The sequence below is a fragment of the Triticum urartu genome, chromosome 2 (assembly GCF_003073215.2).
Source record: "Triticum urartu cultivar G1812 chromosome 2, Tu2.1, whole genome shotgun sequence".
NCBI lineage: Eukaryota > Viridiplantae > Streptophyta > Magnoliopsida > Poales > Poaceae > Triticum > Triticum urartu.
Genome location: NC_053023.1, coordinates 425,655 through 497,743, shown reverse-complemented (window position 1 = coordinate 497,743; position 72,089 = coordinate 425,655). Strand labels below are relative to the sequence as shown.

The 72,089-nt window shown below is 42.3% G+C and overlaps 1 protein-coding gene and 2 pseudogenes across 2 annotated transcripts; 1 reads left to right on the top strand and 2 right to left on the bottom strand.

Moving 5' to 3' along the window:
• Positions 1-12,317: 12,317 nt before the first annotated feature.
• Positions 12,318-39,553, bottom strand: LOC125540545. Of its 2 annotated transcripts, XM_048704162.1 has the most exons (8): positions 39,375-39,553; positions 39,069-39,199; positions 21,879-22,004; positions 21,363-21,614; positions 20,890-21,030; positions 20,676-20,773; positions 20,191-20,551; positions 12,318-13,011 (listed from the first exon to the last, which is right to left on the bottom strand). In XM_048704162.1, the coding sequence occupies exons 1-8, from the start codon at positions 39,546-39,548 to the stop codon at positions 12,597-12,599; spliced, it is 1,698 nt and encodes a 565-aa protein (XP_048560119.1). In that variant the 5' UTR covers positions 39,549-39,553; the 3' UTR covers positions 12,318-12,596. The 2 variants fall into 2 exon arrangements, with proteins under 2 accessions (XP_048560119.1, XP_048560120.1); XM_048704163.1 differs by lacking the exons at positions 39,069-39,199; positions 39,375-39,553 and adding an exon at positions 22,259-22,384.
• A 15,526-nt stretch (positions 39,554-55,079) lies between these two features.
• On the top strand, positions 55,080-56,464 carry LOC125541103 (annotated as a pseudogene).
• Positions 56,465-65,701: 9,237 nt separating this feature from the next.
• On the bottom strand, positions 65,702-68,085 carry LOC125540544 (annotated as a pseudogene).
• Positions 68,086-72,089: the final 4,004 nt, after the last annotated feature.

Sequence of the window (72,089 nt, the reverse complement as noted above, 5' to 3'; positions counted from 1 at the left end):
TGGCGTATTTCGAGATTAGGATTTGTCACTCTGATTGTCGGAGAGATATCTTTGGGCCCACTCGGTAATGCACATCACGTAAGCCTTGCAACTAATGAGTTAGTTGCGGGATGATGTATTACATAATGAGTAAAGAGACTTGTCGGTAACGAGATTGAACTAGGTATTGAGATACCGACGATAGAATCTTGGGCAAGTAACATACCGATGACAAAGGGAACAACGTATGTTGTTATGCGGTTTGACCGATAAAGATCTTCGTAGAATATGTGGGAGCCAATATGAGCATCCAGGTTCCGCTATTGGTTATTGGCCGGAGACGTGTCTCGGTCATGTCTACATAGTTCTCGAACCCGTAGGGTCCGCACGCTTAAAGTTTCGATGACAGTTATATTATGAGTTTATATGTTTTGATGTACCGAAGGTAGTTCGGAGTCCCGGATGTGATCACGGACATGACGAGGAGTCTCGAAATGGTCGAGACATGAAGATTGATATATTGGACGACTATATTCAGACACCGAAATGGTTCCGGGGGTTATCGGATATATACCGGAGTACCGGGAGGTTACCGGAACCCCTCGGGGGTTTAATGGGCCTACATGGGCCTTAGTGGAGAAGATGAGAGGCGTCTAGGGCAGGCCGCGTGCCCCCTCCCCCTCTAGTTCGAATTGGACAAGGAGGGGGGCGGCGCCCCCCCCCTTTCCTTCCTCTCTCTCTCCTCTTCCCCCCTTCTCCTAATCCAACAAGGAAGGGAGGGAGTCCTACTCCCGGTGGGAGTAGGACTCCTCCTGGCGCGCCCCTCTCCTGGCCGGCTGCCTCTTCCCCCTTGCTCCTTTATATACGGGGGTCGGGGAGCACCCCATAGACACAACAATTGATCATTGATCTTTTAGCTGTGTGCGGTGCCCCCCTCCACCATAGTCCACCTCGATAATATCATACGGTGCTTAGGCGAAGCCCTGCGTCGGTAGAACATCATCATCGTCACCACGCCGTCGTGCTGACGAAACTCTCCCTCAACACTCGGCTGGATTGGAGTTCGAGGGACGTCATCGGGGTGAACGTGTGCTGAACTCGGAGGTGCCGTGCGTTCGGTACTTGATCGGTCGGATCGTGAAGACGTACGACTACATCAACCGCGTTGTGCTAATGCTTCCGCTTTCGGTCTACGAGGGTACGTGGACACACTCTCCCCTCTCGTTGCTATTCATCACCATAATCTTGCGTGTGCGTAGGAATTTTTTTGAAATTACTACGTTCCCCAACAGTGGCATCCGAGCCAGGTTTTATGCGTAGATGTCATATGCACGAGTAGAACACAAGTGAGTTGTGGGTGATACAAGTCATACTACTTACCAGCATTTCATACTTTGGTTCGGCGGTATTGTTGGATGAAGCGGCCCGGACTGACATTACGCATATGCTTACGCGAGACTGGTTCTACCGACGTGCTTTGCACACAGGTGGCTGGTGGGTGTTAGTTTCTCCAACTTTAGTCTAACCGAGTGTGGCTACGCCCGGTCCTTGAGAAGGTTAAAACAACACTAACTTGACGAACTATCGTTGTGGTTTTGATGCGTAGGTAAGAACGGTTCTTGCTCAGTCCGTAGCAGCCACGTAAAACTTGCAACAACAAAGTAGAGGACGTCTAACTTGTTTTTGCAGGGCATGTTGTGATGTGATATGGTCAAGGCATGATGCTAAATTTTATTGTATGGGATGATCATGTTTTGTAACCGAGTTATCGGCAACTAGCAGGAGCCATATGGTTGTTGCTTTATTGTATGCAATGCAATCACCCTGTAATGCTTTACTTTATCACTAAGCGGTAGCGATAGTCGTAGAAGCATAAAGTTGGCGAGATGACAACGATGCTACGATGGAGATCATGGTGTCGCGCCAGTGACGATGGTGATCATGACGGTGCTTCGAAGATGGAGATCACAAGCGCAAAATGATGATGGCCATATCATATCACTTATATTGATTGCATGTGATGTTTATCTTTTATGCATCGTATCTTGCTTTGATTGACGGTAGCATTATAAGATGATCTCTCACTAAATTATCAAAGTATAAGTGTTCTCCCTGAGTATGCACCGTTGCGAAAGTTCTTCGTGCTGAGACACCACGTGATGATCGGGTGTGATAGGCTCTACGTTCAAATACAACAAGTGCAAAACAGTTGCACACGTGGAATACTCAGGTTAAACTTGACAAGCGTAGCATATAATAGATATGGCCTCGGAACACGGAGACCGAAAGGTCGAGCGTGAATCATATAGTAGATATGATCAACATAGTGATGTTCACCATTGAAACTACTCCATCTCACGTGATGATCGGACATGGTTTAGTTGATATGGATCACGTGATCACTTAGAGGATTAGAGGGATGTCTATCTAAGTGGGAGTTCTTAAGTAATATGATTAATTGAACTTAAATTTATCATGAACTTAGTACCTGATAGTATTTTGCTTGTCTATGTTGATTGTAGATAGATGGCCTGTGCTGTTGTTCCATTGAATTATAATGCGTTCCTTGAGAAAGCAAAGTTGAAAGATGATGGTAGCAATTACACGGACTGGGTCCATAACTTGAGGATTATCCTCATTGCTGCACAGAAGAATTACGTCCTGGAAGCACCGCTAGGTGCCAGACCTGCTGCAGGAGCAACAGCAGATGTTATGAACGTCTAGCAGAGCAAAGCTGATGACTACTCGATAGTTCAGTGTGCCATGCTTTACGGCTTAGAACCGGGACTTCAACAACGTTTTAAACGTCATGGAGCATATGAGATGTCCCAGGAGTTGAAGTTGATTGAGAGATATGAGGTCTCCAATAAGTTCTACAACTGTAAGATGGAGGAGAATAGTTCTGTCAGTGAGCATATACTCAAAATGTCTGGGTATAACAATCACTTGATTCAACTGGGAGTTAATATTTTGGATGATAGCGTCATTGACAGAATTCTTCAATCACTGCCACCAAGCTACAAGAGCTTCGTGATGAACTATAACATGCAAGGGATGGATAAGACAATTCCCGAGCTCTTCGCAATGCTAAAGGCTGCGGAGGTAGAAATCAAGAAGGAGCATCAAGTGTTGATGGTCAACAAGACCACTAGTTTCAAGAAAAAGGGCAAAGGGAAGAAGAAGCGGAACTTCAAGAAGAATAGCAAACAAGTTGCTGCTCAAGAGAAGAAACCCAAGTCTGGACCTAAGCTTGAAACTGAGTGCTTCTACTGCAAACAGACTGGTCACTGGAAGCGGAACTGCCCCAAGTATTTGGCGGATAAGAAGGATGGCAAGGTGAACAAAGGTATATGTGATATACATGTTATTGACGTGTACCTTACTAATGCTCGCAGTAGCACCTGGGTATTTGATACTGGTTCTGTTGCTAATATTTGCAACTTGAAACAGGGACTACGGATTAAGCGAAGATTGGCTAAGGACGAGGTGACGATGCGTGTGGGAAATGGTTCCAAAGGCGATGTGATCGCGGTCGGCACGCTACCTCTACATCTACCTTCGGGATTAGTTTTAGACCTAAATAATTGTTATTTGGTGCCAGCGTTGAGCATGAACATTATATCTGGATCTTGTTTGATGCGAGACAGTTATTCATTTAAATAAGAGAATAATGGTTGTTCTATTTATATGAGTAATATCTTTCATGGTCATGCACCCTTGAAGAGTAGTCTATTTTTGTTGTATCTCGATAGTAGTGATACACATATTCATAATATTGAAGCCAAAAGATGCAGAGTTGATAATGATAGTGCAACTTATTTGTGGCACTGCCGTTTAGGTCATATCGGTGTAAAGCGCATGAAGAAACTCCATACTGATGGACTTTTGGAACCACTTGATTATGAATCACTTGGTACTTGCGAACCGTGCCTCATGGGCAAGATGACTAAAACGCCGTTCTCCGGAACTATGGAGCGAGCAACAGATTAATTTGTTGGAATTCATACATATAGATGTATGTGGCCCGATGAATGTTGAGGCTCGCGGCGGGTATAGTTATTTTCTCACCTTCACAGATGATTTAAGCAGATATGGGTATATCTACTTAATGAAACATAAGTCTGAAACATTTGAAAAGTTTAAAGAATTTCAGAGTGAAGTTGAAAATCATCGTAACAAGAAAATAAAGTTTCTACGATCTAATCGTGGAGGAGAATATTTGAGTTGTGAGTTTGGTCTTCATTTGAAACAATGCGGAATAGTTTCGCAACTCACGCCACCAGGAACACCACAGCAAAATGGTGTGTCCGAACGTCGTAATCGTACTTTACTAGATATGGTACGATCTATGATGTCTCTTACTGATTTACCGCTATCGTTTTGGGGTTATGCTTTAGAGAGGGCTACATTCACGTTAAATAGGACACCATCGAAATCCGTTAAGACGACGCCTTATGAACTGTGGTTTGGCAAGAAACCAAAGTTGTCGTTTCTTAAAGTTTGGGGCTGCGATGCTTATGTGAAAAAGCTTTAACCTGATAAGCTCAAACCCAAATCAGAAAAATGTGTCTTCATAGGATACCCAAAAGAGACTATTGGGTACACCTTCTATCACAGATCCGAAGGCAAGACTTTTGTTGCTAAATTTGGATTCTTTCTAGAGAAGGAGTTCCTCTCGAAAGAAGTGAGTGGGAGGAAAGTAGAACTTGATGAGGTAACTATACCTGCTCCCTTATTGGAAAGTAGTTCATCACAGAAACCGGTTTCTGTGACACCTACACCAATTAGTGAGGAAGTTAATGATGATGATCATGAAACTCCAGATCAAGTTGTTACTGAACCTCATAGATCAACCAGAGTAAGATCCGCACCAGAGTGGTACGGTAATCCTGTTCTGGAAGTCATGTTACTAGACCATGATGAACCTACGAACTATGAAGAAGCGATGGTGAGCCCAGATTCCGCAAAATGGCTTGAGGCCATGAAATCTGAGATGGGATCCATGTATGAGAACAAAGACCATCAAAAACCAAGTCATCAAAAACCAAGCACTGCGCGCATGCTCCTAGGGGGATAGATTGGTAGGAAAAGACCATCACTCGTCCCCGACCGCCACTCATAAGGAAGACAATCAAAGAACACCTCATGTTTCAAATTTGTTACATAACGTTTACCATACGTGCATGCTACGGGACTTGCAAACTTCAACACAAGTATTTCTCAAATTCACAACTACTCAACTAGCATGACTTTAATATCACTACCTCCATGTCTCAAAACAATCATCAAGCATCAAACTTCTCTTAGTATTCAACGCACTCATAAGAAAGTTTTTACTGATCTTGAATACCTAGCATATTAGGATTATTTAAGCAAATTACCATGCTAATTAAGACTCAAAATAATCTAAGTGAATCATGAGAGATCAATAGTTTCTATAAAACAAATCCACCACCGTGCTCTAAAAGATATAAGTGAAGTACTAGAGCAAAAACTATATAACTCAAAAGATATAAGTGAAGCACATAGAGTATTCTAATAATTTCCGAATCATGTGTGTCTCTCTCAAAAAGGTGTGTACAGCAAGGATGATTGTGGTAAACTAAAAAGCAAAGACTCAAATCATACAAGATGCTCCAAGCAAAACACATATCATGTGGTGAATAAAAATATAGCTCCAAGTAAAGTTACCGACGGAAGTAGACGAAAGAGGGGATGCCTTCCGGGGCATCCCAAGGCTTTGACTTTTTGGTGTCATCAGATTATCTTGGGGATTCCATGGGCATCCCCAAGCTTAGGCTCTTGCCACTCCTTGTTCCATAATCCATCAATTCTTTCACCCAAAATTTGAAAACTTCACAACACAAAACTTAACAGAAAATCTCGTGAGCTCCGTTAGCGAAAGAAAACAAAAGTCCTCTTCAAGGTACTGTAATGAATTCATTCTTTATTTATATTGGTGTTAAACCTAATGTATTCCAACTTCTCTATGGTTTATAAACTATTTTACTAGCCATAGATTCATCAAAATAAGCAAACAACACACGAAAAACAGAATCTGTCAAAAACAGAACAGTCTGTAGTAATATGTAACTAAGCAAACCTATGGAACTCCAAAAACTCAGCCAAAATAGGAAGACCTAGACAATTTTTTTATAGATCAGCAGCAATTCGAATCAATAGTTTATCACGTTCTGGTGATTTTTAACAATTATTTTCGTGAACAGAAAGTTTCTGGAAATTACAGCAAGATCAAATAACTATCATCCAAGAAGATCCTATAGGTTTAACTTGGCACAAACAATAATTAAAACATAGAAACACATCAAATATTTATTACTAAACAGAAGCAAAAAGCAAAAAAAACTAAATATAAAATTGGGTTGCCTCCCAACAAGCGCTATCGTTTAACGCCCCTAGCTAGGCATAAAAGCAAGGATAGATCTAGGTGTTGCCATCTTTGGTAGGCAATCCATAAGTGGCTCTCATGATAGATTCATATGGTAACTTTATTTTATTCCTAGGGAAGTGTTCCATGCCTTTCTTTAATGGAAATTGGAATCTAATATTCCCTTCCTTCATGTCAATAATTGCACCAATCGTTCTAAGAAAAGGTTTACCAAGAATAATAGGACATGAAGGATTGCAATCTATATCAAGAACAATAAAATCTATGGGCACATAGTTCCTATTTGCAACAATAAGAACATCATTAATTCTTCCCATAGGTTTCTTAATAGTGGAATCCGCAAGGTGCATGTTTAAAGAGCAATCATCAAAATCATGGAAACCTAGCAAATCACACAAAGTTTTTGGAATCGTGGAAACACTAGCACCCAAATCACACAAAGCATAGCATTCATGATCTTTAATCTTAATTTTAATAGTAGGTTCCCACTCATCATAAAGTTTTCTAGGGATGGAAACTTCCAACTCAAGTTTATCTTCATAAGATTGCATCAAAGCATCAACGCTATGTTTGGTAAAAGCTTTATTTTGACTATAAGCATGAGGAGAATTTAGCACGGATTGCAACAAGGAAATACAATCTATCAAAGAGCAATTATCATAATTAAATTCCTTGAAGTCCAAAATAGTGGGTTTATTAATATCCAGGGTTTTGTTCTCTTCAGTCCCACTTTTATCAATTTTAGCATCAAGATCTAAAAACTCCGAATTTTTGGAACGCCTTCTAGGTAAAGGTGGATCATATTCAGTCCCATCATTATCAAGATTCATATTGCAAAACAAGGATTTAATAGGGGACACATCAATAACTTTTAGATCTTCATCTTTCTTCTTTTGCATATCACACAAATCAACAAAGCTATTTAGATGAGTAACGGCATCTTCGCTAGGAAGGCCGGCGAATTGATATTTCATAACAAGATTCAACAAAGCAGCATTGATTTCACAAGATTTAGTATCGGTAAGAGGAGGAATCGGAGTGCAAAGGAAATCATTATTGTTGGTATTGGTAAAGTCACATAATTTGGTATTATCTTGAGCCATCGTGACAAACAAGCAATCCAACACACGAGCAGACAAAAAGCAAGCGAAAAAGAGGCGGACGAAAAAGAGAGGGCCAATAAAACGGCAGGGGTGAAGTGGGGAGAGTAAAACGAGAGGAAAATGGCAAATAATGTAATGCGGGAGATAAGGGTTTGTGATGGGTACTTGGTATGTTGACTTTTGCGTAGACCTCCCCGGCAACGGCGCCAGAAATCCTTCTTGCTACCTCTTGAGCACTGCGTTGGTTTTCCCTTGAAGAGGAAAGGGTGATGCAGCACAGTAGCGTAAGTATTTCCTTCGGGTTTTGAGAACCAAGGTATCAATCCAGTAGGAGGCTACGCGCGAGTCCCTCGCACCTACACAAAACAAATAAATCCTCGCAACCAACGCGATAAGGGGTTGTCAATCCCTACACGGTCACTTACGAGAGTGAGATCTGATAGATATGATAGGATAATAGTTTTGGTATTTTTATGATAAAGATGCAAAGTAAAACAAAAGCAAAGTAAAAGGCAACGGAAATAACTAAGTGTTGGAAGATTAATATGATGAAGATAGACCCGGGGGCCATAGGTTTCACTAGTGGCTTCTCTCAAGAGCATAAGTATTTTACGGTGGGTGAACAAATTACTGTTGAGCAATTGACAGAATTGAACATAGTTATGAGAATATCTAGGTATGATCATGTATATAGGCATCACGTCCGAGACAAGTAGACCGACTCCTGCCTGCATCTACTACTATTACTCCACACATCGACCGCTATCCAGCATGCATCTAGAGTATTAAGTTCATAAGAACAGAGTAACGCCTTAAGTAAGATGACATGATGTAGAGGGATAAATTCATGCAATATGATAAAAAACCCATCTTGTTATCCTCGATGGCAACAATACTATACGTGCCTTGCTGCCCCTACTGTCACTGGGAAAGGACACCGCAAGATTGAACCCAAAGCTAAGCACTTCTCCCATTGCAAGAAAGATCAATCTAGTAGGCCAAACCAAACTGATAATTTGAAGAGACTTGCAAAGATAACCAATCATACATAAAAGAATTCAGAGAAGATTCAAATATTGTTCATAGATAATCTTGGTCATAAACCCACAATTCATCGATCTCAACAAACACACCGCAAAAAGAAGATTATATCGAATAGATCTCCAAGAGAGAGGGGGAGAACATTGTATTGAGATCCAAAAAGAGAGAGAAAGCCATCTAGCTACTAACTATGGACCCGAAGGTCTGAAGTAAACTACTCACACTTCATCGGAGAGGCTATGGTGTTGATGTAGAAGCCCTCCGTGATGGATGCCCCCTCCGGCGGAGCTCCAGAATAGGCCCCAAGATGGGATCTCGTGGGTACAGAAGGTTGCGGCGGTGGAATTAGGTTTTTGGCTCCCTATCTGATCGTTTGGGGGTACGTAGGTATATATAGGAGGAAGGAGTACGTCGGTGGAGCAACAGGGGGCCCACGAGGGTGGAGGGCGCGCCCTAGGGGGGTAGGCGCGCCCCCCCTACCTCGTGGCTTCCTCTTTTGTTTCTTTACATAGGGTCCAAGTCTCCTGGATCATGTTCGTTCCGAAAATCACGTTCCCGAAGGTTTCATTCCGTTTGGACTCCGTTTGATATTCTTTTTCTGCGAAACTCTGAAATAGGCAAAAAATAGCAATTCTGGGCTGGGCCTCCGGTTAGTAGGTTAGTCCCAAAAATAATATAAAAGTGAATAATAAAGCCCAATAATGTCCAAAACATAAGGTAATATAGCATGGAGCAATCAAAAATTACAGATACGTTGGAGACGTATCAGTGCCACCCAAAGATTTAACTAGATGAGATCGTTACGAATACTCAAAAGAAAGGGAACTCGCCTGTAAGCCGGAGTCTTCAGATGCAGAGGATATGGGGAGCCAGCGTTGGAGGGGGCTACTGAGGGAGTCCTAGACTAGGGGGTCCTCGGATGGCCGACCTATCTCTTGTGGGTTGTATAGTTGGGTCGTGCTGTATCCGGACCGAAGATTGTTTGTGCCTTGGTATGTACCCCAAGTCAAGATGGAAGATTCTGCGTCCTGGTTCCTTCTATGTAACTGACTATGTGTAAACCCTAGTATCCCTGGTGTCTATATAAACCAGAGAGTTTAGTTCATCTGATCTTGTGGTAGATCGATTCTGTACTCCTCATATACACAAGCAATATAATCAAGCAGGACGTATGGTTTACCTCTTAGAGAGGGCATGAACCTGGGCAAACAGTGTGTCCCCGTCGATCTAAGGTCCACAATTCGGGACCCCCTACCCGAGATCCACCGGTTTTGACACCGACAGACGTGGCATCAAACGGCTCGCAACCAACTAAAATGATAACTGGTACTCTGACAAATTGATAAAAATACTAATAATAATAAAGAGAAAAGTATAATATAAAATGTTCATTGTCTTTTGGCTAGTATAATCTTTAAATACTTAAGTTAGCACGTCAACAATAGATAATTAACCACGACATCATAGCAATCCGATGCCACCACTATCTTGCAAATGATGAGTATAGATGGGCCAACAGATTTGTGACGTGATAAAAAAAAGCGACGCCGGTACTAACCAAGTATGCCAACGCCGCCACTATTTGAAAACATAGTGCTGACGTTGTTTGAAAATGAGGCGCCACCAACTAATGTTATGGCTAGCCGTTTTTCCACTAGTGGTTCTGATCACCCTAAAAAAAATCAAAAGGTAGCATCCCAAGAGAAGCAAGCAGAGCCAATGTAGTTCTACTCCACACGGAAGAGCACAAATCATGATCTTGATGTGGAGCCAGAGCCAACTATGGAGCAAGAGCATGGTATGGATGAAATCACTGCAAAAGATCATGATCTTGCCCAAGATGAATTGGAAACAATTATGGAGCTAAAGAGGAGAACAAAGATTGGCAGAATTAGGAAGCATAAAAGGTCAGTTGAGAAGGTACATATGGTTAGGTAGAAACTCCCAGTCCTTCTCACTGAAGATGATTCTGATTTGGAAGCAGATGGGGACATAATTCATAGGTTTAAATTTTGTTTTCCTTTTCTGCTGCTTTTAAAATGTTGGGATTTAAAAAAATTGTTCAGAAATTTGATTGTTTTAGTTTTTAAAAACATAAATTTGAAAATCGTTTCCGTAATTTATAAAATTTTCATGAATTTTAAAAATTGTTCCCAAAGTTCAACAAATGTTCATGAATTTGAAAATTGTTCCCATATTTTAAATACGTTCCTAATTTTAAAAATTGTTCATGAATTTGAAAAAAATATTTCCAGATTTCAAAAAAATGTTCCAATATTTTTTTAAAGATAACCACGAAATGAAAAAAAGAAGGGTCCCGATAACTGCCACACGTGTGGTGTATCGGGTAGTTGTGCCACACGTCTCGTGTGGCATGAACGGCAACCAGCCCACACACCTGCGTGTGGGCAAAACAACTAATGCCCACACACATCTTTTTTTCCCTCCTGAACCCTCTCACACGCGTGCGTGTGGGCGAAGTTGATAACGCCCACACGCCCGTATGTCAGGCCTCGTACCTTTCTGGTCCCGCACGCGACACGTGACGCCCACCGCGCGCCCGCAGTTGCCATGGTCCAGACCCTCGTCCATGTTCGTTTATCTGCAGTTGCCATGTCGCTGAACTACGGTTGCCATGTCGGACAACTGCAGTTGCCATGGTTGCTCAACTGCAGTTGCCATGTATGGTCTGATCTAATATAGTTGCCATGATTTCATAACTTTAGGAGTTGTCACATACTAACAATAGGCAGTTGAGAGAGTTGCCATGTGCTCACAAGCATGCTAGGACAGTTGCCATGTAAAAAGGAAGAGTTGTCATCTGCTTACGTGCACGTTAGGGCAGTTGCCATGTACGTGCACGTTGGGGCAGTTGCCATGTACCATGCAAAAACACATGGCAACTCGGTAAAAGAGAGTTGCCATCTGCTTACGTGCACACTAGGCAGTTGCCGTGTACCCTGCAAAAACACATGGCAACTCGGGTAAAAAAAGAGAGTTGCCACCTGCTTATAAAGCACACAAGAGGCAGTTGCCATGTGCGCTGCAAAAACACATTGCAACTAGCAGCTTACGTGTGGGAGAGGAGACGGGCGTGTGGGCGAGATGGCAAATGCCCACACACCAGCCCTTGTGCGTGACTAAAAACTGGTGTGTGGATGAACTGCTAAACGCCCACACACCGGCCCTTGCGTGTGGTAAAACGGATGTGTGGGCGAACTATGTCACACACCACACACACGCCTTGTCCTACGTGGTACAGAAAATCAGTCAGAATGTGTCAAGATTCGTGCATATAGTACTGGACGGTGATGGATGCGTGTGGTCGAGATGGTCAACGCCCACACGTGTGGGCGTTAACATTTCCGAAAAAAAAAGAGAAAAAAGAAGAAAAAAAATCAAGAGATGGACCTGAGAAAAAAATAAAAACTGGCTCAGAGAAAAAAACAATGAAATAACCAGTCCAGGGAAGGTCGTAGAGCCTTCCCAAAACCGGTGGAAAGGAAATGAGAATGGACCGGCCCATATACCGGGCGCTCTCTCACTGGTTCAAGGACTGCGTTGAATCATAGATAAAAATACATCACCACTGACTTCCTGACTCCCAAAATCCAGAGCTCACATATTTTGGGACGCCTGTTGAAAACCCCAGCACTGAAACTAGCATGATAACTTAGGAAATAAGGTGTTGTAAAGTAATCTCAATGCCCCAAACAACGACCGAACTGAAAAAGCAATGGCTGGAAGAATGTGCAACGATTCAAGACTGTAACATTTCTCACAAGCAACACAATAATCCAACTTATATAGTCCACCGTGAGGTGGGTGGATGAACTGTAAATACATATTTCGTATCGAACAGTGGTGCATACACAGCCACATCAAACAGAGGTACATTCAGTAAAGGCGCTAGTGGTGTGTGAATTCTCTCACACAACCATACAAATACATAGCTAATATAGTGGAATTGTTACAAATCATACAGTTACAAATACACAGCTCATATATATACTCTGAAATCAAGTAGTAGCAGGCACAGGCCTGTGGATGAGTTGGTGGAAGCCCTAAACCCTGAGGAAATCCAGCTCCAGCAGATGGCCATCGACGTAATGCGCTTTTCCAACAAGATCCATGCCCTCGTCGTCCTTGTATACACGACACCCGTAGGGACCAATGGATATGGTGTAGCCAAGCTCGGCGAGCTGGCCAGTGGAGACGAGGTTGGCCTCAAGCCCTGGGACGTACAGAACATCTCGCAGGGTCATGTTCGTGGTGTTCACCGATCCGCGGCCATGGAATGGCATATGCCCCATAGTCGGCGTGTCGATAAACTGATCGCCGGAGGCTGGCATGTAGTCGATCAAATATTTGAGGTATCCTGTCATATGCTGCGGGGCAGCAGATGCAACACGCCAGGGTCGCTCAGGTGTACTGTCAGGAGTCAGTAAGCTCGAGTTGTCGGCAGCTACAGGTTCAGATCTGGTGATCAAACAGAGCAGCCCAAGAGTTAATCAGCACAATGGATGGATCAAGATTCAAGACTGAGATCTTAGTTCGAAGAGAGAAGCAGTCTTAAACAGTCCATCAAATTTTTACTTGTGCAGAGGATTTCTCATAAATTGGTATAACTGGGTGAATGGCAACTTAGTTTCAAAAATAAGCATCAAACAATCTAGAATTAACTTTAGAGAGTTCATCGTCAAATTCGAAACTGAACAGTCAAAAACCGATTGAAAATCAAGGGATGCGTATTTTTTGGTAAGCAAAGGGGAACAGAGTAAGTAAGGGCAGCGAGATCCGCCCGAGAAACTTGGTGCGGTCTGCCCTAACACGGAATTAATTATCACGCCGGCCGTCGCTCTCGTTGGATCTATGATACTGGGTCTAGCATTTCCGTGAGAGGCAATCTGAGAACCTCTCCAGGCACTTTGTCTGTCCGGCTGGTCGGGTACTTCTTGTCCTTGTGGCTGAATAAGTACCAATCATTTCTGGTCTTTTGTTCTAATCTTGCATTGTTCTATTTGAGCATGGCTCGAGATATGGTTACTGAGGTAAACTTATGTTTCAGCGGATCTGGTGAGGTTGCTGGTATTATTAACAACATGGTGAATGCTTTCAAAGGAGTGATTCAGAGAACTTCAAATGACATCCGTAGCATTCATCCATCAACTTCTATTCTCATACAAGTCCTGGAATTTTTGGGTCGTGGCAGAGCTATGGTGCAGTCAATACTTGCCAGTGCTCTGACATGTTGGATTGTTTGGATCCAAGCTCGGGGAAAGGGACAAAGGTACATATTCTTTTTGAATAACATAAAATATGTTTTGCAAAAGGACTGCCATTCAGGATTACTCCCTCCCAATGTACAGAGTAATTTAGTTTCACCGATTGACAAGTACTACATAGTGAGCTACCTCGAGGAATATTAGGTTCCACTTGTGAGATATTTGGATGGGGATTCTCTGAAGAAGCCACGCCGTTCGTCCTTGGACAGATTTACTGAAGAGTTCTGCACTTTCATCCGTGATAGCCAGATGACTTGGAAAGTTCAAACTAGCATTTCTTCTTTGGTACACTCATTAAACACATCAACGATCAATGGAGGAGATTTATCCATTCCCCTTCATAATAAAGGGTAGGATGGTATTTCTCAGAAATTGGTTGCGTTTTGAGTACACGTCATGAGCCGGACCAGCAGTGGGTCTGTACTGTAGCACGGATAAGAAATCCAAAAATAAAATAAAATAAAATTAATCGTGCGTCTACATGGGTTCAACTAGGAACTCCTGCGGTTGTGAACTACTCCCTCCGTCCCATAATATAAGACGTTTTTTGAGACTACACTAGTGTCAAAAAACATCCTATATTATGGGACGGAGGAAGTACTAGTTTGATAACCAGTAGAACCAACTAACTTCGTTGGTAAACATGTAGTGCGCCATGTTATCTGTACACATAAAAACAAAATTGACGTACTGTAGTATATCAAACTGGGCCGGACACTGTAGCGAACCAACAGGGTATTTTGTAGCTAATGCGTATTTTTACAACAGAAAAAAACTAATGCGGGTTTTCAATTTTTAAAATATATTTTGATAACACGGATGCTTTTTAAAATGCAAAATATTTTCTATTTTCTAGGACCTAAGCATTTTTTCTTTTCTATTTTTTCGTCTGCCCTCTCTTTTTTAGTTAATTCATTTTTCTCCTTTTGAACTTTATTATTCTTTATGAAACTTGTTCGAAAATTTGAAAAAAAAATAGAATACCAGAAAATATTCTTGTTTTCAAATATTGTTTAATTTTTTAAAAAATATATGTTCTGCAATTTCATAAAATGTTCCATTTTTCGAATATTTTGTTAAAAAATATAAGAAATTTTTTTGTTTCAACATAATGGTGATAAACTATATAAAGCACACGGTTTGCAATTTTTGTTCAAAATTTTCATCAATTGTTGCTAATTTGATAACAATTTCGGACAAAATGTTCAAACTTGTAAAGTTTTCAACAATTTGAAATTATAAAATGTTAGTAAATTTCTAGAAATGGTAGTACATAAGAATATGTTCATGTTGATTGATAAATGACGGAAATTACAACTAACAGAAGCATTCAAATTAGGGAAAAAAATACATGCTCACGGATGCACCCGTTTGACATAGTCTCGCACACTCCTTTCAACTAGTGCTTGCTTGGACTATGGATAAATAGCCCCAACTTCTTGTAATAGCCTGACAAGGGCATATGAGGTATCCATGCTAGGTATTAATGACTTTTGACACCGTTTACATGTCGCGACACATCCGGCCATTTATCAGCCTTTTTTCATCGAGAAAACTCCAGAAAATGCAAAACTTGTCAAAAATCCAAATAACTTGGCATGATGCCTTGAATTGGTCATAGAAGCTAGTGAAAAAATTTGGGCCAGTTGATGGATGTCGAAAAACAATGAGTTTTCAAACAAATCTTTCTGGCCTACTCGAACACCCTCCGTTGAACATAGTCTATTTTTGGACGTCCCTAAAGTGATCCCCACTTTTGCAAAAAGGTGGGCATGGTAATGGTAGGCATTTATGCCTGGTTTGGACGACTTTCTAAACTGTATGCGAGTTCAGACACGTCCTGCCATTTAACGGCATTTTTTAACTAAGAAAACTTCAGAAAATGTAAAACTTGAAGAAAACCCAAACAATTTGGCATGGTGCCTTTAATTGGTCATACAAGGCCATGAAAAAATGGGATCATTTAAAGGGATGTCGAGAAATGAGGTGCTTCCAAACAGACCCTTCTGGCATATCTGAACACTCTCTATTGACCATGGTATTTTTTGAAAATTTCAGACTGACACCAACTTCTGCAAGAAGGTGAGCATTCTCATGTTAGGCATCCGTGCCTGATTTGAATGACTTCCGACACCGTATGCACGGTGCAACATGTTATGCCATTAATTAGCCTTTTTCACTGAGAAAACTTTAAAAAAATGAAGAACTTGTCGAAAACCCAAACAACTTCCTATCATGCCTTGAATTTGTCAGACAAGGTGAACAAAAAAGGTATGTATGTGGAAGTCGATCGCACGTATAAAAAACCAAGGCAAGATGGTTAGCCGGTGTCCACACGTGAATCAATTCGCTTCCTGGAATTCGTACGTGCGGCGCTGAGTAGCGCCAGTACACGTAGCGGGTACCACAAACTACGTACAATACCCAACACTACTAGCTTAGCTACCAGAGGAGGATTTGTGGCTCTCGGTGCCATGCACCCCTATATGAATATAGCATTAATAAATATATCAAGAAATTTCAAAAAATTCTGAAATTTTGGAATATCAAACCTGGGTGCCCATTAAACACCCGTGTTCAGTTTCGTGGGGAATGGATACCCATGGTAATCTCGGTAAAAAAGTTAAACCATTCCCATGTATAGGGAAAAAAGAATGGATGGATCGTATGTCGGACCGTATTTCCTTCACCAGGGATACCACGGCCACCCATTCCCCACGAAATTGAATACGGGTGTACAACGGGCACCCGGGTTTGATATCCCAAAATTTCAGAATTTTTTGATATTTTTTTAATGATATACTCATATAGGGGTGTGTGGCACGTGAGAGCTGCAATGCATTTTCCCTTAGCTACCTCCTTCTTCCTTCTTTTTCATTCAGATAGGAGGACAGAGCATTCAAACGCATGCATGCATGCATCTCAAGCACTATATGTGAGTATTTGTAAAAAAACAAAGTATTATTTTTTTGTGGAAAACTATTATATGTGACTGCAAGTATATGTAAGCACGTGCATTGCCCCCCCCCCCCCCCCCCCCCCCGGCCTGGGTTCGGTGCAAGCTAAATAGATGCATTTGAATCTAGTAACAACCCATGCATGTTAGATGACTGAAAACAAGATTTGAATCCACTGACTCAAACTTGTTGCAGAAGAAACGAAATGAAATAAAAACTAATATAAAATCAAATTATTGAATTTTTATAAAAGAAATGATTAGTGGCTTTGGTATTGCCCTCTAGGAAGAAAGAAAATGAAATAAAACTAAAACAAACAATAGTAATAGAGTTTCTAAGAAAGGATGAATAAATGGCACTGGTATTACACTTCAAGAAGAAATAAAATAAAATAAAGATCTAAAACAAACAATGAAAATAAATATGCAAACAATATACACAAAAATTACGCATTACAAAAATATTCAAGAATAAGCATATATAATAGGGAATTTTAAAATTTCAATAGAAATGAATTAGTGGCATTGATATTGACCATAAGGAAGAAACAAAATAAAATAAAAATAATGAAGTTTTATGAGGAACAATGAATTAGTGACACTGGTATACCTTTAAGAAGAGAGAATTTAAAAAAAATCAAATAACGACAAAATTGGCACACAATTTCCACTGAAATTTTCCTTTTTTGTAATATGCAATAATAAATGTACAATAGTGAAACTCTCACAAAGAAAAGTATCTAAGAAGGTATGAATTAGTGGCATTGGTATTTCATTAAAAAGGAAAGAAAATAAAATAAAAACAAAATGAAAATCAAAACAATGAAGTTTTCTAAGAAAGAATGAATTAGTGGCTGTGGTATTACCCTTTAAGAAGAAATAAATGAAAAAAAATCAAAATCAATAGAATGAAGTGTTATAAGAACGAATGAATTTTTGGCTTTGGTATTACCTTTTGAGAAGATTAGAATGAAGTAAAACTAAAAATAAAATCATAATAACAAAGTTTTTTAAAGAAAGAATGAATTAGTGGCATGTTATTACTGTTAAAGAAGAAAGAAAGTAAAAAGGATAATAAAACAAATAATGACAAAACTTACACATAATTTACACAAAAATACGCTTTTTTATAATATGCAAGAATAAATATATAATAGTGAAATTTTCACAAAGAGGAAGTTTCCTAAGAATGAATTAGTTGCATTGGTATTACCATTAAAAAACAAAAACGTGAGATTTTGAAAGGAAGAAGGAATTACTCTTTAAGCTGAAAGAAAAAAAATGATAATTAAACAAATAATGACAAAACTTACACAAAAATTGCGCTTTTTTACAATATGCAAAAATAAACGTATAGTAGTGAAATTTTCACAAAAAGGAAGGTATGAATTAGTGCCATTGGTATTACCATTAAAGAAGAAAGAAAATGAAAAAAAAATCCAAATAATGAAATTTTCAAGGAAGAAGAAATTAGTGATGTTGGTATTACCCTTTAAGAAGAAATGAAACAAAATGAAAACATGAAAAAATAACAAAATTTGCACAAAAGTGACGCTTTAAAAAAATTCAAGCATAAGCAGGTAAAAGAGGAATTTTCATATTAAAATAAGTTTTCTAAAATATAATTAATTAGTGGCATTGGTATTACCTAAAAGAAGAACAAAAAATGCAAAATGGTAAAGTTTTATAAGAATCAGTGAATTTGTGACATTGGTATTACCCTTTAAGAAGAAAGAAAATGAAAACAAATGCACACAACTTTGCACTAAAATTGCACATTTTGGTAGTCGCAAAGAATAATCATACAATAGTGCAATTTTTGCATATATTTTATAGTATTTAGTGGTTGGAGATACATCGTGCTGCAAATAATTAGTGGTTGGAGATACATCGTGCTGCAAATTGGTGGCTAGATGTCAAAGGTGGTCGTGGTGATCTGTTAGCTTCGCGTTGCTGTTTGTTCGTCGCATGATGGCTCCTCCAGTTTCATTTTCAGTCTCCTCTTAGTTGTGAGTTATCTAGACCTCGTGGTGGTATCTATTGCTCTTGCTAGCATGTATAATTGTACTAGCTAGATGCTTCTATTCGGCGTGATGTTTCAATGCTACCAAGTGGGGGGTGTTTCATCTTTGTTGCTTTTATTCCCAGTAGTAGTTTGTATTAGGGGCTTAAAAGACCATGTGGTTTTAGCGAACTTTGGGCGTAGCGGGGATAGCATTACGTGCCGGCTTAACCAACCCCCTATCTATGCTGCAGAACTTGCCGCTTGTGATTTTAATCCTGTGACTGTGGAATAAATACCCTATATTCCCCCGCAAAAAAATAGATCATGTGGTTTCTTATAATGGAAATCAAAGGGGGTTGCCCTCCTTATGATAAAAAACTGTGTCACCATCGATACAATCCAGGGAACACAATACCATTCTACCGCAGGTCCATAGATTATTGCTCCTTTTGGATGCAACAAAGGAAAAAGGGATACCCCCAATGGTTCAGCTGACAAAGCAAACCATGCCCTCCAGCCCACAAACAGCTAGCAGCAGTTGCATTATGTCTCCTTACTTGAACTGAAGAATGATGAATGCGTGACATTGATTCATCGTTCTTCACTTCAAGTAAGGAGATATGTTGCATTAGTTTACAGAAAGAGGAAAAAAATTGCACTACGTGGATGTGTGCACACGTACCTAGTTTGCCACTGCACACGAGCAAAATACGCCCTTCCCACCACTTCATAGTAGGGGATCACATTCAGTTCAGACAGCCTCGATTAGGATTGAACAAAATTCCGACAGGACCTAGCTAGTTCAATCGTAGATAAAGATTCATCCTGGCTGATTTCTCGTCTCCAAGTCCCAAAATCTAGATTTATGTTGAGACTATAAGTTTGCACTTAATGTGGACTATTTAAGTTGGATTATGTTGCTGTGCGAGAAGATATTGCAGTCTTTAGTTGTTGTACTTGTACATGCTTTGACTGATTGTTTTTCCGCATCAAGCCAGTGCTATATGGTGCTTTAATTTATTTTTCTTTAGATGAGGTAAAAGAGTTAGGGGGCACTTCATTGACACTTTTTTTTGTAGCGAAACTCTCATGCGATCCCACAATTATGTATGATATTTTCTAAGTTTTTATCACTGAAAAAAATAGCGTGCTATAGCGTCGCTAATAGCACGCTATAGCGTATTGAGAATTGTCTCGCTAAATTTATCGGTGTACAACATTTCGCTAATAGCATGCTATAGCGCAATATAGCACGCTAATAGCATATTTTGAGGTCGCCGCTATTTTGCTGTAGCGCGCTATTTTTTTCATTGGTTTTTATGCGCGCTGACCTGCTGTAACTTTCGACTTGTAGTATCGCTTTTACAGGGAATACATATGCTCGGGACTGGAGACAAAGATGAAAAGCATACCTGGAGGCGAGACGTCGATTCTTTTGAAATGCAGCCCTTGTGTCACCCCGTTTATGATTTTGTGTCTTCTGAGCCAAGCATTGCCTTGATACCACCCTGCAGCCCTTGTTCTGTCTACTCTTCCTAATGCGGTAGTGTCGTGTGTTCACTGTGGCCTTGCTGCAATCACTTACCAATGATAAAAGTGTGACTAAAGCCAAGATGCTATGTCCATTGAATACACAAATAGGATCAACACGGTATAGGCCAAGAAGTAGATTGAAGCCATCCATCGAGCAAACACGGTGTAAGTCAAGTTCACATGAAGGAGAACAAAAACTTGTATCGACTTCAGGGCATCGTGTCCTGCCGCTGACATCTGCTGCAATATCAATAGAAAGAAGACAACCGTTATTCTTCAAGGTGCCATTGAATGAACACGCTCGAAATAGCACGGAGAACTCGAGGGCGGGGCGAGTGCAACATATCATAGAATGAAGCCTCACCTCCTTTCTGCAGTGAACTATCGGTGACGCTGAAATTCACACCTTCAGTCCCTAAACTCTTCGTGAACAGCGGCTTTTGCACGGGCTTGCGGCGCACGCTAGTTAGCAAAGACATGTGAAGTTCTTTAGTTCAGGCAAGGGAAAAACAGTTGCCACGGTTTAGGTAGAAATAATTGCATCAGTAGGATGCGTGTATGTGTGTGTATGCATATACCTGGTACACCTTTTCACACATATGAACGGATTGGAAGTTGAATGGTGAATGTCGGGGCCAGCTGAAAATTGGCTATGCTTATATTGTTCAGCAAGGGTGTCAACAATACACCACATGATGTCCATGTCGATTCCTTTTTTCCTTTCATAGGATAACAAAAACAAGTTTGTGAGAATGAATATGAAAGACATACTGTTACTCCATCAGAGCAATGGAGTTAGCAAGTTACGTATAGACAAATACTTGCATCGGCAGAATTGCATAATCTGTCATAAACTGTGCTTAGCTGCCTACCCTTCTGTTGTAAACTTACTAATGATCTCACTGTTTTGAGAGCTTCTGAATTGGTTGTAGTTTGTGATGTAAGATCAAACTACTTTGTTTTCTGGTTGCACTACTGCAAAAAGGGTAAACAGCAGTTTCTTTTCCCCTATAAATGAAACAAAACCAGAAGCAGAATATCCCGTACATACCAGATAATTTTTTCCTTGTCGATGCGCAGCATGAAATCAATTGTATTCTTTATATTTCTTCTGATACTTTGGTACGAGGCAAAACATTCGTTCAAGCACTGCTGCCTGACTCGATTAAATATGCTGCGTAGTATTGCCTTGCCATAGGTCTTGAGAAACATTCTGTCCGGGTCAAAATCCCGGCACGCACACATCAGGAGGGTAGTCTTGCCTATCGCTACCATCCCAATGATGGGCAAGGGTTGATGAACTCTAGTGGAACAAAATCGTAAAGTTCGTCAGGTATGCATGGGTATGTATCAAACATGCGCTTAATTATATATGCTGATCAAATTATGTTCGTACACGACTAAGAATTATTATTATTATGTGTGGCAGGACTAAGAATTATTGTGGCAGTAGACAGTGGATCTTGTAATTATCCACTGCAGGAGAGCCGAAATAATCTCTAAAAAGGAAGAGGGCTAGAAGAATTTAGAGTTGGTGTGTTATTACGGTAGGTACGTATGGGCATACCTGTTTTTTGACTTTTCTCCAGGATCATCAACAAGTGTGTCCGTCATCAGCTCATTGTGGAGTCTGTTGACATCTTGGTTCACCTTCTTGTGCATGGTGCTTTCCTCTTTGAACATCGCTTCCAGCCTAAAAGATGCGCAGAAATCATATCTATACAGTATTTTATGAACTGAAATTCAGCGAGGAGCAAACCGAAGAGGAGAACCCCAATTCAGCGACCAGAAGGAAAGCAGAGAAGAGCAAGAAAGCGTGGATTAATTCGTGGCTCCCCTCACATGCATGGTATTTCCGGCGGTTGTGTGATCCCTTGGAGAGCGTGGATCCGCGCGCGGGACTGCGATAGAAGAAGGGGATGGGTAATCGTGTTAGCAGGTCAGTACCTCGATAAGGCGGCTCCAGGTAGCATGGCGCAACGAGCTTCGAGGAGAAGGAGTTTGTGCAGCAGGGGGACGCAGCGAACGAGCGAGGGGAGGGAGGGGATCCTGTGACTTTTTCTGTCGGCCGAAAGTTTGCTCCTCCCTTTTGCTGGATGGTCATTTCTGGCACGCGGGGGGTATCTTTCCACGCGCTAGCGTACGCGTAACGCAGCATGACTTTCTCAGAAAAAAAAAAGCGCAGTAAAGTCAATAGAAAACAAATCTATCTGGCTAGCAAGACATAGGTCATCTCTCTTCTTCCTCTCTTCCCGAAGAGCTCCCCGGAGAGAGTGGAAACCATGGAGGAGCCGTTTGCTTTAGATCCCCGCCATGGCAGGAGGTACTATCCATTTCCGTTTGCTCATGAACTTTGCGTAGCGCTATGGCCTTCTGTGCCGCGGATCTTGTTATTCTTCCCCGCCTCATCTACTGCTCCTCCCCATCCAAATCAATTTCTTCGCCCAGATCATGCGATCTATATATATATATATATCTTTCAATTCTAACCCGTTTGTCCTGATGCCCGGCAACTTTCTGATTATTATTTTCGTTGCAAATTCTTGCTGTTTGTCCAAATCAGAGCGCCAGCTGCCTTGATTGGGGCCACTAGTTTGCTTTTTTCCTTTACACATGGAACTTGCGGGTTAACGTCTACATGTACTCCCTCCGTTTTTATTTAGTCCGCGTATTAGCTAAGCTTTGTAAACTTTGACAGAGTTTATAAACAAAAATATTAACCTGTATAATAATAAATTAACACCATTAGATTTATTATTGAATGTACTTTCACATCATATAGATTTGTTATGATATATGTTTATATTGTTTTCAATAAACTTGGTCAAACTTTACTAAGTTTGATTTCAGTCAACTCTAATATGCAAAGTAAATAAAAACGGAGGGAGTAGTTTTGTATGTTTGGCTGACTGGATGTGTTTCAACTTGTCTACTTACATAATTTCTCTTCTAGGACAAAACAGGAGTGCTCGTCCAAAGTGTCATCTTTACTACACGTAAATATAACAAGTTTGTTGTTGGCTTTAGCAAATAGCTAGTCAAGCCGTGACATAATTGAACATGAAGTTGACAACAAGGGCGCAAAGCAAATGATCACTTAGTTTTGTCTTCGAAGAATTATCTCCCTCTCATTTCTAGTTTTGTCCTTGAAGAATTATCTAAATCGTTTGGTGAAAACCTCGGCTCTAGGTCAGTGAGACACAAAACTCTTAGGCCTTGTGCAATCCAGGTGCTTAAGACGGGTGGTAGAGAGAGAAAATCTGTTTTTTTTCTTACATCAGAGGTACCCGGTGCTTACGTAAGTAAACAGGTGCCTACTTGGGAAAGTAACCGCACCTTTTCCTCTTGCGTCTGCTCCATTTAATCATCTATATAGGCTTGCTACCATTGTGCAAAGCTAATTTTAGATAGGCTCTTACTGACATGTCAATACTCTCCCTCCTTAAGCACTTGCATTAAAGCACCCAACATTGTATATGGTCTTATGTGGCATGGACAGTTTGCATGGTACACAGCTACATACATTTAAACATACTATGATAAAACTTCCAGAGTTTGGAAGCAAGTTTCCAATCTTTGGAAGCAAGTCACTTAGTTTCTAGTAAGTTAGCATATGCTAGTTATGCACCAATGTAAAATAAATAAGATATCATTTTGAGAAACGCAAGTTAATTTAAAATACAATGATGGCAAAAACATTTTGAAGGGCACCGTATATTAAGTTAAAAGAGACTGCATGTCTTGCTCCAATCAATTCGGTAGATACTACATTGTTTCGAGACCAAAGTGAAAAAAAATTCTAAGCTTGGTTAGTCGTTTGTGTTCTTACGGTTGATGGCACTCTCCTCCCTGTAGCTAGTCGAGACACTCTCAGCACTTCTTTGTTTCATGTTCTCTCGGTCGCTCATGTTCCTTGACTTACCGTGCAGCTCATATCTGGTGGTCAGATTGTTGACTCTAGTTGTAGAGTCATTATCGACTTTGATTCATGTTCCTTGACGCTCTGATGGTCTCTGGGAGCTTGACTGACTTCACCTTCCCTCTGCTGCCACCGACGCCAGTTTCACAACCCCTGTTGCTGCATCTACCAGCTCTTTTTAGCAGTGGCATGCATCATCATCTTGGACATTTATGTGGTTCTCGTCTCTTGTCCTTGGTTCATCGTGGTGTTCTAAGATCTATCTATGGTAACGCTTCGTTGGATTGTATGGGTTGTAGGCTTGGTAAGCCTATTCAGCTACCCTATCCTCATATCGAGTCAGTGTTCGAGCGCTCTTTTGATCTCATTCACTCTGATGTTTGTGGACCGGCTCACTTCGATTCGAAAGGAGGTCATTGCTACTTTATAATCTTTATAGATGATATTTCTCGGTACACTTGGATCTATTTCATGTCTTCTCATGGCGAGCTCTTATCTATATACAAAAAAATTGTTGCCATGATTCATACCCAGTTTTCCACTTCTTTTCGTGTTTTTCATGCAGATTCAGCTGGTGAGTATATCTCCCATCCGCTGCGAGGATTCCTTGCTGAGCAGGGCACTCTTACACAGTTCTCTTGTACTGGTGCTCATGCCTAGAACGGTGTGGCTGAGTGCAAGCATCGTCACCTCTTTGAGAAGGCGTGTGCGATGATGATCGCCGCCTCACTTCTGGGCTGAGGCTGTTACCACTTCCACCTATCTCATCAACATTCAACCATCTTCTTCTCTACAAGGTGGTATTCCTCTCGAGCGTCTTTTTTGGTCGTTGATTATTCGGCGCTTCATTTTCTTGGTTGCGTTTGGTATGTTTTGCTTGCCCTCGTGAACGCACCAAACTGTTCACTCAGTTTGCTGAGTGTGTCTTTATTGGATACAGTGATGAAAATAAGGTCTATCGGTGTTGGGATCCTATTAGTCGCTAGATGCATATTTCTTGGGATGCAACCTTCGATGAGTATCATCCCTTCTACCCGTGCCCATCCTCCTCCACCTATTCCACGGAGGAGATCTCTTTTCTTACGTTTCCAAATACACCTCCCTCTATGCCCAGTATTCCTACTCCTCGTCCCGCTATTGCAAATCCGACGCCATCCTCTCCTACAGTTTCTTCACCTCCCTCGTCGCATGACTCTCCACCTTTGTCACTGATACCTTCCCCTTCTCCACCTTCATCACCGATACATTCCCCGTCTCCACCTCTAGTGATTCCAGCTCTTTCCTCCTTTCATTTTCATTATACTCGTCGTCCACGTGTTGTGGATGAGTCTATTGATGTGCCTTCTAATTCTGGTGTGTCGTCTTCCTCCTCTCAGCCAACTTATGGTCTTTGTTGTCGACCTTGTCCACCCCTAGACTGATATTCTCCATCTCTCTACAGTCTTTCGACCATTCTTGAGCCGACTTCTTATCAAGATGTTGTTGTTCATCCTGAATGGTAGTTTGCGATGGCAGAGAAGATTGCTGCCCTTGAGCGCACCGACACATGGGATCTGGTTTATCTTCCTCCCCGTGTTCGTCCTATCACTTGTAAGTGAGTCTATAAGATTAAGACTCGGTCTGTTGGTTCTCTTGAGTGTTATAAACCTCGTCTTGTGGCTCATGGCTTTCAGCACGAGTATGCTCGTGATTACAATGAGAATTTTGCCCCTATGGCCCATATGACCACTGTCCCACACCTCTCGTTGTGGACTCTGTTCTCCACTGGTCTGTGTCTCAGCTTGATGTTAAGAATGCCTTTCTTAATGGTGAGTTCCATGAGGAAGTTCACATTTAGCCACCACTTGGGTATTCAGTTCCGATGGCATGGTTTTTCATCTTCGTCGCTCTCTCTATGGCCTTAAGCAAGCCCCCCGTGCTTTGGTTTGAGCGTTTTGCCTCGGTGGTCACAATAGCTAGTTTTTCGCCCAGTCCTCATGATCCAGTGTTGTTTGTCCACCTTTCTCCTCGTGGTCGCACTCTTATTCTTCTATATGTTGATGAATTGATCATCGCCGGCGATGATATTGAGTACATTGCCTTTGTCAAGGCCCGTCTCTGTGAGCAGCTTTCTATGTCTGATCTTGGTCCTCTTCGTTACTTTCCTGGGATTGAGATTTCCTCCACATCTTTTGGATTTTTAGTTCCAAAAAAATATATCTAGGACCTTCTTGCTCGTGCGGCTCTTAGCTAGTGATGAGCGCACTCTTAAGACTCCTATGGAGCTTAATGTTCACCTTCGTGCTTCTAATGGTGAGCCTTTTCTGATCTGACTCGTTATCGTCATCTTGTTGGAGTCTTGTCTATCTCGTTGTCACACGTCCAGATATCTCTTATCCTGTCCATATCCTGAGTCAGTTTGTTTCTTCTCCCACTTTGGTTCACTATAGTCACCTTCTTCGTGTTCTACGATATCTTCGTGGCACGATCTCTCACCATCTCTTCTTTCCTCATTACAGCTCCAGGCCTATTCAGATGCTACCTGGGCTACTGATCCTTCAGATCGCCATTCACTTTCTACTTACTGTGTCTTTCTTGGTGGTTCTCTCGTTGCCTGGAAGATGAAGAAACAGACTCCAGTTTCCCGTTCGAGTGCACAGGCAGAGTTGCGGGCTATGGCTCTTCTCACGCCAAAGGTGACTTGGTTACGTTAGTTATTTGAGGATTTTGGTGTTACTGTTACTACAACTACACTCTTATCAGACAGTACAAGTGCTATCAGTATTGCGCCGGGCCCTGTGAAGCATGAGCTTACCAAGCATATTGGTGTTGATGCTTTCTTTGTGCGCGCTAGTGTGCAGGACCATGTTATTGCTCTCCAGTATGTGCCTTCTGAGTTACAGTTGGTGGACTTCTTCACGAAGGCCCGGACTAGAGCGCAACATGGATTTTACCTCTCCAAATTCAGTGTTGTGGATCCTCCATGAGTTTGAGGGGGGCCTGTTAGAGTTATATTTATGGTGGCCTTTGGCCTTTTACATTATGTCCTTTGCCCCCCTCTCCCCACGTACATGAATTGAGCGAGTGGAGGATCCCCGCGATGGCAGGAGGTACTATCCATTTCCGTTTGCTCCTCAACTTCTCCGTAGCGCGATGGCCAAGAGTTACCCAACGCCTTTTGTGCTGCGTGTGGATCTTTTTATTCTTCCCCCGTCTCATCTACTGCTCCTCTCCATCCAACTCAAATTCTTCGCCCAATTCATATATCTTGCAATTCTGACCCGTTTGTCCGGATGCCCAAGCCGCTTTCTGGTTATTTTTTGTTGCAAATCCATGTCGTTTGTCCAAATCAGAGTGCCCGCTACCTTTGATTGGGCGACTAGTTTCCTTTCTCTTTATTACATGGAACTTGCAGGTTCACGCCTACATGCAGTTTTATATATTTCGCTGACTCGATGTCTTTCAACTTGTCTAGCTAGTTACATAATTCTTGTTCTACAACTCTAATGCAGAGAAACAAGCAATGTAAAACAGGAGTGTGTTCATCCAAAATATCATCATTACTACATGTATTTTGTTATTGGCTTTTGCAATTATGTCACGGCTTGACTAGCTGTTAAGGGAGGCGTTTATTTCTCCATGAAAGCCTCCCTGTGGAACGGCTGTGTAACCAAATTAGAGATGAAATCTGCCTCCTAATTAAGGCCTTGTTCGGTAAAGCCACTCCCCAAGTGGATTGGAGTGGATTTGCGGGGAATTTGAACTAGATGGGATTTAATCCCTGCCAATACCCGTCAATCCCTCTCATTTGTCATGGAACCGAACAAGGCCTAAGGGAAGTGTGGGAGTAGGGTTTTCCCCATGTACAGTTGAGCTGATTATTTTTTCCAGTCTCAGGCCCTCTTTTGCATTCTTCTTTCTTTCTTAAGGCATCTTGCCTTTGTAAAGTGACCCCCCCCCCCTACTATAATAAAAAGGCAGAGCACCTGCCATTCCGGTCAAAAACAAAGCAAATGATCACTTAGTTTTGTCCTTGAAGAATTATCTAAATCTTTTGGTGAAAACCTCATAGCTATGCCAGTCAGACACAAAGCTCTTATGTGCCATGGACCATTTACATGGTACACAACTACATACATTTGAACATATACTATCATAAAACTTCCAAACTTTGGAAGCAAGTTGCCAATCAATCATCATCGCTTAGTTTGTAGTAAGTTACACATATGCTAGTTATGCACCAATGTAAAAGAATAATTAAGATACCATTTTATAGAATGCAAATTAATTTAAAATACAATGATGACGAAAACATTCTGAGGGCTAAATTAATTTAAGATATATTAAGTTAAAAGAGAGTACATGTCCTGCTCCAATCAATTCAGTAGATACTACATTGTTTCAATACCAAAGTGAAAAACAATTCTAAGCTTGGTTAGCAGTTTTTATTGTACTCAACAACCTATGATGATCGGCAACGCCTTTTAGTTCGCCCATAAACTTGAAGCAACCAAAGAATCATATTGCTCCACACTATTGAGCAGATCAAAAGTATTTCGATTTAGAGTTAACATAAGTTCAGATCTTGTGAAGCTATTTTCAGCTCACATTTCTTACCTTATAGATAAACAGCAAAATGGAATAATGCTTCCAATTATGCATCCAACATTAATAAATAGTCCCGGGAAAGATCAGTAAGGTAAAACAAAAGTAATTAGTAACATACAAGGAACCCCATTGCCATTGTCACATTGTAAATCAACATAACACATAGAGGGCATACTGTGAAGTTTTTTTAGTTGTATCACTATATAAAGTAGCCAGCGTAAACGACATGATAGGCTAATATCGCGGAAAATTCATATATCCAATAAAAGAAACACAAAACAAAGCACAACCATATTTCTTGTAGGTTCAGGAACACGTTAACATGGTCTTTTCCGGGTTAGCTTCGATCCCACATGCCGGCACGATGAAACCGAGCAACTTCCCCGAAGGTGTTGGAACTAATATTGTTATTAGTGCTAGGTTTAGATTGTTAGCTTTTGTTTTTGAGCCATGCATGTAGTAGTAGCCGTGGCAGTGTGCACCCATAGAGGCGTGTTCATGTGTCTGCATGCAAGCTAAATATTTTGTGCACTAGTTCGTGTGTTTAGCCGAGTCAAATGCATGCATGGTTAGTTAGTGGGCTAGCTAAAAGCTTAGTTCGTTGGCATCATGCAACATGTATGGCCAGGTCGTGAGTAGTGGCTGGTCATACATGGCCAAGTCGTGTGGATACCGAGTTGCCGACTGATTTTAGAAGGTGGTGTGTTACTGCATCAGTTAGTGCGTGCATGCATTACTTAACCCCTTGTATAAATATGACATTGAATGCAGTCCATGTGAGTGCCAAGGGAGAGTCTCGGCAAAGCTTCTGTGTTCTTTCTTGGTGTATATGAGTGTGTGTTCTTGTGTGTAGAATTTCTCACCGTGGGTGTGTTTGTGAGAGAGAAGAAGTGCACTGTGCATGCCACGAGAGGTCTCTGGATGTTCATTATCTTCTTCCACCTTGAGTTTGTGTGTGTGTGTGTGTGTGTGTGTGTGTGTGTGTGTGTGTGTGTGTGTGTGTGTGTGTGTGTGTGTGTGTGTGTGTTCCTGGGCAGAACCAACAGAAGGCACCCCAAAAACACACATTTCCGGGTTAAGCTTCATGTCATATCTCATGTGAGATGCAAAGGTCTCTGCCAAATTGGCTACGAGATCAGTCTCCTTGGCCGACTTGATGATGATGCCATCGACATATGCTTCCACATTCCTACTAACCTGCGAATGTAAACAATTCTACACACAAAACCACATGTCTCCTCAAATTCTTAACAAAATGCTCCTCGAGATCTTGCTAGTCATGGATGATGTCTACAGGCAAGTTGTTGATCCAAACATAAGAAGAGACCTCGGGCATCAATGGGACATTTAGCATGGCCACCTGATCATTGCCTCTACCAATCGTACAAGCAATACGATAATTGTCCAACCAAGTATTTGACTTTGAGGTACCATTATATGTTTCGATGCCAGAAGCAATATAGAATTACTCGGGTAGCTACATGGTGCGGATCTCCTAACTTAAGAACGTCAGGCAGAGGAACCTGAGCCACTTAAGAGACCATGATCAGCCTTAGCCAAATGGTCCGTGCACGACCACCCAATTCTGTGCCAGAACATCCCACGCATCCCGAGGCCTGCCGGGTGAATAACACCAAGGAGGGTCATCTCGACAACGGAGAGAACCATCCCGTCGATGAGGAGAAACATCCCCGCACTACGGTGAACCATCAGAGTGCCGAGGGGAATCGTCATTGCATCACCGGGAGAAATACCCCGAAGGCATGACGAAACATCCTGCCTCTGGGAAGAAACATCCGGCGACAATCTGCGCGATCACGGTTAGCACTCAGCACCACCCCGATCATCATGACGCCAATTATTGAGCTGACTTGGCTGAGCTGATTCGAAAGTAACAACATGACTCACCGTGCGCCCGCATGCCGACTGGCGATAGAGCAGGAAGGCAATCCGTCGATTACTGGGAATATGCATTATTCTCATTGACTGCTGCCTTCACAAAGTTGGCCATCCGAGGATTGTTTTTGCGAGATCCCTTTCCTCTTATTGCCTCGTGTCTGCTAGTACGGTGGGTGCAGTCAAGTTCTGCATTGGGGGGGGGGGGGGGGAGGAAAACCCAGAAATCACCTGCATTACCGATCGCCAGGGAGTCATGAACGTCGCGGCCCGCCTAACCATCGATGGAGAACACAGTGGCAATGTCGACTTACTCCGATCGCTCCACGCCCACACGCCTCCACTAACTACCTCAAACGCTCTAGGCGATTGCACTTGGCGAAGGTGGCCACGCGTGCAGCCTCCAGGGCCTTCTCCACCAGGGAGTCACCCATAAGGCTATGTTTGGTTGTGAGTGAGAGAACTTCCCGGGTACAAAAAGCACGGGTGCAATTTCCTTGACACATTGGAATCCACGGGGTATAATCCCATCACCATTTGGTGCCTCAGGGGACGAGGTTCTCTAGCCTCTGCGAAGAAAAGAGAGAACAGAAAAAAGGGATTCCTCTTCAACCTGACGCATCCACTGAACTAGCGAGATTCATCTTCAACCTTGGTCAAATCAGCACCACCAGCCACCAGCTGCAGGAAGGGATGAAATTCGCCGCCATAAGATCCAAAATCGCAGGAGTACAGGGGGGCAGTGGGTGAGCGGAAGCCGTGGGCTCGTCGGTGTCGCGGGCGGAACGACGACATGGTCGCTGCGGTGGCGCTGTGGCAGCCAAGGCGTTGCATGGTGGCGGGGATGGGATGTGCTTGTCCAAGAACAGCGGCGGCGGAGGTAGTTTGAGCAAGCAAGGAAGAGAGAGCACCGCGAGGGAATCTTCCATGGGTCAGGGGTAGTTTTTATTTAGCCCAGGGATTTAACGGGGATGGGGCCAGATAACCCTCTCTTTCGCGTTGACCAAATGAGCAGCCACGTAGCCCGGGGAAGGGCTTCCACGGGTGGCGGCTACCCAAGGAAAAGGCCGGGTTCCCGGGGGGGTCTGGGGCAACCAAATGAGGCCTAATAGGCATGCACAGGAGCTGATTGATAGCTCTGGACTTCGCCACAGAAGCCACGGTACCATAATCGTTCTCGGCACCATCATTACCCATAGTGACATTGCAAGTAGGATCGTCGTCGCGCGGTGGTGGGCTGTTGGCCATGAAGATCTCTGCCACAGAAGCGCTGCTGCCAAAAATTTCATCCCTGTCAGATCCATACCAAGAGGGTTAGAATGAGTCAGGGTTGATCATATTGACTAGCCAACAAGCGAGGTTGTTTGGGCTGTCGGTGGTGCTTCCCGGTTCAAATCCTTTTGCAGGGTGACGTAGCACAACGAGGCGGGGATGCTAGACTTGTAGGCTTGGCATGGGAAGGTCGTCGCCCACAAATGCATCAGGCGGTGGTGATCATGGCGCGCTCGGGTGTGCTTGTTGTATGGAGACAGAAGGTCGGACAGGGAGAGTATGGTGAGGGCTAACAGCGAGGCAGGAAAGAAGGAGGCTGGAGGGAAGATCACTAGGTTGGGCGGTGCCTACATAGGTCTTGGGTGGGGCGTATGGCAACGCATCCATGCCTCGCACCATGGATGGATGGCTGGGAGCATTGGGGGGGGGGGGGGGGGGGGGGGGGGGGGGGGGGGGGGGGGGGGGGGGGGGGGGGGGGGGGGGGGGGGGGGGTGGGTGACGAGGCATAGTGCACCCCACCCCCTCCCCCTCTATTATCCCTTTCTTTTTTCTTTTTGAAAATTGAAAAAACAACTATTATTTTGGAATTCGTTGGAGGGGCAAATGGAGTCTAAATGAGTTGCAGATTTAAAGATGGCCTCTCTAGACTATTCCAAAGATCCACAAAAATAACTAGGGTGTTTGGCACATGTCTATATTTTCTTTAGAAAATAAATCCATTTAAATGGGTTAAGTGGGTTGAGCTATAGCTAGGTGATGTGGCTCGGGTAAAATCATGAGATAACTATGGTAGCTACTTAATGATATTAGAAGGCAACGTGCAAAGTTTCAAGTGGAAGGTAGTGGTCGAACACCGAAAAGGAAAATGGTTTTGATAATCCTTAATAAATAAAAGGTCAAAATTAAATAGGGGTTGGTTTTAATCAAATATGTGGGGTTTTTAGAATAATGATTGTGACTCTCTAATAATATTTGGAGGCTATATCTAGGGTTCTCAAGAGATTTCACCATGTGAATTTCCTTGATTTAAAATAGATGAAGACTATTTTTCATTTTTATTGAATGACATTTTAATTAGGGTTGGTATTTTACTAATATCGATGGTTTAGTGAGCCTCATTTCATGTTTTAAGAACGATGGCATGATCATGCAAAAATAAAATAACAAACAGTATCAATACAGGGTATTACCCTGGTCTGTTACACATGTGGGCGCCGCCGGCTGTAGCGGGAGTAGGGTGACGGCTGGACGCTGCTAGAGAATGTGTAGGCACCAGTGCCCATGCCGATGTGTCCGGTGCTGAGCCGTCGTGCCAAGGGGGCCTAATAGAACATCACCTCTCTTAACATATATACTATATATATTTTTTTTGAGAATTTTTATAAACTTCCAAACATGTGCAGTTTCCGCTTTTTCTTACTGTAATTGTACATAGGGTGATAGGGGTCACTAGGGGATCAAAACTTGCCTTGTAGTATGCAGTAGGGAAACCTACAGTTCGCGCTAGAGAAAAACATCAATGCACAGCCAAATCCTCCAGTTCCGTCAGTTCCCAGCTGCATGATTCACAGCTACCCCCGTTTGATTTGACACCTCCGCTTATCTCATGGTTCACGTTAATCATCTAACGTACTATCTCCACTGTTCCATTCCGCAGATGTTCCATGACAATTCAAGAAAGGAATGCATCGCACCAGCTGAAGATGGATGGTGCGTATTCTAATGGGTCTATGGCGATGAAAATGTATGGTCTTATTATTACTTTGCTGGGCTTCATCGTTCCATTGCTCCGGCAAATCTATTGTGCCATAGTTTGCAATAGAAGTTCGGGAGCTCTTCAGCCTTGGGATGTCACAGGTGAGACTTTAACCATCGAATACTCCATGTTGTATTGAGCAAGATGCTGAAGTAGTTCTATAGCTACGAAGAATAACACGATTGTATTATCCTGCAGACGAGGTTTGCTTTGTCAGCCGCACCATTGGCGATACTAGTGGTGCTACCCCTTCTTTTGTCGGGGGAATCCGCCGTCGTCCCAATACTTTCAAAAAGAGATACTATATTATAAGTACTGGCACTAGCAGCAACCCATTTTACATCAAATCCAAAAGGGGGGTTGGTCTCAGGATTTCCGCCAGAAGGCTTCGTTTGTTGGCTGCCATTCGAAAACGCCGTTGTTCTCGTTGGCTCTATGATACCGGGGCTAGTATTTGCATCACCGGAGACATTAGTATACTTCGAGGTGTACACAATGCTGTTCATATGTATTCGCGTGGAGTCAGTGGAACCGAATTAGTCTCCAGTAAGTGTGGGCGCATATCGGGTAGAGTGAAGCTTTCTGGAATCAGATACTTCCCTGGTGCTAAGGTAAACTTGATCAGCGGAGGCCTCTTGGGATCCCTAGGCTGTGAAACCACACAGAACGCTAAAGGATGCAAGATCATCAAGGACGGGCAGGTCATTGGTGGGGGCCGCCTACTGTGGGACCGCACATACTCCATCGACTACCTGGACGACAAGTTGCTCGGTGTAATTTGCCCCCACTGCCGACATTAGTTATGATGTTCTTCATTCTTGAGCATCTCAGTGAAAGATGATTTGATTTGTCTCCAGGGTTTGTGAGAAATTTTGTGTGAGAAAGATGGTTTGTTTTGTCTTTAGGGTTTGTGAGAAATTTTGTTTGAGAAAGATGGTTTGTTTTGTCTTCATTCTGGAACAAAGTACTCCACACGCATAGGGCCGGGTTGGTCGTCCAAAAGTAATCAACATGTGAACGGCTCGATGCATTTTGCAGTTGAGGTGGGTGAAGAGTGAACTTCAGACATTAATTGCTCTTGGTGACTCAGATTTTGCAGTAGGAGATTATGTTGATGAGCTATGTATTCCTGTTTCTGACCATTTGGTCGTGTTTCGCTGTAAACTTTTTGGTACTTTGTGGCCTGGACTTCTTTTTGATACTCGGTGGCTTGCACTTACTTTATACTCTTTTGATGCTTTCGGCGATTGAAAAGCATTTAATAAAATGACTTCTTCAAAAATATACTAATTACTCTCTATTGGCAGTGGTTGCCAAAGAATGAGCGGACTTTGTTGGTTTCAGTTGTGAGATCTAGAAACGGCTTGTAGTAGTCGTTACTAGGTGGTCCACGAACCTGGTTATAGTTTTTATTATCTCTCGTGTTCCTTGTCTTACCATGATTGAGAATTAATAGATTGAAAGTTTTCTCGGAAAAAAAGCTCCATCGATGTTTGTTGTCAATGTGACCTTGTATTTCATCAAAGGGTCATTTTTTTCTATAATTTATATGTCGCTGACATGGAGCCCATATGGCCAACATTTTGGCACGTGTCAGGGGCTATTTCGTGAGGACAAAAAAATTCAAGTTTCTTTTTGGTAAAATAACAGGCCACACGTCATCTGGTGGCTGACGGCGGGACCTGCACCATGCAAGTGAGCCTAGTTAGTGTCGCTTTCGTATCCAAACATGATTTGCACCATATTTGCATGTCTGAGCCAAATTTTTACACCAGTTCGATGTATGCCATAAATTCTAGCACCAAAGTGACCGTTCATGACAAGTTCTAGCACCACCGATGTAATTGACTCAAAACAGAACAATAAGGATTGCGCCGGCGAGGTGCAGCGCGGTACTGCTGCTGGCTGGGCACGCTGGTCCGTGGTGGAGTTGCTAGGGCGTGAGTCTGGCGCCCTGGCCCATGCGCCCGAGTGGTGTGGCATGGAGGTGCTGCAGCTGGCTGGCCGCGGTGTGGCTGTGCCACTCTAAAGCTTCGATGACGCTGATGGGTTCTTCGGCCTGGCTTCGCGGATCTGCAGTTGTGAAGACGGTGGCTGCGGGACGCAGGGCAATGATACCGGGGCTGCGGCCCCGGATCGATGGCTGGGACGGCATGGGCTGCTACAGCAGCCGAGGACAGTGGATTCAGAGCGGTGCCCTCGGATCTGACACGGCAAGCCATCGTTTCCCTGCTGCATGGGATGTTGTAGCGGGCCATCGTGTGAGGGCTATGGCGGCTGACGAGGGGGGGTGTGCTCTTCACAATGGGCTTGGCTCCGGTGGTCTGGGTATCCATGTGTGCCCAGATTTGCAAGCTCATTGATAGGAGATGAGTGACTTGGGTGAAAGCTTTTGACGATGTTGGCGCCTGCGGGCGTTGTGACCTTATTGGAGGCGATGTTGTGGAGGCCCTCCTCTCCTTTCATGTGCTTGGGCTCTCCGCGTGAGAACCTAAACTCTAGTTTTCTGTGTGGGCGGTGACAGAGTTTACGTCATAACCTTCTTGGAGGCGTCGCTTGGGAGGGCCAGACTTTGGATGTTGTGCGGGGCTCTTTCATTTTCATTGGTGGCGACTCCGGGATCTTTTGTTGAGAGCCGAGGCGGCGGCCTCGGGCAGCGATGTGACGATGGCTCCAGGAGGCAGGGCTGCTTGTCGGCATGGCTTGGGTGAGGACCTTGAGCTGGGGGCGGCAAGGTTGTTGGTTTGATCGACACATCCCAATGCGGGCACTGAACAGCATGTCAGGGCGGCAACCCCATATGTGGTGCGGCGTTCGTGGCTGTGTGCGGTTGTCCTGGGAGCCTAGGCTGCGGGTAGTTGTATTGTGTAACGTTGCTACTCGAGGGTGAGTGGTGGCATGTCGGGGCGGTGGCCCCGAAAGGCGGTGGTAGTTGAGTGCGCACGACGCGTCAGAGCAGTAGATGTCAAGGTGGCGGCCCCAAGAGGCAGTGACGGTTGAGTGCGCACAACACGTCAAAGTAGTAGATGTCGAGGTGGCAGCCTCAAGAGATTTGCAGCTTCAAGGACATGGACCTTGTGTCGTGCGGGCGACGTGGTTGTCAGCGATGTTGGTCGTTGGCATGTCAGTTGTTGCAACTACCGTAGGGCTATGGAGTGCTTGCCCTTCCGTTGTCGCGGGTGAGTCTCGAGTCCGCTCCTCCTATAGCAGCCACAACTTCTTCTCTCCTGCGGTCATGGAAGGTCAGCTTGATCGGTGGAGCGGGCCCCGTTGATGTGTGTTTTGGTTGGTTGGCGTTTGTTGTCGTGTTCGAGATGCCGTCTATGAGGGTGGACTTTGCCCTGTGTGTTTTAGTCTTTGGGAGTGGGCTTAGCCCTTGTTGTTCTCATTTTAGCCCGGGTTTGCATAATTTTCTTAGGTCGTAACGCTCCCCTCCCGCAACGCTCCCACGAGCATCGGGGGGGGGGGGGTCTAGCGCCGCCGCGAGCCCCCTCCTCGCACCTCCCTCCCCTCACCACCGCCTCGACGTACTGGTGAGCAAAGACCGGCTAGTGCTGGCGGCGGCGGGGCACTCTCCTTCCCCCGCTCGATTTGGCGGGCGCGGGCCTCCGGGTCGGGCAGCGGTGCGGCGTTTGCTCGGGGTGCGGCGGCATGACGGCAGCAGTCGGTGGTGGATTCGCGGGTTGTGGGCGGCGGTGTGAAGGGGCTGCAGTGGTGATGGTGCACGGTGGGTTCCAGCGGCGTCGGACGGCCAGATCTGGGCCCAGGCGGCGCGAGCTGCGGACGTCTACCCTTGCCGTGGTAGCGGCTGGTGGTGGTTGGTGGGCGTGTTGGTCAGGCTCCAGGCGTTCCGCCAGCTGGACGACGGCGGCAGCGCAGGTGGGCTCCCCGGTGAGTATTCTTGGCGATTGGCGGTGGTCCGTGGGGGTACTCCTTGCCGGTGGTCGGATCTGCGTTGGTAGCTTTGCGCGGGTCTGAGTCGGCTGCTGCGGTGGGGCGGCACAGGGGTGTGTTCGTTGCGGAGGTTGGCTAGAGGGATGGGCGGCACCGACGTGCTCGGGCCACCCGTCACTGGCATAGGGGGTGTGCCGGTCCGGATGCGTCCGCTCCCCCTTTCCCCGTCCGTGTGTGGGTTGCCGCAGCTCCAACGATGTTCAAGGCGAGGCGTATGCTATGGTTCGTCGGTCAGGGGTGTCCCTGTGGTTCAAAGTTGCTCTCTTTGGATGGTCTTGGGGGTGTTTGGAAGCTGGGCAACGGCCCTGGCGGTGGGAGGCACGACGTTTGTGGGCGGAACTTGCGCCTCGGGTGCAGGTGAGCGGCCATGGCCATGCGGGTGGGTGGTCGCTGGTGGTTGATATGCTAGGTTGCATCGGAGGGGTGGGCGCGCCGGGGTACATCACTTGCCCAATCTTGTATTGGCCGGCGGCGGCGGCGTCTGTGGACACAGTATCCTTCATGAAGGCTCCGTCGCGGTGCCCTTACTCCTTCGAGGTGCTCCGGGTGAAAACTCGATCTTTGGGATCGAATGGTGGCGGCTATCAGTGGTCGTTCCCTTCTAGGAGGCACCATCTTGGAGTCTTGTCCCGTCGTTTTCCGTCTCACCTCTCCTCGGAAGCTTGGAGGTCTCCGTTGGCTCCAAGCGGTTCATCCTCGTGCATGTGTAGTGGCTTGGTAGTCGTTGAGGTGGTGTGGCGGTGCTCGGCATCTTTGTATCTTGCCTTGGGTGTGTGTGTCGTGTGCGGTGGTGGCGTGAGTTTGTATTATGTTGCTTGTGGATCGTTGCTTTATATATAAAGCGGGACGAAAGCTTTTTTAAGTATAATTATCTTCTATTCTTAATTAATATATGAGGCAACCTTTGCCTCCGTTTTAGAAAAAAAAAACAAGATCGCCGCTCTGATGGTGTGCTGCAGGTACAAAATCGTTTCATTGGGAGAAAATTTGTTTACTTTTTTTCTTTGCAGATAGAGAAAATTTGATTACAATGGTGCTAAATTTTCGCTTCGTGGTAGATGTAATCTGCTCCAGAGACTTGTGCTCGGTGCGTGTGTGTGATAGATTTATTTGTTTCTAAGCACAATCATAGTTTTAAATAGCCAGCTATAGCTCGCTATAACTTTTTCAAGGTGTCATTAAATGATTGTCTTTATAAATAGCCCGATGTAACCTGCTTTAGCCCGCTATAGCTCCGCTATAGTCCGATTTGAAGGCCCGCCACTATTTTCCATAGCCCGCTATTTAAAACGTTCACAGCCCAACTACATTCCACATGCATCAGGTTGCTACCTCGACTGGTCGAACTGAGGATAAATAAGGAGTGATCATACCTTGCACGCCGAGATCCGGCGACGTGAGGTCGGCTCCCGTACAGGCAGACGGACGCCGCTTCTTGGTCACTGACGTCCCAGGCGATGGGGGAGGTGGTGACCGAGTACGCCCTGGCGTCCGGCATGAACGCCTGGTCAGTGCAACATCATCATTTTGTTAGAGCAGCAGCGGAGCGAAGGCTGGCCGTGTGGCTGCAATGTGGGGCCCCAGGGGCAGGGGCGGCCGTGTGATTCGGTGGTAACGGAGGGGCCAAGAGTGACGGACGGTTCGTAAGGGAAAGGGAGCGGCGGGAGGAGCATGAGCACCTGGGTGGCGGCCTCGTCGGCGGACTGACCGGCGGTCTCCCTGATCTCCATCGGCGTCCTCCTGCTTGAGCACCGTGATACTGGCGGAATGAGGTGGCGGCGAGGCGGGGGCGGAGCACGGTGGATTCGGTTGGGTGAAGAGGGCGGGGGAGTGAGGTGCCGGAGCGACAGCATCTGCATTGGCAATTGGCATTTGTTTTGGGTGGGCAATCAAAGGGAGTATAGAAAAGCACGTTCACATATTGAATACGTTGAGGAGATGCACGTTCTAATGGGGCCATGCAGCAGCAGGACATACTAGTAGTCTGCAGTACGAACTGTCTGGTACTATCGCATGCTGTCTTAAATTAAAAGGTGCATGAGGCAGGTCAATTTATTGTGTCAGCAGTCATATTTTTCTGAGCACATGCACTAGTATGGGCTAAGCACATGCTTGAACATGTGCTTAGCCCATACTTACTAGTGTATTGCAAGCGTTTTTATCTAAGCCCAAAACGAAAAGCTTGAATGGAAAGATTATTTTTATCTAAGTACAAAATAAAACTCAGGCCACTTTCTAAGATCATATCTCACTCATTCGATAAGTAGGCATTCAAATGTTCATGTCAAACATGTACTGCAAATATTGTATACAATTTTGATATTTCACATTCAAAATCTCAACAAATGTGCATATTACAATTTCGAAATTGGAATTTAGAATAATATAAATTCAATCTATAACAAGTGTTGAGTTATATTTTAGCTTTATTTCAAAAATTAAATTTTTATTTTTATTTCTTACTTTTAATTTTTAATAAATATCATAACACACATTTTTTGACTTCAGTTTTTTTTCAACACAGTATGATCGAGGTCGCTCACATACACAAGCATACGCTCACCCCTATAAACGCATGCACGCACACCATGCCCCTATAAGTACCTCTGATAGACTGAGCTAGCATAGCAACTTGAGATTGACGAAGTCACCACAGACGCCTCGCAGTTGACGGAAACATCTCCTCCCACTAAACGAACATTGCCGAAAAACCTGAAATAAATCCAGGAAAATGCGAGGACCCATGTCAAGTCTAGGCCTTGAATCCTGGTGGGTTGGGGACACCGCTGTCCTCATAACCATCCAACCACAGGTTGATTCGTAATTTGACTTCAGTTTCAACAAAAAACGTTCTCACACACTTTCTGTACAAACATTCAAAAAAATTAAGATTCAACTTGGGAAAAAAATCAAAACTAGTGTAACACAAGATACTAATAAATTGGAGTTACAAGTATTAACTGCAGGCAGCTTGGACAAATAAACTGCCCTGGCCACAAATTGCAGGTAGTAGTTGGTGAGTAGTTGATTCTCATAAATAGCAACGGGCCAATACAAGGTCCCACATGCTCATAACATTTTGAAATACAGAACAAAAAAGGGAGATACCTGGGACCGTGGATTTTTGGGACATGGTTCCCAGTCAGGGCCGGCCCTGTGTTCCGGGAGACCCTAGGCGAACTCGACGACATGGGCCCTTTATGTCCTAAGACTGTGTGTGTGAGTGTGTGTGTTTGCGTGATACATATATATATATAACTTCATTTGCATAATACTAAAACTAAATTTTCAACCACACATCTTTAGTTTGAAATTTGACTACAATAGTTATTGGACAATGCAAAATAAAACAAACATGACATGATTACCTCAAATAGGAAACAAATTTATTTGCTCCTCTGTATATTTTCACAATCTTCATTGACCTTAATATCTGAATTTTCATGCTCGGGATTAGTTCCTTGCCTATGTTCTTCACTGACATCAATAATACTTGAAGATGTAAAATACTTTGTCAAAGAACCCTTAAGTGGTTGAATTTTCAGATGTATTTCTTTCTTTCTTTTTCTTTTTTCAGCACCCGACAAATGCTTCTTAGGCAACATGGCATGCTAATGTCCTAATATTACGAAGCAAAGAGTAGACAACGAATTAGAAATTTATAGATCGGATGATCAGAACCCTAGACATGTACACAGAATGACAAAAAATTAGGATTGTTGAATACATACTATGAAAGATTGAATTAGAAAATTATACATAAAAAATTAGATACTTCATGGGATGAATCGTGGATGAATAGTTTTAATATACGTACTAAAGAAACTACTGAAATTGGGGATGGATGAATAGATCAGGAACATCCGAACATGAATATTGGGTACAGACCTGCGTTCACATACATATGTATTGCCGTATTGCTGGAAAGCCGAGTTGTCGGATTGCTGCGTGCCGCGGCGGCAACGAGCGGCTGAGGCACCGAGCGAGGAACGACGGAGCGACGGGCTGATGAGACGACGAAGAAGAACCGACGAGTGACGAATGGAAAAAGTCAGATTTTTTTATTTTTAAGAAGAAAGGAAAAGCCAGACATTCCAATTGATTTGTTTCACACGTACGCGTGCATCGAGCGGCTGTGACTTGCGTGCGCGACGCTTCGCTATGCATTATCAGGCGATCCAATGGGCCGAGCCCATCTTGTTTTCTTCCTCTCATAATTTTTCTCTTGTCTATATTTTTGCTGGGCTATACTATATGTGTACTACATCATGGGCCCCCCTCTGGCCTGGGCCGTGGGCCGTCGCCCCTCTGCCCATGCCCCAGGGCCGGCCCTGTTCCCAGTGCCCATGAAATCTACTAGAACATAAATCGGCACTTTAAAACAAGTACAATAAAATGATGTAGACAAGTTGTAAGACTTTAAATAATATAGTTTTACTGAGTTGGAGAATAGAGAAGAGGAGTGGGCTACAGATCAATACCTAGCTGCATCATGTGTTCCTAGAATATTCGTGAGAGAGTGAGGTGGACCTAGTAGATATTTATATCTAACTATTATACTTGTCGGCTATCAACTTGGCAACAGATGCCGTGGCTACATCATATAGCCAGCAATTGTACTATTAACCATGGCCCTAAGATCCATGGCTAATATAGTGAGCCAACAAATACAAAAGAGATACAAAGAGTGTACAACATAAATACAACTATGTATACAAGGCCACAAGTGTTGCCAATATTTTTGGTCATTGGTTGGACGATATTTCAAATAGGTTCAAAACGCTATTAAGGGTGGGAGCGCATGCCTTACTTTGGTCGCTTTGGCTATGTAGAAATGATTTTGTTTTTAATGGCAAAAATGCTTCTCCTTTGCAGGCTATTTTCCGTTGTACGCACTCGCTTCGTATGTGGTCTATACTACAACGAGCGGAGGTCCAACCGCTGTTCAAGGCGGTGTGTATGCGGTTGGAGCAGGTGGCTACGGAGGTTTTTACCCAACATGGGTGGCAGCATAACCTCCGGATCGGTTCATCTCACTTTTTTCGACATAGGCACAGTGTCGGTCTATAGGACTCTACTATTGCCGATTTGTCGGTTTTTGTTTTCTTCTGGTTGTCAGACTTTTGGTGTTCGGCTGTGTGCATCCTAGTTATGCAGAGACCGGGTGTTGCTCATAATGCTTTGTATCCACTTGATGCTACATTTTTGAGTTAATAAAATCGCCCTTTATCGAAAAAATGTATACAAGGCTCTGTGGGCCACCATACCACTAGGGTAGCAAATGCAGCACATCAACTAATTAGCTTTGGTAGGTAGCATTGAAAAATGGTCAGACATCATCACGAGTTGTATACGTCACGCAGTACATATTTTCATATTGTAAAGTTCAATCAGAAATCTATGGAGTTAAAAAAAATGCAAGCCTGTGGAGTTGATTTTGACGTCTCTAATTTGTTCAGAAATGAGAATTGTAATTTTTGGTTAACATCTAAATAATGATTGTGAAGCTGAGAACAAAACCGAAGCCATGAAAAAAAACATTCCTCATATTGGTGATGTCTCAATATTTTATAAGAAATATATCAGCCTAAAAAAACTTTAAAACTGAAGTCGGGACACCATTTTATCAACTAGGCAAAATTCTTGAAATTCAAAGTTTATCAACACTACATTGAAATATGAATTTTAAATTGAATGAGAAAAATACTTTCATGTTATTTTCTTTTTCCTAATATTTGTTACCGGCTCATTATTTGTAACAAAATGAACTTTGAACATCATTGACTAAGGCATATGTTTCTTAGGCCTAAAGACCACTTCTCTTGGACCAAGACACATAATAATTTGCTTATATTAATTTTACCGATGCACTCTCTCACATGCCAGTTCATACATACAGCCAATGAGAAAGCGGGCGTGCAACGTATTAATTCCTCAGTCATGGCACCAACGACAATGGCTCTCGATGCAACCAATGAAATGGTTGCATGTATGCACCTTTCCATAGCGAGGCCTTAGAAAACGGACATGTCTATGATCTTATGAGGCCTAATAAACCTGAATGGAGCGAGTATGTGTTAGGTAAGAGCTTCCACGTACTCATTTGGATGTCCCACAACCACATGCACTGACCGCGTCTTGTGTATGATCTTGATCCATTTATATTGACCACACAGGTGGTATTTTTTTTATAATTATTGTGTTGCTTAGATGTAATCCTTTTTTACTCTGCATATAATATTTCTCCCAAGTCAGGATTACTAAATGTTTGACCAAGAATATATGAAAAAATATCAACAATCACAATATCTACTATTAAAGGGGGGTTTTGCGGTAGTGATGGTTGGTTTGGTATGTCGCTTCGCTTCGCCTCCACCTTGTACGTCACTCCTGTGGTTTGGTCTTTTTCTCTCACGTCCTCATGTCCACCCTCCCCCCAGTTTTTTGTCCTTCATGACCCCATGACCCCCATCGCACAACACGTCGCTCTCTCCACCCACGCAACTGCCACCCCATCGTGCAAGTCTATGCGTGTTCCCCTCACGTCCCCATGTCCACCCTCCCCCGGTTTTTTCTAAGGCGGGATCTGCCGCCGCCAATCACTCAGACAACTCAAGGCATGGACGTAACCACCGCTTCATTCCCCGCATCAGTGCATATCCCAACAACATCATCGAGGCGAGATGTGATGATGCTTATCATCTTCATCATCCCCAGAAATGAAGTCAGCGAGCCCTCAGCTCAAGGGAACATATTAACAGTCAAAGGTCTCAGTTCTTTGCTCCCTGATCTTGCTGCTCCCCATGGCCTTTTCTCCTGTGAAGGTCGCCGTCCACCGTGAAGGTCGTCGGTGTCCTCCGTCTCCCACAAGATCGCCACGCTCGCCATCGGGAAAGACATAACCACCGCTGCTCTGTAAAGGTAGCCCGCAACTTCCTAAGTATCTTCTTTGGTATTGTACAGTGTACTCCATGGCATACATTGATAATTGTTTCTCCTCCATGTGTGCTCACATCAGCACCTCCACCACAATGTCATTAGAAGTGAATTATTGTGCGAATTATGTGCGAAGCAGGCTACAGGGACAACATTAGAGGTTTTACAACTACTATACATCCATGCACTAATCTGCCATCCAGGCGCGGGCAGGTGATCTACTGCCATAGGTTAGAAGGTATTTGACCAAACTGGCAACCACTATACATCCATGCACAAATCTTGCATTTAACAAATTTTGCGTTGAAAACGAAATATATCAGCTATTTGATTATTTAAGTACAAAACATCCATCATACCCGAGATGAGTATTTAGCAGCAGCAATACATATACAACACTTGGAAGAAAACACATAAGTTTGAAGCTGAAAGTTTAATGCTTAGCAAAGGCTTGCTGAACCTATTATTGATTTGAAGCAGCAACACAATAATTATTTAATTACAGAAGATTGTGCTACTTCCCACTGAAAGAAAGTGAGAAACCTATCCATTGTTGTATTTTTCAAGATGGTGTATATGCCTCCATCTAGATAAAATAAAATCGAACAAACAACTTGAAGAGTGCTTCCATGCTTCAGTACGAGAAGAAAACCGACCGAGCCTAACATTTTCTTCACGACAAAAGAAGCTTCAAATATTAAACCACGATGTAGTGCATCAAGTGAAGTTCCTAACTGGGCACTTCACCGCTATTGAACAAGTGTTTGAAAAATGTTAAGCAAGCATTTGGAAAATACTAAATGCGTATAGAAAAAGTGTCGATCATGTAATAAAAAAGTGATGAATTTTTTTATCTATATATATATATATATATATATATATATGTTAATCAAGCATTTTAAAGAATGTTTAACAAATATTTGCAAAATATTGAATGTGTATAGAAAAAATGTTGACCATGTATTAAAAAAGTGATGAATTTTTTTGACCATGTACATAAAATGTTAATAAATCATTTGAAAAATGTTAAATGCATTTAGAAAAAATGTTGACATTGTGTTAAAAAATGTTAATATTGCATTTGTAATGTTAAATATGCTTAGAAAAATGTTGACCATGTGTTAGAAAATATTAATCTTGTACTTGAATTTTTTTAGTCAAGCATTTGAAATTTCTTACAAGTGTGCATAAGAAAAATATTTACCATGCATGTATTCAAAACATGTGAATCATGTATTTGAAAAATGTTAATCAAGCATTTGAATAATGTTAAACATGTGAGTTGCAAGTGGACTCTGAAAGAGTTTTTCGCGGACGGCCTTCCTCCGGCATGCCATATCCACCTCTGCCATTTCATGTGACGGCATCTTCTCTATTAGTTCAAATACCTTTCCTTGGCCTTTCCCTTATGCGTCATAACTACTTCTTCTCATCAATTGTGCGAGTGTTATATCTTGCATTAAGCGAGACAGAAGAACCTCTCGCGTCGAACGCTACAGTATCTGGCCGGCCCACAAGTGCATATTTTTTAGAAAAAAAAGAGTTAAAATGGGTGCATGTGAGGGATCAATCCTGGGATCTCCTCATTGCTTCAAGGCACTGTTAGCCACTGCGCCAACATCGTGTCCATGTACAATACATAGGGTGCGACCTACTAGAAGGAAAAGAGCCGGGTTTCACACACTTTCCTTCTTCCCTTTTTCTTCTTTTTTAGTTTTCAATGCTTTTTTCGTTTTCTTTTGTTTCTTTTTTCTTCTCTGGTTTTTTGTTTTTTTATTATTTTGCAATTTTGTTTCGTTTTATTATTCATTTTTTTATTTGATTTTTTGATTCTTTTTTTGTTTTAATTTTTTTTCTTTGTTTCTTTTTTGCTTGATTAACATTTTCAAATGCAATATTAACATTTTTTAACACAATGTCAACATTTTTTTCTAAATGCATTTAACATTTTTCAAATGCTTGATTGCCATTTTTATATACATGGTCAAAAAAATTCATCATGTTTTAATACATGGTCAACATTTTTTCTATACACATTTAACATTTTTCAAATACTTGTTAAACATTTTTTCAAATGCTTGATTAACATTTTTATATACCTGATAAAAAAATTCATCACTTTTTTAATAAATGATCGACATTTTTTCTATATGCATTTAGTATTTTCCAAATGCTTGCTTAACATTTTTCAAACACTTGTTCAATATTTTTTTTCAGATGCTCTATTCACTTGATATAAATACATGATCAAATTCATACACATTTTTTGTACAGATTTTTTGCACACGTGATAAACATTTTCTCTATACAAATTTAACATTTTATTAATGTTTAGTCAACATTTTTCAAATATTTTATGTAGAGTGATTTCTGTAATGTATTGATTTATAATATTTGGAGGTATAAAAAATAAAAAAAAAGCAAACAACAACAAAAAAACATGAAAAAAAAGAAAACAAGGTTGTTGTTTCCCGTGCGCCTAGGCATGCCCAACTCGTGGTACCCTTCAACGATTGTTCCCTTGTCTCGCAGAATGCAGATATAGGGGTATCCCATCAATTGTGCTCGTTAGCTCTCCCTCTGTTTAGACGAAATCACTAGTTGAGAAGTACTCTTTGGAAAGGTCGGTTGCGACAAGTGTTGCACGGCATATGCACCGTTTGTCGCAACCTGCAAGCTTTCCCATTTTCGTAGATTCGTTTAATCAAAACATTTTATCTCTCAAACCATATGTCCAAATCTCGAACCGTTTTCATTGTTGGATTCCTCGTGTTGAGATCTTCAAAGCTAAATATCATGTTCATTGGTTTAAATGAACTTTTTTCACGAAAAAACCGAACAAAAAACCTGAAGCGGGAGCACGTTTTTTCTCTTTCCAAGAGGCATGACCGTGCCTCTCGCAGAAGCAAATCCGTGCCTCGTAGAAGGAAAAAACACGTTTTTTTTCCTTTCCGAGAGGCACTACTCACATAAGCAAATCCGTGCCTCCACGAGAAGTAAATCCATGCTTCTCGCGGGAGGAAAAAAACGTGTTTTATTCCTTTTCCGAGAGGCACGACCATGCCTCCCGCGGAAGCAACTCCGTGCCTCCTGGATAAGTAAATCCGTACCTCTCGTGGTAGGAAAAAAAGAAAACATTTTTTCTTTTACGAGAGACACGGCCATGCCTCTTTTGCTAGAGTCACGGCCGTGCCTCCCGCGTAAGCAAATCCATGCCTTCACGAGAAGTAAATGTGTACCTCTTGCGGAAGAGGAAAAATTTGTCTTTTCTTGCATCAAAATGTTTTTCCCCAAATTTTTTTAATCCAAAACCTAAGAAAAATCAGGGAAAACTAAAAAAAGACATCTGAATGTCGAAAATGCAAATAAAAACAAATCCGGAGGGAGCATCTAGAGTGCGACATGTGGCGGCAGCTGATAGCGTGCCAAGTGGCACGCTCCCAGCCCACCCCAAGTGACCCTTGCGGGGGCTCCCGAATGAGTACTCCGCTGCTAAGTAGTTCGTTGCTTAGAAATTTCCTCACCTTGAAATTCCTCAGTGACGAATTTGTAAAAATCGCTTATTCACCCCCCCCACTCTAGTCGATATAACGCACTTTCAGATCATCTCTTAATTAAGATAAAACAAGACTTTTCTTATGGTTTCTCTCTCCTCCACCGCAGCATTTATCACACATGACACTTCTAAGATAGCACAATTGTACATGCCCTAACAAACCAAATCAGCCTGCCAGGGACAAGCCAGAAGTACGTGTTGGTAGCGATAGTTCGTAACAGTGCATCGATCGGTGTAGAGAAGGCTCATAGGGAAATGAGTTCCGCCATTATCAAAAACCAAAAACAAATATGTGTATGTGTGTGGGTGTATGTGTAAGAGAGAGAGAGAGGGGGCGGGTAATATGGTAAGCATAGAAACTGTATTCTAAATAATCCTATCAACATTTGTAACATAAGAAGAGCTATAATTGACTCTCTTGGTTTGCTTTCACAATTTTTTTCAATTCCCATGCCAATTCTAGTTCATATATTTAAAAATAATTGGTTTTCCACCATTTAATTATCTCTGTCCTACAACCGCTATTTTGAGGCTTCAAACTCGGCGAGTACATTACCAACTTGAACAGCTGGTGGAGCTTTTGGAAAAGAGGTTGCAGCTTGATAACTATTTCACGATGTTAGCCGCTGATTATTTGTGTAGATATTCTTAGTAACACTAGAGGTTGAGTTGGGAGGCCATTGTAGTGTTCCGTTGTTATATTTTTGTAACTCTGACACTGTATTGCCTGGCAAGCTGCACTCTACAGAAAAGGTCAAGTTATAGAAAAGCTGAAGAATGTTTGCAAATGATGTTATACTGAATTGACATAGAACATATACTTATGACTATTACTTGCCCTCGTATTTTTTCTCTCTCCTTTGATGAAATTGTTACTACATTCGTTCCACATTAGTTGACACTCAAACGAATATATTTAGACGTATTTCAATGCTACATACATTTGTTTGAGCGTCAACTAATATGGAACGAAGGGCTCATATAGGCAACGCCTGTAGCACCCCTAGTTGTGCCAGGCCTAATGCACGATTAGGACAAGGCCGTCTGCTGAAGGACAAGCCGATGAATGCATGGTTTTTTTTTCAGCTATTTCTCACATTTTTATTCTAAATTTTGTCTATTTTTAGGACTGTTACAGTAAATATATTTATAAATAAATTTTACCCAAAAAATTGACATGCATTTCAGGAATTATTTGTATTTAAAAACAATTATCAACTATTTAAATTTATTTATAAATAAATTTTACCCAAAAAATTGACATGCATTTCAGGAATTATTTGTATTTAAAAACAATTATCAACTATTTAAAATTTTTATTTCAAAACATGTTTACAAGTATTTAAAATTTGTATAACGTGTATCTCAAACTGCTCACAGGGTATTCAAAAATATTTAGATTTGAAAATATATCCATTTTATTAAGTTGGTCAAAATATCATTATGGATACAAAATGTTCATTAGGTATTCAAAAAAATTTCACCTTCTTTCACTAAAATGTTCACCATAAAATTCAAACAATTCACCGTGTATTAAAAGTGTTTATCACACATAAACTATTTATACATCAAATAGTTCGAAAACAATTTATCAAGTGGCTGGATCATATCATTTGTTAAAATTATTCATCATTTGTTAAATAAATATTCACAATTTTTTAAAAAGAATTGACACAATTTTAATAAAATATTCATGTATTCTCAAAAAATGTTTATGCATTTTAAAAATGTCCTGAATTGTCCCGCTGACCCAGGCAAAATCATTAAATTTATTAATTATGTGTTGGGAGGCGATTTCTTCTCTTCAGCTTTTTAGTTAGTTTTTCTCGCAAAAAAACCTGGCTGTTTTTTCTATGATGCTAGATATGCCAAAAAATATTAAAACTCAACTTGTATTTCAGAAATTTGTTCAGTGCGTGTCTAAAAAATTCAGTGTATATTAAAATATGTTCACCGTATACTTCAAAATTTCACCATATACTGAAAATTGTTTGACGTGTATTAGAAAATTTTATTTTACAATTAATAATTTTCATCGTGTGATAAAAAGCTCAGCGTATATTGCAAATTTTCACTGTATATTAAAAAATTGTTTAGTTTCTATATAAATTGTGTTCATCATATATTAATGATTTCTTCACCATCTATTAAAATATTGTTAACCATGCATTAAAGAAAAAGAAAAAGAAAAAAATAATGAAATAACGGAAAGCAGAAAAACAAAACAAACAAAACACCAGAAAAGCCAAAATGATCATGAAAAAAGGCAAATGAAAAAGAGAGAAAACAAATAAATTGCAGCGAGCACATCGTGGTGCTGCCGTAAAACTGGCCGGTCCACCTCGGTCCTCTATGGAGAAGGCAAATAGGATCCACCTTACTACGGCGCCTATGTCTACGGGTTCCTATAGGGATTCCTCCCCACCGGTTTTGGGAATGTTCTAGAACCTTCCCAGACCTGGTTTTTTATTTTGTATTTCCTTTTTCTGTTTTACCTTTTCTGATTAATTATTTTCCTTTTTCTATTTTCTTTAATGTTCTGTTTTCTCTTTTTCTGAAATTTTTGTTTTTCTCTTTTCTTTAATGTTCTGTTTCTCATTTTTTTGAAATCATGAACACTTTTTTGAAATCAGGAACATTTTTATTTTTTCTTTTCTTTAATGTTCTGTTTCCCTTTTTTTAAATCGTGAACATTTTTTCAAATCATGAACATTTTTTTGAAATTGTGAACATTTTCCTTTTTCTCTTTTATTTAATGTTCTGTTTCTCTTTTTTGAAATCGTGAACATTTTTCTGAAATCGTGAACAGTTTTCCAAATCGTGAACATTTTATGAAATTATAAACATTTTTTGAATGAACAAACATTATTTTTGAAATTGTGAACATTTATCGAATACTTGAGAATTTATCATTTCCTGAAAAAACTTCAAATTGTGAATAATTTTTGAATTCACGTATAATTGGAAATTTTGTAACTTTTTCTGAAATACTAATTATTTTTAAAAACAAAATAAAGCTGAAAACAGAAAACAAAAGGATAAAAAAACAAGGGGTTCCCCGCCACGCACATGGGCCGACCCTCCCGTGGCTGTATAGGCGGTCCCCTATATATATCTTGCTCTAGCTGAGAGGGTAGAATCTGTCAGTAATCGAGCCAGCCCATTCGTGCACACTTGAAGGAAAGAGATTGAGCCGGTTTTTTCATTGCTTTTCCAGATTTTTTCCTTTTTTCCTTTTTTTTGATTAGCTTCCCTTCATTTTTCTCTCTTTTTTATTTTTCTTTATTTTTATTTGGTTTCCTTTTTCTTTCCATGGTTCTCATTGGTCTCTTTTCTTTCTTATTTTTCTTCATTTTACTTTGGTTTTGTTTGTTTGTTTTTCATCCAATTTTCTTCTTTTCTCTCGGGTTTCACTAGGTTTCTATACAATTTTTCCTATATATCTAATACATTTTTGTAATACAAGTTTTCTCAAATTCTTGATTAACATTTCTAAAGTAACAAAATAACATTTTTAATACATGATTCACATTTTTTACACATTTAACATTTTTTCAAATGATTAAACTTTTAAATACAATTGTAAAATTTCTTGAATACAAGGTTAACATTGCTTTTATACACAATGATAAATTAACAAAATACATGGTTAACATTTTTAGAAAACAAATTTAACATTTGTAATACATTGTCAACATTTTTAATATACAAATTTAATATTTTGAAATAACATTTTATCATTTTTTGACTAAATGGTCAACAAAATTCTATAAACATTCAACATTTTTCAAATACAAGTTTAATAAAAATTTAATATAAGTTCAACATTTTTCTATACACATTTAACATTTTTTATATCCAAGTTTAACCTTTGTAAAGTACATGGTCAAAAGTTTTTCTATACTCATTTAACATTTTTCAAAGACTCATTTAACATTTTTTAAGTACATTGCCAATATCTTTTCACAAAGATTGCATATATTTTTATGCATTTTTCGTATACATGAGAAATATTTTCTCTATAATTTGTTAACATTTTTGAAATGCTTGGTCAACATATTCAATGCTTTATGCAAAGTATTTTTGGAATATGTTTATATATGATATTTGGATGTATATAGTAAAATAAAAACTAAAACAACGAGCCAGTCGCCTTGTGCGAGTCTGGGACGGCCCATCTCGGTCTTTCCTCTATCCTGCTAGCCCGCAACCATGGCCCGACCCATTAAAACACGCACTGCAGTCGCTATTGCCAAGGTGCATTTGGTCGACGGTCAACAGTTGACCATTAGTCCGATCAAGCTTTGACTTTTGCAACATGAAGAAAAAAAAATCAAAATAAGGAATAATATATAAATAAGATTACTGATTTTATAAAGTTCAGGTTTTCACTGAAAAATTTCACATATGTTCAAAAAACTAAAAGAATGATGAATTTCCAAAAATATCACAATTTCAAAAAAAAACTCATCGATAATAGTAAAAATTTGAGGAATACAAAGAGATCGAGAATTTTTTAACATAAGTTCCCATTAGAAAAGTTCATGGATATGAAAACATTTCACTATTTGGAAAAGTTCGTCATTTGGAAAAGTTTGCAAAAATGAAAAAAAAACATTACAAATTGAAAAAAAATCAAAAAAGTGGGGAAAATGTTCACAGATTTGAAAAAGTTTCCAAAATTTTGAAAATACACGAATTTCTAAAAAGTTCACCAATAGGTGAATAAGTTGAAATTTTTTACAGAGAAGAATAGAAAATAAAACAAAGGGGAAATGAGAAACGAAATGAGAAAACCGGCAGGGAATAACCAGGAGAGAACTGCCTAGAAAAAATGCAGTAAAAATCATTGGGTAAAGGATCCCAAGAAACAAATGATTGGAAACAATTATACGTGGGCTGGCACATTTAAAAATATTGTGCAGTAGAGGGTGTGCGGTGGTTTGTGATTTGTAGTATATCCGACGTTGAGGCGCGGAATAGTGTCTGGTGTACTGCTTCCCTTAGGTGCGGTCCAACACGGCAGAAGGGCTGGCTCTCCAACGCATGTTTTTCTATTACTCTTTTTTTTGTTGCTAAATTGGGAAAATATTTTATATTTCGAAATTTTGAAAAATGTTGCTCATGCGTTCAAGAAATGCGTTCAAGAAATTGTAAAAACAATATTCGTGCAATTGAAATTAGTGCTAATATAACTAAACCCAAAATAAAATATACTTGACATTATTGTAAAATGTCTGTACAGTGTAACTAAAATGTTTTGATAATTAAAAAAATGTTTCATACCATTTGAGAAAAAGTTCATGAAATGTTTTGAAAACATTTGTACGAAGAAAAATATTTGTTTGTGTAGGTAAAAGATGTCTCTGATACCATTAAAGAAGGCTTAGCTTGGATTTGAATATTTGTTTATGTGTATTAAAAAATATGTCCAAAACATGTCTTTAGAAATTGTTAATCATTTATGTCCAAACTGTTAACAGTGTATAAAAATGCTTTAGATGTACAGGCAAAATTTGCATATAATTAACCTAGGAAATTCATAGCAGGAAAGACTAGCACCGATCAGCGAAAGCGATTAGTTGACAATAAAGTAAAACAATTGTGTGATAATTTACATATAAAAACATTCATACATATTTCAAAAGTTGTTGACTTTATTTTGAAAATGGTCATATAATTAAAAGTTGATAACCTATTTTTTAAAATTTTCGTCTGATTGAAAATAAGTGTTCACGGATTTTGATAAATGTTCTTGTGATTACAAAGATGTTCACATATTCTTTCAAAATAAATCCTATAGTTTCAAAATCTGTTCACATATTTTAGAAATTGTTTTGTATTATAAAAAGTGTTTGCATATTTAAAAAAATATAAATATTAAAACGTTTTCATGCATTTTTAAAATAGTATTAAAGTAATTACAATAAGTTTGTGTATTATAAAAGTGCCCATTTATTTTAATGAAATGGTAATCAAATATTACTAATTTTTCTATGTATTTTAAAATATTCATGCATTTTATCAGAAAGATGTTTATGTATTTTAAAGGTAAAAAGGAAAGCAAAAAAGAGAAAAAAAGTTAATAATAAAGAGCTAAAAGTGATAAACAGAAAAAAGAAAAAGGAACAAGAACACAAAGAAAACATGAAAATAATTATGAATAGATGTATACATAGAGACAACGCGTGTGGCTTTCTCAGGCCTACAAAACCAAGGTGTTTCTTGTATCCAAACAACTCCATGTGTTTTAGACTACGGTTTTTTCCTAGAAAACATGGTATTCTAGGAACCCTTTATAAATATACATCGAAACCAAACTAGACTTAAATGATTGCCAGATTAGCCATACTTTTGATTTAATTTAATATCTTTCCATTCCGTGTGGCCTGTAAATGTTTACCAGATTAGCGACATTTTCGTTTTAATGTATATCACTTTTTGGTGTGAGCCTGCACGCAACGCGACTGGACAAGCACCTTGTTGGGAAGTATTGGCTAGTAAATGTTTGATGCATGAGGCATGCTTTTGTTCAATTTCCATTATTTCATTCTTTGTGCGTCTTAATGCCCTGCTGGAGGACTTTTTTTTAACACAGTACGGTTGTTGGAGGACTATTGGATAGTAAATGTTTGCTAGATTAGCTACGTTTTGATATAATTTATATTTTTTTGATTCTCATGCGAGTGTTGGACCGAACGGATGGAACACGTGCCTTGCGAGGAGGCTATTAGCGGATAAAGGTTTTCCGGATTATTCATGTTTTTCGGTTTAATTTAAACGGCTTCATTCTCATGTAAGTCTTCACTCCAACGAATAACACAAGCGCCTCTCTCCCTCTAGATGAGGGGAGGGGACTTCTCTGAAAGCGAAAAATTTCACAATCTTCATCATGGCCTCTGTTCCAACAGAAACCCTAGGCCTAACCAGCACTACTCCACCCATTACCACACCATTGCTACCGTTCGGGCCCTGGGCGGACCTGCCGGCCGACCTCCTCCACCGCGTAGGTGACATCCTCCATGAACTCAAGTGCTACGCCAGTGCGCGGGGCACTTGTGGATCTTGGCGCCGCACGCTCACACCGCCAACCCCGTCGCTGCTCGTCGTCTTCAACAGTGCCATCGATGGACGCCCCGTCCCCAACATCGCCTTTGCTGATTCGCTCCCCGTGCGCCGCCCCTTGAGCTTGAGGCCCTCATGCTCAAGATCTCTTTGCCGGCACTCATGTGCGTGAGCAGGCTAGTCTCCAAGATTGTCTTTGATGTCAATACTTCAAGGCATGATTTCATCATCGTCGCCATGTTCGATGTCGACAGACTCGCCTGTATTGTCGGGGGAGACAAGCAGTGGACCATTCTCGACCCCGTCCGGCTCGATGGCAAGGACCACCTCGCCGATCTCATCTACCACGAAGAAGGCATGGTCTATTGCCTCACTCGGCGTGGAGACGTCTATGTGGTCCATCTGCCGAAGCGTCGTCACGGGCAGACCAGACCGAACCAGAATGCACTGCCGACCATGGTCGAGCCGCTTCAATCCTTAGCCCACCTTTTATTTGACCCCACCACTAGTTCTGCTCCGCCATACGACATGGTGGCGGGCTATACCAGCGCCAAACACCTCTTCTTCTACAAGGGAAACATGTACCAATTCCCGAGGAACGCGAGTTTCACACCCACTTTGCTGCTGCCAGCAGGTGGCCATCATCGTGTAGCGGAGACCGGACCGAACCCAAATGCACCGGTGGCCACAATCGAACCCCTGTTGTCATCAACCAACCTTCCGTTCGACCCCACTACTAGCTTTGCACCACCGTACGACACGATTTCAGGCTATACCAGCGCCAAGAACCTAGTCTCCTGCGAGGGTAACCTGTACCAAATCTGGAGGAACACAAGTTGCATGGTCACTCTGTCGCTCCCAGCAGGCGGTTGCTGCCGCGTAGGGGAGGATGAGATATTTGTTCTCAAGTATTATCCCCAGCGCCGCCCATGTTGGGATGCTGTGACTAACTTGGGGGGCTACTCTGTGTTTGTTGGGAGGAACAATGCGGTGTCGATGTATGCCAAAGGTGTTCCCGGCCTGAAGGGTGACTGTGTGTACTGGATCGGCGGGAGGGGTAGGGATCGGGGCATGGTCTTTGACATGGAAACCAAGAGGTCCACACCTTGCCTTCCCACTGTGGCTGGTGTCACTCCCGGGCCTCCAGGAAGCACAATCTGCTGGTACTTTCTGAGCGACAAGGTAGTGAATAACTGCAATGCAAATGCATGAAGAAGAGTTCAATCAAACCCAAAGCAAGGGTCCACAGTGAACACACACAACACAGGGCGTTGAACAATGATGGAGACTCATCGACATTGGTGGATGCGATTCTTGTCAGGCGTGAGCAAGAGTTTGATATGAATGCACTGAAGATCCGGCTGAGCGCAATTGCTTGCAGTGGCCAATAGTCCGCTCTAGTTTATACTACAATTTACTAAAATAATTTGCATGGGTAAGTTGTTGGTTTGTAGTCCATATCGTCTTTTGCCTCTTTGTTTTATGCAATGGAAGCTAAGCCTATGGCTGCCGGTTAATTATGTTCTGTACAATGGTTTGCTTCAGCACGTGTGTCTTAGTTGCTCTCTTGCTGTTTTTACAAGTGAAATCCTTCTTACTCAGCTTGTGATTTCACACGGGCTTTGGAGATATAAACATTATATTTCTAGGGAAGGTTTGGCTCATGATGCACTAGCTAGCACAAACGGCAGAATGGTTCTCAATCATTGCACGCTATATCTGATCTGATTCTTCCACCAAATGGGCTGTAATCTGCAGATGTGGTAATAAATCCTAGTAATATGTGTTACTAATAATTCTCGAAAAAAATATGTGATAGTAATCTGCAGATGTGATCATATTTCCCTGCAAAAACACTTGTAATCAGTTCTGTTAGTCGAGAAGAAATACAAGAAAACAGCATAAGTTGTGTATGTGCCAAGTCCGTGCGCGTCTCTTCTTCCTTCTCGTGTGCGTGTGCGTGCGTTTTCCTTCTTCCTTCTGGGAAAGCCCAACAGGGACAAGAGCACAAGACCCGAATGTGCCACCGGCCACCGTAGAGCCCATGCTACCCTCAACAAACATTCTGTTTGACCTAGCCACTAGTACTGCTCCGACATTTTACATGGTGTCAGGCTACAACTACGCCAATCACATCATCTTCTACGAGGGAAGCTTCCACCTAGTCTGGAGGAACACAAGCACTTTGTCGTTGCAGGAGGTCATGACTGTCGTGTAGAGGAGACTAGACGAGACCCAAATGGACCACTGCCATGGTCGAACCCTATCACTTTCATGGGTCGACGGGTAGGAGTTTGTGGATTGGTGGCAACATGACATAAGTTGTCTTGAACTCAAGATCTCCTGGCTCGAATACCATATCGAATTCATGCTCCAGCCAGTTGCTTCAAAAGTCCGAACTGATGAAGAGAGGCCGACAATATATTTCAACAACTTGTACAAAAAATAATTTTAAGACCCAACATCTTCTCAAACGCTGAAAGAAGAAGTTTCACTTTCTAGACTTTTCGAGCTCATGTTCCATAACAAGAATCGTGTCATCAATGTGTTTTAGAATGGAGAGGGCCCCATCAAATAGATGTGGCACAAGTCTTGTAATCTGGTCATCCTGTTTAGCACACTCAATTAGAATATAATGGTTGACATCAGAGAAAGTGGACCACCCTGATGGGGTCTCTTTTTTGTCTGGAAGTAAAGACCACGCCATCATTGACTTTTATAACCACACTATCTCTAGAGACGAGTTATTGGCCCACGCATGCGTTTTCTCGAAATAGTCCTTCTTTCTTAGGGTCTGTTGAAGAAAAGACTGGTTGACTTCGTCAATAACATTTGACTTTGTCATAGGCTTTCTTGAAGTCAATTTCACTAGTGCAAGTTCTATTAAAAACAGCAATGCTAGATATAGGTTTTTGTAATCTGAAAATATAAAAATAGCAAGGTAACTATTAATAAAAGTGAGCGTAAACGGTATTGCAATGCTAGGAAACAAGACCTAGGGTTCATACTTTCACTAGTACAAGTTCTCTCAACAATAATAACATAATTTGATCATATAACTATCCCTCAACATGCAACAAAGAGTCACTCCAAAGTCACTAATAGCGGAGAACAAACGAAGAGATTATTGTAGGGTACGAAACCACCTCAAAGTTATCCTTTCTGATCGATATATTCAAGAGTCTGTAGTAAAATAACACGAAGCTATTCTTTCCGTTCGATCTATCATAGAGTTCGTACTAGAATAACACCTTAAGACACAAATCAACCAAACCCTAATGTCACCTAGATACTCCAACATCACAAGATCCAACTATAATAGCAAAGCTCGCGATACATCAAGATCATGCCAAATCAAGAACACGAGAGAGAGAGAGAGAGAGAGAGATCAAACACATAGCTACTGGTACATACCCTCAGCCCCGAGGGTGAACTACTCCCTCCTCATCATGGAGATCGCCGGGATAATGAAGATGGCCACCGGTGAGGGATCCCCCCTCCGGCATGGTGCCGGAACGGGTCTAGATTGGTTTTCGGTGGCTACAGAGGCTTGCGGCGGCGGAACTCCCGATCTAGGTTATTTTCTGGAGGTTTTTGTATAAATAAGAGGTTTTGGCGTTGGGAACAAGTCAGGGGGATCTCCGGGCTGTCCACGAGGTAGGGGGGGCACCCAGGGGGTGGGCACACCTCCCACCCTCGTGGGCAGCCCGGGAATTTTCTGGCCCAACTCTTTTACTCCATGGCCTTCTTTTGATCAAAAAATAAGCTCCGTCAAGTTTCAGGTCTATTGGACTCCGTTTGGTTTTCCTTTTCTGCGTTACTCAAAAACAAGGAAAAAACAGAAATTGGCACTGGGCTCTGGGTTAATAGGTTAGTCCCAAAAATCATATAAAATAGCATATAAATGCATATAAAACATCCTAAAAGGATAATATAATAGCATGACTACTTCATAAATTATAGATACATTGGAGACGTATCACACCACCATCGAGGTCACTCATGTTTTATCGCCACCATTTTTCCATGATCCCAATAGCTACATGCGATGTGAACACCGCAACTGCACAACCATCCCTCGTTGTTAAGTCATCGTTCATAGTTTGTATCTCACTGTCGAAGTCAACAATCGGACCTTGAGAGGGACCATCACGAATAATTTTTGATGGTCACCACAATCCGCATCGAGTTCTTGCTCCTATGGCAATTCCATAGATCCACGTCTTCTTGCTCTTCTAATTTTGCTATTTTGCCTCTTTCTTTACCGGAGAGTTTTCCCCTAATTCCACATTTTTGTTGAGAGAGTTGTGCGTCTCGTGATTTGGGTCTACAACTGTGCTGTCTAAAACATAATTTCCGACGGAGGCCAGGGAGCGTTTGGTTACTGGATCTATCCGATGGTAGACGGTAGCTTGGGATGTCTTCAATCGGTTTGGATGGCGGTCATGTAATAGGATAGGTTTTTAGTTTCCTATCTTATATTTTTGCCTGCCGGTTGTGGCTTTCCTGTCGTGTTGCTTTTGCTCTTTGTGAGCTTTTTTTTTGCTTTTGAGACCTGAAGACCTTTGTAGAACATTTTGCTCTTATTAATAATATGGTCGTATGCATCATTCTGATGCTGAGGCCGGGGCCTGACCCCTTTTCAAAAAAAAAACAAGAGCATCTACAGTCGAGCGCCTTAAACTGGCCCCAAACGCCTGGGCGGACGGACTGGTCACTGACCGGACAAAAAAAGACGACCTAGTCGGGTGCCTCAAACCGGCCTCAAACGTCCGGATTGTCTAGCACCCCTCATATTCAACCCAAACCTAAGGCGGATACGGGGTGGCCCGGTCGCATCCGAGACATTAGCACCGCCCACGCTGATCCACCCGACCGCACTCCGTCCCCACAAAAAAACACTCCAAGCAAAACCCTAGCTCCACCACACTATCGCTTTGCTCTCCGTCTCTTCTCCTCCCACTCCCTAATCCCCATCGGTTCTCCTCCCCTCTCCTTCCACCCTAGCTCCACTACACTATCGCTCTGCTCTCCGTCTCTTCTCCTCCCACTCCCTAACCCTCCGGCCGCTGCTCCTCAAAGGCAACGATGGATGTTAGTGCCCGCTCCACCAGCGCCATGGACACGCACGCCTGAATCCAAGGCACGCGCCGCCCGCCACAATACGCAGCGGGCTAGGGAGAGGTCTGCAGCATCGAAGGCGCCACACAGTCCTCCTACCGCCGCCGCGAGTTGCCGGCGTTTCCCCATGAGGACGAGTGGCTGAACTATGGTGCTCTTTTCGTCTATGTTTGGATTATGTGGATAGCTATGTCCGGATTATGTAGATTTCTATGTCCGTTTGTTTTGTTGATGATATATGTAGTTTGTTTCACGTTGTATGCGTAGTATGGATATAGAGTACTAGATATAAGGATCATGGTTGTGGATGCAGCGATAGGGGTGGCCCGTTACTATCCACGGACGTGCCCGGGTGCTCCGTGGACGTATAGGGCGCTGGATTTGGTATGCCCGGCTTTAGATGCTCTAAATACTACCACCAATAACAGGAGCACAATTTCGGCTTAGTTATCCTCTTTAATCTACTCACCATCCCTGAAATTAAAGTTAGAAATCTATACAGCTGCCCATATGTATTATCTTTTATGCACATCTACAGTAATCACTTTCTGTGAAAATGTTTCTAACTAATTGCGTACCATTGCCACGGTGAAACCTAGACATTTATGCGTCTATCATTTTAGGTATACAATTGTGTGACTAATTTTCTCCCCTTTAGTTTACTACTCATCATCACTGAAATTCAAGTTGTGAATTTATACAACTGTACATACTCCACTATATATGTTCCGTGCATATGTTTTAGGTTGGCGGTGTCACGGAAAGAGAGACAGGACAAGCAGATGACCATGCCCTCCGAGATGCCGCCGCACAAGTATTACCAAGGAACAATGTGTACTGAGCCAGATGACCAAACAATGTTGGATATACGTGCTCCTTGTCTTGACTACCACATGTACCTTTCTTTTTCACAATACGGGTATACAATAATGTTACACAAATTGTAAATCGTGTTAGGTTTTTTATTTTTATTTTGAATTTCTTTATTTCAGCTTTCAAAATCGGTGGAAAGAAGCACTCGACCGGCAATTAGAGTCTAAGATGCCACTATCTGAGTTATGCGGACAAACATATAATGTGCCATTTGACCAAACAACAGTGGATAAACTTGTTGACGATCTTAACAATAACAGGTACCATGTTCTTTTTCGGGAAATACGGGTATACAATAATTTTACACAAATTGTAAAACTGTGCTAGCCTTTTTTCCTTCTTATAAATTTATTTTGGATTTTTTGCAGTGAATAATTACAATATACAATGTATATTGCAACAATAATGCTTACTAGCATTAGTGTAGAAACATAGTTTGGGCAGGAAGAAAAATTATTATTTGAGCTTGGCATCGTTCGGTAGCATTTCCCCAGGAACGGTCCACGTGTTTATCAGTTTCACTCAGAAATGAAATTGGGGGAAAACCCCTTAATTTGCAAAACGGGTAATGCAAATAGAAGCTATTTGATGTTTGACAAGGGCCTATACGAAGTACTGAATGTTTGCAACAAATGGCAATTATTCAGTGCGAAAAAGTATCAAATTGAGTGTGCGTCATTGCCACAGCGAAACCAAGACGTTTATGCATCTATAATTTGGTTACTATACGACTATGTGACCAATAGTATTCTTATCACTTTGTTTCGTATGTAAATATTGAAATGAGTGAACCAAATATTTCTCGACAGGCAACAAAGGACAGCTGATAGATAAATTCTTCTTTATTTTGATTGGAAGAAGAAGATTAAATAAAACAAAAACTAAAATGGTCATGTATAAACACATGTTCATAGTTGACGCACTTTACGATTTTATGCCTGCAGCAGAGTGCATCAAACCTTCTTGTCCATCATTGGGATTGGTGGCGTTGGAAAGACAGCCCTCACGAGTCATCTGCGCTTGTATTTTCACTCGGAGGCAATGAATATAAAGGATACGATTGATTTCATGCTGGGCATGGACAAGCAAGAAACTATCCTCAGGTATGGGATATTCTGGTTCTTTCTACCCATTGGGAAAACGAACTATAGTTTGGTTTTGATTTCATCACAAGTTACAAGCCTCTCGAAGCAAAGGGAACATCTGAATTAGTAAAGTATATTGGATTTAGGTTGACTTGCTAACTACATTATTCAGACATCCATCCTCACAAAATAAGTTTGTTCATCTATGCAAGGAAAAAGGGGACCGACATGGACATCTTGTGGTGTATCGTTGATGCCCTCCCCGAAGAGTGCAATTGCGACGTCGATCCTGTTTTAACAGCATGCCAACTTCTCAAGAGTGCACTAACGCGTTTTGGTGGGAAAACAGCGGGTGATCTCAGTAAGACCGCAATGAAGAAGGAGCGACACCGCCTTAGGAGGATTAGACGCATGGGCCGCAGAGTGGTACCAAGACGATGATCCTTGGCCCAGAATCGCAAGATCAGAGGATTCGTCTCCAGGTACATTCTTCATCTCTCCGTTACAAAATATAGTGTCTAGTACTACCTCCGTCCTGGTTTATTAGTCCTCCTTATAATTTGTGTCAAACACGTATGAATCTAATAATATAAGTTTTGTGATGCACAACTTATAATTTGTTAGTCAAATCTATGGTCAAAGTTGGGCATAAAATACGAAGGGGACCAATAAACCCAGACGGAGGTAGTATTATATTTTTTTAAAGTTAAACATGGTAAACTTCGACTAATTTTTCAGAAAAAAGATCGTCATCTAGAATACAAAATCAATACCATTAGATTCGTCATGTAATATATTTTCATATGGATACTTGGTATTGGAGGTACAGATAATTTTCTCTAAAACTTGGTCAAAGTTTGTGAAGCATGACTTTCACGAAAACTACTGCACACTCTGTTATGGGACTGATGGAGTATATAATCGCGATAATACAAGTTTCACATTCAATGATGAATTCGACTAAAGCTGTTTAGATTGTTTGATGCTTATGTTCCAAACTGAGATGCATATGTTTAATTCACACAATTTTACCAATTTCTGAGAAATCCTCTGGAAGGTCTAAAAAAGTATTGATTGCCTGCAATACTGTTAAGACCGCTTCTTTCTTCTCAAGCTTCTTTCTGCTAACTCTTGTGTTCAAATGATTACCAGATCTGATGCTATAGCAGCGGACAACTCGAGCTTGACGCCCGAGCGAACCTGGCGTGTTGCATCTGCTGCTCCGCAACACATGACAGGTTACCTCAACCATTTGGTCGACTACACACCAGCCTTCGGCGATCAAGTTATTATTGACACGCCAAATATGGGGCGTATGGCGGTTCATGGCCGTGGATCGGTGAACACTGCCAACATGATCCTGGGAGATGTTCTCTACGTCCCTGGCCTTCACGCAAACTTCGTCTCCACTGGCCAGCTCGCCGAACTTGGCTACACCATTGCAATTGGTCCTTATGGGTGCCGCATATACAAGGATGATGGAGGCATGAATCTCGTCGGAAAAGCGCATTACACCGATGGCTATCTACTGGAGCTCGATTTTCTCTGGGTTAGGGCTTCCACCAACTGATCCACACGCAGGCCTGCCTGCAGTTATCCTATGTTGTTGCTCATAGTCATGTCGTTCCAGAATGTGTTCAATAATGATGGATCCATTATATGACATATGTGTTTGTATTGTATTGTTGTGTGAGTGCACACGACACTGGCATCTTGACTGGATGCACCTCTGTTTGATGCGGTTTGTCACTGCCACTGGGCTTGTAAGCTCGTCTCATATAAATATGTATTTACAGTTAATCCACTCGCCAGACAGTGGACTATATAAGTTGGATTATGTTGGTGTGAGAGATATTACAATCCTCAATCCTTGCACATGCTTTGAGTCATGGAACACCCTATGGTCTCTTTTCCTCTCCATAAGCAACCTGTAGCACATTTATGGTCTCGCCCTGAAAAATCCTCTCCTTCCATGCATTCCTGAGGACGTACATGAGGATCTCTTCATAATTCTTTCGCTTTTTACTAGCTTAAACTGCATCCTCAAATATGCATCGAGCTGAATCGACCAGACTTCGAGATCGCAAAGTATGGTCGATGCATATTTTAGGATGCAATTTAAGTTTTATTGATGCGTAAATGCACAATTTTAAATATATTTGAACGCTTACGTACGTTTTGGTAGGTACATTTTGGTTGTCTGATGTGCCAATGCTTTTTTGCATCATATTCAAATGTTTCCCATACTACCTATGGGTAAATTAAATCAATTTCCCTATGTGTTTTTTTCACAACAGTTTGGCAATTTACTTGCTTGCATCATGGAATTTTTGTGTGTTTTCCTCTTCTTCCTGACAATCTTTTGTAATACTGTTTATTTTTAACCCCCCCCCCCCCCCCTCCCCCCCCCCCCCCTCAGCTGGATATTCGCGTATATATGGGGCTTGAACTCGATCATGATCTCGAGTATTATTTTGTTCTATATTTTCCTGCTGCTCTCCGATGAATTAATTAGCTGCAAAGAACCTCCCCCATTACCGTAACATTTATTTGTTTGGGAATCATTACAGTAACAGTTTAATTGAAGTGATCAGTCAGGTTCGTGGAGAGACTATAAAATAATGTCTGCAGCTAGCATGTGGCTTCCTTACACCAGTGATTATTAGTCTGGTACGAAGATGGGGCCGAATTGCACCCACAAGGACGAGGCACGCGTTGCACGCGGCATGTGCCTCACGAGTTCATGTGGCGTTTGAATTTTCTCATGAAAGAGGAACACGGCGTACACTGGTCCTGCGCACGGGCCTGATCGGCCACCCAGTACACACCGTGACCACGCATGCCAGTGAAATTTGCTTTTGAATCACACTTGCTGGGATATACTGAAAAGAAATGCCAACCTCTAATTTCTTCTTCGGGAGAGAGAGTAAAATTAGCTTTGAGAGGGCTATATTTTATAATCGCTTACATGTTATCTACAAGTATGCACACATGTTATAGCTCTTGTGACAATATTCGAATGGACTCTCGAGGTGGTTTTGAGAGGGCTCCTTGCCCTTCGTCTTGCAAGCCTATTTTGAATGCCCTTTAAATTACGTGTGAACCTTGTATTTTTGTTTCATGAACTTTTTCGTTGCCGAAAGAAACTATTTGTGTTCATCCATCAACAAAGAAATAAAAAAATTATTTATCCAAAATATGTTCCTAGCACGAAGTTAAGTCAGAGAATAGCGTATGGAGTGCCTTTGTCACATTTCAGACTGAAATTGGTAAATGGAACACTTAAATAGCGATAACTGGATACAAGACTAGGAATTCGGAGAAGCCATCATATTGTGTTGATGGAACTAGCAACTACAGAGATACCACTGATCAACTCCGTGAGAACATTACAAAACAGCGACTTCTAAGGAAATCCAACGGAAAAACAACATTATTACTTATAAGCTAAAAACATCTGAAGCCTTCATAACTCTGAAGCACACTATCTTCTCTTCAAGTTCTCGATCTTCAGCGGATCGGAAGGGGCTCACCGTTCCACTCCTTGAGACACTCCAGCAGTGGGTCGATGTGCTTGCCCTTGTTCATGGCAACAAACACCTTGTCCACCTCTTCACCAGGAGACCTTGTCTTCTCCCCGGTCAAGTACTCCGTTCCAAGCTCCTTGCGCACGAACCGGTAGAGCGGGTATGATCGGCATTCAATGATACGATTCTTCTGTGCGGTAGTACCGTTCTCCACGGCACTTCGGGCAGCCTCGACCTCCTTTGGCAGCACTGCACGGAGCTCTTGCTCGAACATGGCAAGTTTAGCAAACACTGATGTCTCCGCATCGCGCTCGGCCTCACCATTGGCCAAGGAATTCTCCACGAGGACTGCACGCATCTTCTGCATTAGTGGGTAGTTGGCGCTGTAAGGGTCATCTGCGTACGCGAAGACTGCCTCACGGTCGACTGTGAGCAGCAAGTCCTTCTCGCAAAAGCGCGCGTTGTGGAGATGACCATTGTTATTGGTGACCAGTGTCTTCCTAGCCACCATCTTCACACAACTCTTGACAACATTCTTGACATTCTCCTCGAGGTGGCGGAGGTCTATAGCCTGGCACAATGCAACCAAGAATGTCGAGGACATGAGCTTCAATATGTCAATGGCCTCGGCGGTCTTTCTGGAGGAGATCAGACCAAGAGAGTTGACACCTTGGTTGTGTTGCTCTGCACTTTGGACATGGTTAGTCACAGGGTTACCCAAGAATTGGAGCTCGGAGCAGTATGAGGCCATTGCGATCTCGGCACCCTTGAAGCCATAGCCCAAGCTTAGGTTATGCCCGCCGGAGAGGTTGGAAGGCAAACCATTGTTGTAGAAGTCGTTCACTAGCTCTGAGAACTGTGCAAACATGAGCTTGCCTATAGCAGCAATGGCAAGCCTGGTGTTGTCCATGAACACACCAATGGGTGTGCCCTAGAAGTTTCCACCATGGATAGCCTTGCCACGGGAGATGTCAATGAGTGGGTTGTTGTTGACAGAGTTGATCTCCCGCTCAATCGACTTGGTGGCCAAACGGATGACCTCAATCTGAGGGCCAAGCCACTGCGGCCACGTGCGGAGTGCATATCTATCTTGCTTCGGCTTCATTGGTGTGTCAAGCTCGTCGAGCTTCTTCTTGAGCATCATGTAGGAGCTCCCTTCAAGAATGTGCTCCATGATGGCGGCGGCCTCGATTTGTCTGGGTTGGTGCTTCAGCTTGTGGGTCAAGTGATCGGTGTACTCCGGCTTGCCGTTCATGACCTCACAGAAGACGGCTGACAGGACCTCAACAAGGAGACCAAAGATGTTAGCCTCGAAAAGCACCATGGACGCAAGCCCTGAGCCCACCGCCGTGTTGTTCATCATTGCAAGGCCTTCCTTGGGCTGCAGCTCGAAGAAGCCATGTTGGATGCCGGCGATCTTGAATGCCTCCGCGGCATTAACCTTGGTGCCATCCGGAGTTGTGGCCATGCAGTTTGGGCGGCCGGTTACCAGGCCCGCAATATAGGAAAGCGGGACGAGGTCACTGGACACGGTGAGGGTGCCCCGGAGAGGTAGGCATGCATGGTGTCACGTTGGTGTTGAGACGAAATGTGATGATTGTCTCGAGGATCTGGAAGCGCACGCCAGAATATCCCTGGAGCAAGGTATTGGCACGGACGAGCATCGCCGCTCTCGTCGCCGCAGCAGGCAAAACATGGCCGTCTTTGCCGGTGCCGAAGGCTCCCGCATTAAAGCATCTTAACAGCAAGAAATACATGCACAATTTTAGAAAAAAAAATAAGGCTTCCATAACTCACAAACAGAGACGATGAAGAAGTGAAATATAGTTCGTCTTTTCTGGGTTAGTTTGTACCTGACGAGCTCCCTCTGGAGAGCGCTGACCTCCTTGGTCGTCCGGTGAGAGGTGGTGTCACCGTAGTAGCTGTTGGTGCCGTTTGTCATGCTGTCCATGACCCAGTCGCTGCTCTCCTTGACGCGGCCGCCGGTGGAGTCGTCGAGCTCCACCCTGGTAACGGCGCCGGCAGCCACCGCAGCGACCATGGCGATGGTCAGGCTGGCGCCCTCCATCGTCACCACAGGCCTACGGTACTCCTCAACCATGCGCTTAACCGCATCTAAATGGCTCCCCGAGAGCTCCGCCGGCGCCTTCCCCTAGTTCAGTGGGTCAGCCCGCGCTGGCTGCGCCACGCACAAGTTGGCGGCGACGTGCCCGTTCTCGCACTCCATCGAGATATGGAGAGAAGTGCTAAAGCAAGCTAGCTAGCTAGCTAGATTCTCGAAGGACTTGTGATGGGGAGGAGCTCTAGCTGGAGAGGAAGTGAGGGAATGGAGGGAGCTGACGGGTTAAGTAGGCAGCGCAGCTGAGTAGGTAGGTACGGGAGTGAGGATTATTACTATTGTTATTATTTGACCAAAAAAGGGTTCAGTATTAATCAGCCCCGGGTAGATATGTACTATATTTTTCTTTAATATTTTTTCTGCGTATGTATTAACTACCATGCATTTTATGTGAAGAGTTGATGAGCTCACCGATGGCATGAGATGTACATTCTATTTGGACCTCTTGCTGGTTGCTGAAGGCGGCGTCACCTAATTGAGACGAGAAACGCTGAACTATACGGGTTATGAATGTTTTTTTTCTTGATAAAGGGCGATTTTATTACCTTAAAATGTAGCATTAAGTGGATACAAAGCAATATGAGTAACACCCGGCCTCTACATAATTAAGATGCACACAGCCAAAATTAAAAGTCTGACAAAAATCATGAAATACAAACCGACAAATCGGCAACAGTAGAGTCCTATAGACCGACACTATGTAAGTGCATCTAGTGCTCCTTAGTGATTTTGGTGTATTGAAGACTTATAGGTTAAGGAACTAATGTGTTTATGAGTGTACACAGGTCTATAAATCTATAAGGAGTTTGATATGTATAGAGAAAGTCGACCCCTAAAAATGAAGTTCTTCGACTGAAGACTTTGTAATTCTGAAGACTTTGAAAGTGAAGAAATTGGTGTAACCTTAAAGACTTGGTATTCATTCGAGGAACATGAAGCGTGAAGACTTTTGTTTTCGTAGTTTCATTTTCTCTTTCTTGAGTCATAGGAAACACCGTACTGTTAAAGGGGGTCGAGAAAATACTAAGGAAAAAATTTCAAGTGATGCTCAACTCAAAATCCTACACCTACCAATCCCTTCGAGTGAAGCCATTGGAAATCTCATACAATTCAGTCATATTCTTCAGTGACAGAGACAAAGTTCTTCTGGTCTCTGAGGAATTTGTTCTGACTAAGGAGTTAGGAATTCGCCAGTGCGGATTGCCTACACAGTGAGGAACATGATAGCCCTGAGGAATTTGAGCCTCAAATATCCGACCGTTGTTGTGCTGCGCGCGAGCTGTCCCAAAATTTCTACCCACCTAACGGTCATATCATTGAAGGGCATTTATGTCTTATCATGTCGGGCTGCTCCCTAGCTATAACTAGCCGCCCCCTGTAACCACTAGCTGGTTGGCTGCTCTGAGAGAAACTGACACTTGTCATTTGAGAGCATCCCATCCTCCGAGGACTTTGAGCGAAAATCATCGAGTGAGGAAAACCCAAACCCAAACACCTACAAACCCAAAGTGATTGAGCATCACTGAAGAGATTGATCCTGCGTGGATCTGACGCTTGTTACCTTTGAAGACTGTGCTTCTTCCAGACGGTTAGGCGTCATGGTCTAGAGCATCCAAGAGGAATTGCGGATTGCCGAGTGACCAAGTCTGTGAAGGTTTGGAAGTCACCTGAAGACTTACCACAAGTGATTGGGCGAGGTCTGTGTGACCTTAGCTCAAGGAGAATACGGTGAGGACTGTGTGTCCGGGACTGTGTGTCCTCAAGTTTGAATACCTAGCCGCTTGATAACCCACAAGTATAGGGGATCCCAACAGCCTTCGAGGGTAGAGTATTCAACCCAAATTTATTGATTCGGCACAAGGGGAGCCAAAGAATATTCTCAAGTATTAGCAGCTGAGTTGTCAATTTAACCACACCTGGAAACTTAGTATCTGCAGCAAAGTGTTTAGTAGCAAAGTAATATGATAGTGGTGGTAGCGGCAACAAAAGTAAAGACAGCAAAAATAATGTTTTTGGTATTTTGTAGTGATTGTAACAGTAGCAGCGGGAAAGTAAATAAGCGTAAACCAGTATATGGAAAACTTGTAGGCACCAGATCAGTGATGGATAATTATGCCGGATGCGGTTCATCATGTAACAGTCATAACATAGGGTGACACAGAACTAGCTCCAATCCATCAATGTAATGTAGGCATGTATTCCGTATATAGTCATACGTGCTTATGGAAAAGAACTTGCATGACATCTTTTGTCTTACCCTCCAGTGGCAGCGGGGTCCTATCGGAAACTAAGGGATATTAAGGCCTCCTTTTAATAGAGAACCAGAACAAAGCATTAGCACATAGTGAATACATGAACTCCTCAAACTAAGGTCATCACCGGGAGTGGTCCCGATTATTGTCATTTCGGGGTTGCCGGATCATAACACATAGTAGGTGACTATAGACTTGCAAGATAGGATCAAGAACTCACATATATTCATGAAAACATAATAGGTTCAGATCTGAAATCATGGCACTCGGGCCCTAGTGACAAGCATTAAGCATAGCAAAGTCATAGCAACATCAATCTCAGAACATAGTGGATACTAGGGATCAAACCCTAACAAAACTAACTCGATTACATGATAAATCTCATCCAACCCATCACCGTCCAACAAGCCTACGATGGAATTACTCACGCACGGCGATCAGCATCATGAAATTGGTGATGGAGGATGGTTGATGATGACGACGGCGACGAATCCCCCTCTCCGGAGCCCCGAACGGACTCCAGATCAGCCCTCCCGAGAGGTTTTAGGGCTTGGCGGCGGCTCCGTATCGTAAAACGTGATGATTTCTTCTCTCTGATTTTTTTCTCTCCGAAAGCAAATATATAGAGTTGGAGTTGGCGTCGGAGGGCATCCAGGGGGCCCACGAGGTAGGGGGGCGCGCCCCCACCCTCATGGACAGGGTGTGGGCCCCCTGGTCTTCATCTTTGGCGAGGATTTTTTATTATTTTTTCTAAGATGTTCCATGGAGTTTCAGGTCATTTCGAGAATATTTGTTTTCTGCACATAAAACAACACCATGGCAATTCTGCTGAAAACAGCGTCAGTCCGGGTTAGTTCCATTCAAATCATACAAGTTAGAGTCCAAAACAAGGGCAAACGTGTTTGGAAAGTAGATACGACGGAGACGTATCAACTCCCCCAAGCTTAAACCCTTGCTTGTCCTCAAGCAATTCAGTTGACAAACTGAAAGAAAGAAAAAAAATTTTTACAAACTCTGTTTGCTCCTGTTGTTGTAACTATGTCAAGCCAGTATTCAAGTTTTCAATAGAGATCATAACTAACCACATTTGCAATAATTCTCAGGTCTCATAATTACTCATATCAATAGCATAATCAACTAGCAAGCCATAATAATAAATCTCGGATGACAACACTTTCTCAAAACAATCATAATATGATATAACAAGATGGTATCTCGCTAGCCCTTTCTGAGACCGCAAAACATAAATGCAGAGCACCTTAAAAGATCAAGGACTGATTAGACATTGTAATTCATGGTAAAAGAGATCCAATCATAGTCATACCCAATATAAAGTAATAGTGATGAATGCAAATGACAGCTGTGCTCTCCAGCTAGTGCTTTTTAATAGGAGGGTGGTGACTCAACATAAAAGTAAATGGATAGGCCCTTCGCAGAGGGAAGCAGGGATTTGTAGAGGTGCCAGAGCTCGGTTTTGCGATAGAGATAAATTGTATTTTGAGCGGTATACTTTCATTGTCAACGTAGAAACTAAGAGATGGCGATATCTTCCATGCTAAACACATTATAGGCGGTTCCCAAACAGAATGGTAAAGTTTATACTCCCCCTCCACCAACAAGCATCAATCCATGACTTGCTCGAAACAACGAGTGTCTCCAACATATATCAGGTCCCAGGGGGAGTTTTGTTTGCAATTAATTTTGATTTAGTTTGCATAAAGCATGGGACTGGGCATCCCGGTGACCAGCCATTTTGTAACGCCCTCGATGCAGCTATATCTCCCACGTGTCGAAGCACGACTTAGAGGCAGAACCGCATTGAAAGCAATGTCGCAAATGAGGTAATCTTCACACAACCCA

What these genes read in the sequence shown, in the direction of transcription:
- LOC125540545 (XM_048704162.1), bottom strand. Translation starts at nt 39,548, where the DNA reads ATGCTGTCGCTCCGGCACCTCACTCCCCCGCCCTCTTCACCCAACCGA. An exon ending in CCGACGAGGCCGCCACCCAG is followed by an intron (nt 39,200 to 39,374) that starts GTGCTCATGCTC and finishes TGCACTGACCAG; the next exon opens with GCGTTCATGCCGGACGCCAG. An exon ending in AATCGACGTCTCGCCTCCAG is followed by an intron (nt 13,012 to 20,190) that starts GTATGCTTTTCA and finishes TTTGATCACCAG; the next exon opens with ATCTGAACCTGTAGCTGCCG.